Genomic DNA, 72,089 nt, shown 5'->3' with positions numbered 1-72,089 from the left:
GAACAAGTTTGTATAGGTATTTCAAAGATGCCCAGAACTGAGCTAAACTTGGTATGTGTCCAACTCCTAGAAATAACTTCATGCCCCATCTCCCTTACTTCCAGCTAGTAAGGATGACATAATTCCTAACAAAGTTTTGACACAGATTCCCAATTCGGGCATTCAGAACATATAGCACGTTGCTGTCAGCAAGCAGATTCTCATTCAAAGATGCAAGTTACTATGTAGGAACAAGTTTGTATAGGTATTTCAAAGATGCCCAGAACTGAGCTAAACTTGGTATGTGTCCAACTCCTAGAAATAACTTCATGCCCCATCTGCCTTACTTCCAGCTAGTAAGGATCACATAATTCCTAACAAAGTTTTGACACAGATTCCCAATTCGGGCATTCAGAACATATAGCACGTTGCTGTAAGCAAGCAGATTCTCATTCAAAGTTGCAAGTTACTATGTAGGAACAAGTTTGTATAGGTATTTCAATGATGCCCAGAACTGAGCTAAACTTGGTATGTGTCCAACTCCTAGAAATAACTTCATGCCCCATCTCCCTTACTTCCAGCTAGTAAGGATCACATAATTCCTAACAAAGTTTTGACACAGATTCCCAATTCGGGCATTCAGAACATATAGCACGTTGCTGTAAGCAAGCAGATTCTCATTCAAAGATGCAAGTTACTAGGTAGGAACAAGTTTGTATAGGTATTTCAAAGATGCCCAGAACTGAGCTAAACTTGGTATGTGTCCAACTCCTAGAAATAACTTCATGCCCCATCTCCCTTACTTCCAGCTAGTAAGGATGACATAATTCCTAACAAAGTTTTGACACAGATTCCCAATTCGGGCATTCAGAACATATAGCACGTTGCTGTCAGCAAGCAGATTCTCAATCAAAGATGCAAGTTACTATGTAGGAACAAGTTTGTATAGGTATTTCAAAGATGCCCAGAACTGAGCTAAACTTGGTATGTGTCCAACTCCTAGAAATAACTTCATGCCCCATCTCCCTTACTTCCAGCTAGTAAGGATCACATAATTCCTAACAAAGTTTTGACACAGATTCCCAATTCGGGCATTCAGAACATATAGCACGTTGCTGTAAGCAAGCACATTTTCATTCAAAGTTGCAAGTTACTATGTAGGAACAAGTTTGTATAGGTATTTCAAAGACGCCCAGAACTGAGCTAAAGTTGGTATGTGTCCAACTCCTAGAAATAACTTCATGCCCCATCTCCCTTACTTCCAGCTAGTAAGGATCACATAATTCCTAACAAAGTTTTGACACAGATACCCAATTCGGGAATTCAGAACATATAGCACGTTGCTGTAAGCAAGCACATTCTCATTCATAGTTGCAAGTTACTATGTAGGAACAAGTTTGTATAGGTATTTCAAAGATGCCCAGAACTGAGCTAAACTTGGTATGTGTCCAACTCCTAGAAATAACTTCATGCCCCATCTCCCTTACTTCCAGCTAGTAAGGATCACATAATTCCTAACAAAGTTTTGACACAGATTCCCTATTCGGGCATTCAGAACATATAGCACGTTGCTGCAAGCAAGCACATTCTCATTCAAAGATGCAAGTTACTATGTAGGAACAAGTTTGTATAGGTATTTCAAAGATGCCCAGAACTGAGCTAAACTTGGTATGTGTCCAACTCCTAGAAATAACTTCATGCCCCATCTCCCTTACTTCCAGCTAGTAAGGATCACATAATTCCTAACAAAGTTTTGACACAGATTCCCTATTCGGGCATTCAGAACATATAGCACGTTGCTGCAAGCAAGCACATTCTCATTCAAAGTTGCAAGTTACTATGTAGGAACAAGTTTGTATAGGTATTTCAAAGATGTCCAGAACTGAGCTAAACTTGGTATGTCTCCAACTCCAAGAAATAACTTCATGCCCCATCTCCCTTACTTCCAGCTAGTAAGGATCACATAATTCCTAACAAAGTTTTGACACAGATTCCCAATTCGGGCATTCAGAACATATAGCACTTTGCTGTAAGCAAGCACATTCTCATTCAAAGTTGCAAGTTACTATGTAGGAACAAGTTTGTATAGGTATTTCAAAGATGCCCAGAACTGAGCTAAACTTGGTATGTGTCCAACTCCTAGAAATAACTTCATGCCCCATCTCCCTTACTTCCAGCTAGTAAGGATCACATAATTCCTAACAAAGTTTTGACACAGATTCCCAATTCGGGCATTCAGGACATATAGCACGTTGCTGTAAGCAAGCACATTCTCATTCAAAGATGCAAGTTACTATGTAGGAACAAGTTTGTATAGGTATTTCAAAGATGCCCAAAACTGAGCTAAACTTGGTATGTGTCCAAGTCCTAGAAATAACTTCATGCCCCATCTCCCTTACTTCCAGCTAGTAAGGATCACATAATTCCTAACAAAGTTTTGACACAGATTCCCAATTCGGGCATTCAGAACATATAGCACGTTGCTGTAAGCAAGCAGATTCTCATTCAAAGATGCAAGTTACTAGGTTGGAACAAGTTTGTATAGGTATTTCAAAGATGCCCAGAACTGAGCTAAACTTGGTATGTGTCCAACTCCTAGAAATAACTTCATGCCCCATCTGCCTTACTTCCAGCTAGTAAGGATCACATAATTCCTAACAAAGTTTTGACACAGATTCCCAATTCGGGCATTCAGAACATATAGCACGTTGCTGTAAGCAAGCAGATTCTCATTCAAAGTTGCAAGTTACTATGTAGGAACAAGTTTGTATAGGTATTTCAATGATGCCCAGAACTGAGCTAAACTTGGTATGTGTCCAACTCCTAGAAATAACTTCATGCCCCATCTCCCTTACTTCCAGCTAGTAAGGATCACATAATTCCTAACAAAGTTTTGACACAGATTCCCAATTCGGGCATTCAGAACATATAGCACGTTGCTGTAAGCAAGCAGATTCTCATTCAAAGATGCAAGTTACTAGGTAGGAACAAGTTTGTATAGGTATTTCAAAGATGCCCAGAACTGAGCTAAACTTGGTATGTGTCCAACTCCTAGAAATAACTTCATGCCCCATCTCCCTTACTTCCAGCTAGTAAGGATGACATAATTCCTAACAAAGTTTTGACACAGATTCCCAATTCGGGCATTCAGAACATATAGCACGTTGCTGTCAGCAAGCAGATTCTCAATCAAAGATGCAAGTTACTATGTAGGAACAAGTTTGTATAGGTATTTCAAAGATGCCCAGAACTGAGCTAAACTTGGTATGTGTCCAACTCCTAGAAATAACTTCATGCCCCATCTCCCTTACTTCCAGCTAGTAAGGATCACATAATTCCTAACAAAGTTTTGACACAGATTCCCAATTCGGGCATTCAGAACATATAGCACGTTGCTGTAAGCAAGCACATTTTCATTCAAAGTTGCAAGTTACTATGTAGGAACAAGTTTGTATAGGTATTTCAAAGACGCCCAGAACTGAGCTAAAGTTGGTATGTGTCCAACTCCTAGAAATAACTTCATGCCCCATCTCCCTTACTTCCAGCTAGTAAGGATCACATAATTCCTAACAAAGTTTTGACACAGATACCCAATTCGGGAATTCAGAACATATAGCACGTTGCTGTAAGCAAGCACATTCTCATTCATAGTTGCAAGTTACTATGTAGGAACAAGTTTGTATAGGTATTTCAAAGATGCCCAGAACTGAGCTAAACTTGGTATGTGTCCAACTCCTAGAAATAACTTCATGCCCCATCTCCCTTACTTCCAGCTAGTAAGGATCACATAATTCCTAACAAAGTTTTGACACAGATTCCCTATTCGGGCATTCAGAACATATAGCACGTTGCTGCAAGCAAGCACATTCTCATTCAAAGATGCAAGTTACTATGTAGGAACAAGTTTGTATAGGTATTTCAAAGATGCCCAGAACTGAGCTAAACTTGGTATGTGTCCAACTCCTAGAAATAACTTCATGCCCCATCTCCCTTACTTCCAGCTAGTAAGGATCACATAATTCCTAACAAAGTTTTGACACAGATTCCCTATTCGGGCATTCAGAACATATAGCACGTTGCTGCAAGCAAGCACATTCTCATTCAAAGTTGCAAGTTACTATGTAGGAACAAGTTTGTATAGGTATTTCAAAGATGTCCAGAACTGAGCTAAACTTGGTATGTCTCCAACTCCAAGAAATAACTTCATGCCCCATCTCCCTTACTTCCAGCTAGTAAGGATCACATAATTCCTAACAAAGTTTTGACACAGATTCCCAATTCGGGCATTCAGAACATATAGCACTTTGCTGTAAGCAAGCACATTCTCATTCAAAGTTGCAAGTTACTATGTAGGAACAAGTTTGTATAGGTATTTCAAAGATGCCCAGAACTGAGCTAAACTTGGTATGTGTCCAACTCCTAGAAATAACTTCATGCCCCATCTCCCTTACTTCCAGCTAGTAAGGATCACATAATTCCTAACAAAGTTTTGACACAGATTCCCAATTCGGGCATTCAGGACATATAGCACGTTGCTGTAAGCAAGCACATTCTCATTCAAAGATGCAAGTTACTATGTAGGAACAAGTTTGTATAGGTATTTCAAAGATGCCCAAAACTGAGCTAAACTTGGTATGTGTCCAAGTCCTAGAAATAACTTCATGCCCCATCTCCCTTACTTCCAGCTAGTAAGGATCACATAATTCCTAACAAAGTTTTGACACAGATTCCCAATTCGGGCATTCAGAACATATAGCACGTTGCTGTAAGCAAGCAGATTCTCATTCAAAGATGCAAGTTACTAGGTTGGAACAAGTTTGTATAGGTATTTCAAAGATGCCCAGAACTGAGCTAAACTTGGTATGTGTCCAACTCCTAGAAATAACTTCATGCCCCATCTCCCTTACTTCCAGCTAGTAAGGATCACATAATTCCTAACAAAGTTTTGGCACAGATTCCCAATTCGGGCATTCAGAACATATAGCACGTTGGTGTAAGCAAGCACATTCTCATTCAAAGATGCAAGTTACTATGTAGGAACAAGTTTGTATAGGTATTTCAAAGATGCCCAGAACTGAGCTAAACTTGGTATGTGTCCAACTCCTAGAAATAACTTCATGCCCCATCTCCCTTACTTCCAGCTAGTAAGGATCACATAATTCCTAACAAAGTTATGACACAGATTCCCAATTCGGGCATTCAGAACATATAGCACGTTGCTGTAAGCAAGCACATTCTCATTCAAAGTTGCAAGTTACTATGTAGGAACAAGTTTGTATAGGTATTTCAAAGATGCCCAGAACTGAGCTAAACTTGGTATGTGTCCAACTCCTAGAAATAACTTCATGCCCCATCTCCCTTACTTCCAGCTAGTAAGGATCACATAATTCCTAACAAAGTTTTGACACAGATTCCCAATTCGGGCATTCAGAACATATAGCACGTTGCTGTATTCAAGCACATTCTCATTCAAAGTTGCAAGTTACTATGTAGGAACAAGTTTGTATAGGTATTTCAAAGATGCCCAGAACTGAGCTAAACTTGGTATGTGTCCAACTCCTAGAAATAACTTCATGCCCCATCTCCCTTACTTCCAGCTAGTAAGGATCACATAATTCCTAACAAAGTTTTGACACAGATTCCCAATTCGGGCATTCAGAACATATAGCACGTTGCTGTAAGCAAGCACATTCTCATTCAAAGTTGCAAGTTACTATGTAGGAACAAGTTTGTATAGGTATTTCAAAGATGCCCAGAACTGAGCTAAACTTGGTATGTGTCCAACTCCTAGAAATAACTTCATGCCCCATCTCCCTTACTTCCAGCTAGTAAGGATCACATAATTCCTAACAAAGTTTTGACACAGATTCCCTATTCGGGCATTCAGAACATATAGCAAGTTGCTGTAAGCAAGCACATTCTCATTCAAAGTTGCAAGTTACTTTGTAGGAACAAGTTTGTATAGGTATTTCAAAGATGCCCAGAACTGAGCTAAACTTGGTATGTGTCCAACTCCTAGAAATAACTTCATGCCCCATCTCCCTTACTTCCAGCTAGTAAGGATCACATAATTCCTAACAAAGTTTTGACACAGATTCCCAATTCGGGCATTCAGAACATATAGCACGTTGCTGTAAGCAAGCACATTCTCACTCAAAGTTGCAAGTTACTATGTAGGAACAAGTTTGTATAGGTATTTCAAAGATGCCCAGAACTGAGCTAAACTTGGTATGTGTCCAACTCCTAGAAATAACTTCATGCCCCATCTCCCTTACTTCCAGCTAGTAAGGATCACATAATTCCTAACAAAGTTTTGACACAGATTCCCTATTCGGGCTTCAGAACATATAGCAAGTTGCTGTAAGCAAGCACATTCTCATTCAAAGTTGCAAGTTACTATGTAGGAACAAGTTTGTATAGGTATTTCAAAGATGCCCAGAACTGAGCTAAACTTGGTGTGTGTCCAACTCCTAGAAATAACTTCATGCCCCATCTCCCTTACTTCCAGCTAGTAAGGATCACATAATTCCTAACAAAGTTTTGACACAGATTCCCAATTCGGGCATTCAGAACATATAGCACGTTGCTGTAAGCAAGCACATTCTCATTAAAGATGCAAGTTACTATGAAGGAACAAGTTTGTATAGGTATTTCAAAGATGCCCAGAACTGAGCTAAACTTGGTATGTGTCCAACTCCTAGAAATAACTTCATGCCCCATCTCCCTTACTTCCAGCTAGTAAGGATCTCATAATTCCTAACAAAGTTTTGACACAGATTCCCAATTCGGGCATTCAGAACATATAGCACGTTGCTGTAAGCAAGCACATTCTCATTCAAAGTTGCAAGTTACTATGTAGGAACAAGTTTGTATAGGTATTTCAAAGATGCCCAGAACTGAGCTAAACTTGGTATGTGTCCAACTCCTAGAAATAACTTCATGCCCCATCTCCCTTACTTCCAGCTAGTAAGGATCACATAATTCCTAACAAAGTTTTGACACAGATTCCCAATTTGGGCATTCAGAACATATAGCACGTTGCTGTAAGCAAGCACATTCTCATTCAAAGATGCAAGTTACTATGTAGGAACAAGTTTGTATAGGTATTTCAAAGATGCCCAGAACTGAGCTAAACTTGGTATGTGTCCAACTCCTAGAAATAACATCATGTCCCATCTCCCTTACTTCCAGCTAGTAAGGATCACATAATTCCTAACAAAGTTTTGACACAGATTCCCAATTCGGGCATTCAGAACATATAGCACGTTGCTGTAAGCAAGCACATTCTCATTCAAAGATGCAAGTTACTAGGTAGGAACAAGTTTGTATAGGTATTTCAAAGATGCCCAGAACTGAGCTAAACTTGGTATGTGTCCAACTCCTAGAAATAACATCATGCCCCATCTCCCTTACTTCCAGCTAGTAAGGATCACATAATTCCTAACAAAGTTTTGACACAGATTCCCAATTCGGGCATTCAGAACATATAGCACGTTGCTGTAAGCAAGCACATTCTCATTCAAAGATGCAAGTTACTAGGTAGGAACAAGTTTGTATAGGTAATTCAAAGAGGCCCAGAACTGAGCTAAACTTGGTATGTGTCCAACTCCTAGAAATAACTTGATGCCCCATCTCCCTTACTTCCAGCTAGTAAGGATCACATAATTCCTAACAAAGTTTTGACACAGATTCCCAATTCGGGCATTCAGAACATATAGCACGTTGCTGTAAGCAAGCACATTCTCATTCAAAGATGCAAGTTACTATGTAGGAACAAGTTTGTATAGGTATTTCAAAGAGGCCCAGAACTGAGCTAAACTTGGTATGTGTCCAACTCCTAGAAATAACTTCATGCCCCATCTCCCTTACTTCCAGCTAGTAAGGATCACATAATTCCTAACAAAGTTTTGACACAGATTCCCAATTCGGGCATTCAGAACATATAGCACGTTGCTGTAAGCAAGCACATTCTCATTCAAAGTTGCAAGTTACTATGTAGGAACAAGTTTGTATAGGTATTTCAAAGATGCCCAGAACTGAGCTAAACTTGGTATGTGTCCAACTCCTAGAAATAACTTCATGCCCCATCTCCCTTACTTCCAGCTAGTAAGGATCACATAATTCCTAACAAAGTTTTGACACAGATTCCCTTTTCGGGCATTCAGAACATATAGCACGTTGCTGTAAGCAAGCACATTCTCATTCAAAGATGCAAGTTACTAGGTAGGAACAAGTTTGTATAAGTATTTCAAAGATGCCCAGAACTGAGCTAAACTTGGTATGTGTCCAACTCCTAGAAATAACTTCATGCCCCATCTCCCTTACTTCCAGCTAGTAAGGATCACATAATTCCTAACAAAGTTTTGACACAGATTCCCTATTCGGGCATTCAGAACATATAGCACGTTGCTGTAAGCAAGCACATTCTCATTCAAAGATGCAAGTTACTAGGTAGGAACAAGTTTGTATAGGTATTTCAAAGATGCCCAGAACTGAGCTAAACTTGGTATGTGTCCAACTCCTAGAAATAACTTCATGCCCCATCTCCCTTACTTCCAGCTAGTAAGGATCACATAATTCCTAAAAAAGTTTTGACACAGATTCCCTATTCGGGCATTCAGAACATATAGCACGTTGCTGCAAGCAAGCACATTCTCATTCAAAGTTGCAAGTTACTATGTAGGAACAAGTTTGTATAGGTATTTCAAAGATGCCCAGAACTGAGCTAAACTTGGTATGTGTCCAACTCCTAGAAATAACTTCATGCCCCATCTCCCTTACTTCCAGCTAGTAAGGATCACATAATTCCTAACAAAGTTTTGACACAGATTGCCAATTCGGGCATTCAGAACATATAGCACGTTGCTGTAAGCAAGCACATTCTCATTCAAAGATGCAAGTTACTATGTAGGAACAAGTTTGTATAGGTATTTCAAAGATGCCCAGAACTGAGCTAAACTTGGTATGTGTCCAACTCCTAGAAATAACTTCATGCCCCATCTCCCTTACTTCCAGCTAGTAAGGATCACATAATTCCTAACAAAGTTTTGACACAGATTGCCAATTCGGGCATTCAGAACATATAGCACGTTGCTGTAAGCAAGCACATTCTCATTCAAAGATGCAAGTTACTAGGTAGGAACAAGTTTGTATAGGTATTTCAAAGATGCCCAGAACTGAGCTAAACTTGGTATGTGTCCAACTCCTAGAAAAAACTTCATGCCCCATCTCCCTTACTTCCAGCTAGTAAGGATCACATAATTCCTAACAAAGTTTTGACACAGATTCCCAATTCGGGCATTCAGAACATATAGCACGTTGCTGTAAGCAAGCACATTCTCATTCAAAGATGCAAGTTACTAGGTAGGAACAAGTTTGTATAGGTATTTCAAAGAGGCCCAGAACTGAGCTAAACTTGGTATGTGTCCAACTCCTAGAAATAACTTGATGCCCCATCTCCCTTACTTCAGCTAGTAAGGATCACATAATTCCTAACAAAGTTTTGACACAGATTCCCAATTCGGGCATTCAGAACATATAGTACGTTGCTGTAAGCAAGCACATTCTCATTCAAAGATGCAAGTTACTATGTAGGAACAAGTTTGTATAGGTATTTCAAAGAGGCCCAGAACTGAGCTAAACTTGGTATGTGTCCAACTCCTAGAAATAACTTCATGCCCCATCTCCCTTACTTCCAGCTAGTAAGGATCACATAATTCCTAACAAAGTTTTGACACAGATTCCCAATTCGGGCATTCAGAACATATAGCACGTTGCTGTAAGCAAGCAGATTCTCATTCAAAGATGCAAGTTACTATGTAGGAATAAGTTTGTATAGGTATTTCAAAGAGGCCCAGAACTGAGCTAAACTTGGTATGTGTCCAACTCCTAGAAATAACTTCATGCCCCATCTCCCTTACTTCCAGCTAGTAAGGATCACATAATTCCTAACAAAGTTTTGACACAGATTCCCAATTCGGGCATTCAGAACATATAGCACGTTGCTGTAAGCAAGCACATTCTCATTCAAAGTTGCAAGTTACTATGTAGGAACAAGTTTGTATAGGTATTTCAAAGATGCCCAGAACTGAGCTAAACTTGGTATGTGTCCAACTCCTAGAAATAACTTCATGCCCCATCTCCCTTACTTCCAGCTAGTAAGGATCACATAATTCCTAACAAAGTTTTGACACAGATTCCCTATTCGGGCATTCAGAACACATAGCACGTTGCTGTAAGCAAGCACATTCTCATTCAAAGATGCAAGTTACTAGGTAGGAACAAGTTTGTATAGGTATTTCAAAGATGCCCAGAAGTGAGCTAAACTTGGTATGTGTCCAACTCCTAGAAATAACTTCATGCCCCATCTCCCTTACTTCCAGCTAGTAAGGATCACATAATTCCTAACAAAGTTTTGACACAGATTCCCTATTCGGGCATTCAGAACATATAGCACGTTGCTGTAAGCAAGCACATTCTCATTCAAAGATGCAAGTTACTAGGTAGGAACAAGTTTGTATAGGTATTTCAAAGATGCCCAGAACTAAGCTAAACTTGGTATGTGTCCAACTCCTAGAAATAACTTCATGCCCCATCTCCCTTACTTCCAGCTAGTAAGGATCACATAATTCCTAACAAAGTTTTGACACAGATTCCCTATTCGGGCATTCAGAACATATAGCACGTTGCTGCAAGCAAGCACATTCTCATTCAAAGTTGCAAGTTACTATGTAGGAACAAGATTGTATAGGTATTTCAAAGATGCCCAGAACTGAGCTAAACTTGGTATGTGTCCAACTCCAAGAAATAACTTCATGCCCCATCTCCCTTACTTCCAGCTAGTAAGGATCACATAATTCCTAACAAAGTTTTGACACAGATTGCCAATTCGGGCATTCAGAACATATAGCACGTTGCTGTAAGCAAGCACATTCTCATTCAAAGATGCAAGTTACTATGTAGGAACAAGTTTGTATAGGTATTTCAAAGATGCCCAGAACTGAGCTAAACTTGGTATGTGTCCAACTCCTAGAAATAACTTCATTCCCCATCTCCCTTACTTCCAGCTAGTAAGGATCACATAATTCCTAACAAAGTTTTGACACAGATTCCCAATTCGGGCATTCAGAACATATAGCACGTTGCTGTAAGCAAGCACATTTTCATTCAAAGTTGTAAGTTACTATGTAGGAACAAGTTGGTATAGGTATTTCAAAGATGCCCAGAACTGAGCTAAACTTGGTATGTGTCCAACTCCTAGAAATAACTTCATGCCCCATCTCCCTTACTTCCAGCTAGTAAGGATCACATAATTCCTAACAAAGTTTTAACACAGAGTCCCAATTCGGGCATTCAGAACATATAGCACGTTGCTGTAAGCAATCACATTTTCATTCAAAGTTGCAAGTTACTAGGTAGGAACAAGTTTGTATAGGTATTTCAAAGATGCCCAGAACTGAGCTAAACTTGGTATGTGTCCAACTCCTAGAAATAACATCATGCCCCATCTCCCTTACTTCCAGCTAGTAAGGATCACATAATTCCTAACAAAGTTTTGACACAGATTGCCAATTCGGGCATTCAGAACATATAGCACGTTGCTGTAAGCAAGCACATTCTCATTCAAAGATGCAAGTTACTATGTAGGAACAAGTTTGTATAGGTATTTCAAAGATGCCCAGAACTGAGCTAAACTTGGTATGTGTCCAACTCCTAGAAATAACTTCATTCCCCATCTCCCTTACTTCCAGCTAGTAAGGATCACATAATTCCTAACAAAGTTTTGACACAGATTCCCAATTCGGGCATTCAGAACATATAGCACGTTGCTGTAAGCAAGCACATTTTCATTCAAAGTTGTAAGTTACTATGTAGGAACAAGTTGGTATAGGTATTTCAAAGATGCCCAGAACTGAGCTAAACTTGGTATGTGTCCAACTCCTAGAAATAACTTCATGCCCCATCTCCCTTACTTCCAGCTAGTAAGGATCACATAATTCCTAACAAAGTTTTAACACAGAGTCCCAATTCGGGCATTCAGAACATATAGCACGTTGCTGTAAGCAATCACATTTTCATTCAAAGTTGCAAGTTACTAGGTAGGAACAAGTTTGTATAGGTATTTCAAAGATGCCCAGAACTGAGCTAAACTTGGTATGTGTCCAACTCCTAGAAATAACATCATGCCCCATCTCCCTTACTTCCAGCTAGTAAGGATCACATAATTCCTAACAAAGTTTTGACACAGATTCCCAATTCGGGCATTCAGAACATATAGCACGTTGCTGTATTCAAGCACATTCTCATTCAAAGTTGCAAGTTACTATGTAGGAACAAGTTTGTATAGGTATTTCAAAGATGCCCAGAACTGAGCTAAACTTGGTATGTGTCCAACTCCTAGAAATAACTTCATGCCCCATCTCCCTTACTTCCAGCTAGTAAGGATCACATAATTCCTAACAAAGTTTTGACACAGATTCCCAATTCGGGCATTCAGAACATATAGCACGTTGCTGTAAGCAAGCACATTCTCATTCAAAGTTGCAAGTTACTATGTAGGAACAAGTTTGTATAGGTATTTCAAAGATGCCCAGAACTGAGCTAAACTTGGTATGTGTCCAACTCCTAGAAATAACTTCATGCCCCATCTCCCTTACTTCCAGCTAGTAAGGATCACATAATTCCTAACAAAGTTTTGACACAGATTCCCTATTCGGGCATTCAGAACATATAGCAAGTTGCTGTAAGCAAGCACATTCTCATTCAAAGTTGCAAGTTACTATGTAGGAACAAGTTTGTATAGGTATTTCAAAGATGCCCAGAACTGAGCTAAACTTGGTATGTGTCCAACTCCTAGAAATAACTTCATGCCCCATCTCCCTTACTTCCAGCTAGTAAGGATCACATAATTCCTAACAAAGTTTTGACACAGATTCCCAATTCGGGCATTCAGAACATATAGCACGTTGCTGTAAGCAAGCACATTCTCATTAAAGATGCAAGTTACTATGTAGGAACAAGTTTGTATAGGTATTTCAAAGATGCCCAGAACTGAGCTAAACTTGGTATGTGTCCAACTCCTAGAAATAACTTCATGCCCCATCTCCCTTACTTCCAGCTAGTAAGGATCACATAATTCCTAACAAAGTTTTGACACAGATTCCCAATTCGGGCATTCAGAACATATAGCACGTTGCTGTAAGCAAGCACATTCTCATTCAAAGTTGCAAGTTACTATGTAGGAACAAGTTTGTATAGGTATTTCAAAGATGCCCAGAACTGAGCTAAACTTGGTATGTGTCCAACTCCTAGAAATAACTTCATGCCCCATCTCCCTTACTTCCAGCTAGTAAGGATCACATGATTCCTAACAAAGTTTTGACACAGATTCCCAATTCGGGCATTCAGAACATATAGCACGTTGCTGCAAGCAAGCACATTCTCATTCAAAGTTGCAAGTTACTATGTAGGAACAAGTTTGTATAGGTATTTCAAAGATGTCCAGAACTGAGCTAAACTTGGTATGTGTCCAACTCCTAGAAATAACTTCATGCCCCATCTCCCTTACTTCCAGCTAGTAAGGATCACATAATTCCTAACAAAGTTTTGACACAGATTCCCAATTCGGGCATTCAGAACATATAGCACGTTGCTGCAAGCAAGCACATTCTCATTCAAAGTTGCAAGTTACTATGTAGGAACAAGTTTGTATAGGTATTTCAAAGATGCCCAGAATTGAGCTAAACTTGGTATGTGTCCAACTCCTAGAAATAACTTCATGCCCCATCTCCCTTACTTCCAGCTAGTAAGGATCACATAATTCCTAACAAAGTTTTGACACAGATTCCCTATTCGGGCATTCAGAACATATAGCACGTTGCTGTAAGCAAGCAGATTCTCATTCAAAGATGCAAGTTACTAGGTAGGAACAAGTTTGTATAGGTATTTCAAAGATGCCCAGAACTGAGCTAAACTTGGTATGTGTCCAACTCCTAGAAATAACTTCATGCCCCATCTCCCTTACTTCCAGCTAGTAAGGATCACATAATTCCTAACAAAGTTTTGACACAGATTCCCAATTCGGGCATTCAGAACATATAGCACGTTGCTGCAAGCAAGCACATACTCATTCAAAGATGCAACTTACTAGGTAGGAACAAGTTTGTATAGGTATTTCAAAGATGCCCAGAACTGAGCTAAACTTGGTATGTGTCCAACTCCTAGAAATAACTTCATGCCCCATCTCCCTTACTTCCAGCTAGTAAGGATCACATAATTCCTAACATAGTTTTGACACAGATTCCCTATTCGGGCATTCAGAACATATAGCACGTTGCTGCAAGCAAGCACATTCTCATTCAAAGATGAAAGTTACTAGGTAGGAACAAATTTGTATAGGTATTTCAAAGATGCCCAGAACTGAGCTAAACTTGGTATGTGTCCAACTCCAAGAAATAACTTCATGCTCCATCTCCCTTACTTCCAGCTAGTAAGGATCACATAATTCCTAACAAAGATTTGACACAGATTCCCTATTCGGGCATTCAGAACATATAGCACGTTGCTGTAAGCAAGCACATTCTCATTCAAAGTTGCAAGTTACTATGTAGGAACAAGTTTGTATAGGTATTTCAAAGATGCCCAGAACTGAGCTAAACTTGGTATGTGTCCAACTCCTAGAAATAACTTCATGCCCCATCTCCCTTACTTCCAGCTAGTAAGGATCACATAATTCCTAACAAAGTTTTGACACAGATTCCCTATTCGGGCATTCAGAACATATAGCACGTTGCTGTAAGCAAGCACATTCTCATTCAAAGTTGCAAGTTACTAGGTAGGAACAAGTTTGTATAGGTATTTCAAAGATGCCCAGAACTGAGCTAAACTTGGTATGTGTCCAACTCCTAGAAATAACTTCATGCCCCATCTCCCTTACTTCCAGCTAGTAAGGATCACATAATTCCTAACAAAGTTTTGACACAGATTCCCTATTCGGGCATTCAGAACATATAGCACGTTGCTGCAAGCAAGCACATTCTCATTCAAAGATGCAAGTTACTAGGTAGGAACAAGTTTGTATAGGTATTTCAAAGATGCCCAGAACTGAGCTAAACTTGGTATGTGTCCAACTCCTAGAAATAACTTCATGCCCCATCTCCCTTACTTCCAGCTAGTAAGGATCACATAATTCCTAACAAAGTTTTGACACAGATTCCCAATTCGGGCATTCAGAACATATAGCACGTTGCTGCAAGCAAGCACATTCTCATTCAAAGATGCAAGTTACTATGTAGGAACAAGTTTGTATAGGTATTTCAAAGATGCCCAGAACTGAGCTAAACTTGGTATGTGTCCAACTCCTAGAAATAACTTCATGCCCCATCTCCCTTACTTCCAGCTAGTAAGGATCACATAATTCCTAACATAGTTTTGACACAGATTCCCTATTCGGGCATTCAGAACATATAGCACGTTGCTGCAAGCAAGCACATTCTAATTCAAAGTTGCAAGTTACTATGTAGGAACAAGTTTGTATAGGTATTTCAAAGATGCCCAGAACTGAGCTAAACTTGGTATGTGTCCAACTCCTAGAAATAACTTCATGCCCCATCTCCCTTACTTCCAGCTAGTAAGGATCACATAATTCCTAACAAAGTTTTGACACAGATTCCCAATTCGGGCATTCAGAACATATAGCACGTTGCTGTAAGCAAGCACATTCTCATTCAAAGTTGCAAGTTACTATGTAGGAACAAGTTTGTATAGGTATTTCAAAGATGCCCAGAACTGAGCTAAACTTGGTATGTGTCCAACTCCTAGAAATAACTTCATGCCCCATCTCCCTTACTTCCAACTAGTAAGGATCACATAATTCCTAACAAAGTTTTGACACAGATTCCCAATTCGGGCATTCAGAACATATAGCACGTTGCTGTAAGCAAGCACATTCTCATTCAAAGTTGCAAGTTACTATGTAGGAACAAGTTTGTATAGGTATTTCAAAGATGCCCAGAACTGAGCTAAACTTGGTATGTGTCCAACTCCTAGAAATAACTTCATGCCCCATCTCCCTTACTTCCAGCTAGTAAGGATCACATAATTCCTAACAAAGTTTTGACACAGATTCCCAATTCGGGCATTCAAAACATATAGCACGTTGCTGCAAGCAAGCACATTCTCATTCAAAGTTGCAAGTTACTATGTAGGAACAAGTTTGTATAGGTATTTCAAAGATGCCCAGAACTGAGCTAAACTTGGTATGTGTCCAACTCCTAGAAATAACTTCATGCCCCATCTCCCTTACTTCCAGCCAGTAAGGATCACATAATTCCTAACAAAGATTTGACACAGATTCCCTATTCGGGCATTCAGAACATACAGCACGTTGCCGTAAGCAAGCACATTCTCATTCAAAGTTGCAAGTTACTAGGTAGGAACAAGTTTGTATAGGTATTTCAAAGATGCCCAGAACTGAGCTAAACTTGGTATGTGTCCAACTCCTAGAAATAACTTCATGCCCCATCTCCCTTACTTCCAGCTAGTAAGGATCACATAATTCCTAACAAAGTTTTGACACAGATTCCCTATTCGGGCATTCAGAACATATAGCACGTTGCAGTAAGCAAGCAGATTCTCATTCAAAGATGCTAGTTACTAGGTAGGAACAAGTTTGTATAGGTATTTCAAAGATGCCCAGAACTGAGCTAAACTTGGTATGTGTCCAACTCCTAGAAATAACTTCATGCCCCATCTCCCTTACTTCCAGCTAGTAAGGATCACATAATTCCTAACAAAGTTTTGACACAGATTCCCTATTCGAGCATTCAGAACATATAGCACGTTGCTGCAAGCAAGCACATTCTCATTCAAAGATGCAAGTTACTAGGTAGGAACAAGTTTGTATAGGTATTTCAAAGATGCCCAGAACTGAGCTAAACATGGTATGTGTCCAACTCCTAGAAATAACTTCATGCCCCATCTCCCTTACTTCCAGCTAGTAAGGATCACATAATTCCTAACAAAGTTTTGACACAGATTCCCAATTTGGGCATTCAGAACATATAGCACGTTGCTGTAAGCAAGCACATTCTCATTCAAAGTTGCAAGTTACTATGTAGGAACAAGTTTGTATAGGTATTTCAAAGATGCCCAGAACTGAGCTAAACTTGGTATGTGTCCAACTCCTAGAAATAACTTCATGCCCCATCTCCCTTACTTCCAGCTAGTAAGGATCACATAATTCCTAACAAAGTTTTGACACAGATTCCCTATTCGGGCATTCAGAACATATAGCACGTTGCTGCAAGCAAGCACATTCTCATTCAAAGTTGCAAGTTACTATGTAGGAACAAGTTTGTATAGGTATTTCAAAGATGCCCAGAACTGAGCTAAACTTGGTATGTGTCCAACTCCTAGAAATAACTTCATGCCCCATCTCCCTTACTTCCAGCTAGTAAGGATCACATAATTCCTAACAAAGTTTTGACACAGATTCCCTATTCGGGCATTCAGAACATATAGCACGTTGCTGCAAGCAAGCACATTCTCATTCAAAGTTGCAAGTTACTATGTAGGAACAAGTTTGTATAGGTATTTCAAAGATGCCCAGAACTGAGCTAAACTTGGTATGTGTCCAACTCCTAGAAATAACTTCATGCCCCATCTCCCTTACTTCCAGCTAGTAAGGATCACATAATTCCTAACAAAGTTTTGACACAGATTCCCAATTCGGGCATTCAGAACATATAGCACGTTGCTGTAAGCAAGCACATTCTCATTCAAAGTTGCAAGTTACTATGTAGGAACAAGTTTGTATAGGTATTTCAAAGATGCCCAGAACTGAGCTAAACTTGGTATGTGTCCAACTCCTAGAAATAACTTCATGCCCCATCTCCCTTACTTCCAGCTAGTAAGGATCACATAATTCCTAACAAAGTTTTGACACAGATTCCCTATTCGGGCATTCAGAACATATAGCACGTTGCTGCAAGCAAGCACATTCTCATTCAAAGTTGCAAGTTACTATGTAGGAACAAGTTTGTATAGGTATTTCAAAGATGCCCAGAACTGAGCTAAACTTGGTATGTGTCCAACTCCTAGAAATAACTTCATGCCCCATCTCCCTTACTTCCAGCTAGTAAGGATCACATAATTCCTAACAAAGTTTTGACACAGATTCCCAATTCGGGCATTCAGAACATATAGCACGTTGCTGTAAGCAAGCACATTCTCATTCAAAGATGCAAGTTACTATGTAGGAACAAGTTTGTATAGGTATTTCAAAGATGCCCAGAACCGAGCTAAACTTGGTATGTGTCCAACTCCTAGAAATAACTTCATGCCCCATCTCCCTTACTTCCAGCTAGTAAGGATCACATAATTCCTAACAAAGTTTTGACACAGATTCTTAATTCGGGCATTCAGAACATATAGCACGTTGCGGTAAGCAACACATTTTCATTCAAAGTTGCAAGTTACTATGTAGGAACAAGTTTGTATAGGTATTTCAAAGATGCCCAGAACTGAGCTAAACTTGGTATGTGTCCACCTCCTAGAAATAACTTCATGCCCCATCTCCCTTACTTCAAGCTAGTAAGGATCACATAATTCCTAACAAAGTTTTGACACAGATTCCCAATTCGGGCATTCAGAACATATAGCAAGTTGCTGTAAGCAAGCACATTCTCATTCAAAGTTGCAAGTTACTATGTAGGAACAAGTTTGTATAGGTATTTCAAAGATGCCCAGAACTGAGCTAAACTTGGTATGTTTCCAACTCCTAGAAATAACTTCATGCCCCATCTCCCTTACTTCCAGCTAGTAAGGATCACATAATTCCTAACAAAGTTATGACCCAGATTCCCAATTCGGGCATTCAGAACATATAGCACGTTCTTGTAAGCAAGCACATTCTCATTCAAAGATGCAAGATAATATGGAGGAACAAGTTTGTATTGGTATTTCAAAGATGCCCAGAACTGAGCTAAACTTGGTATGTGTCCAACTCCTAGAAATAACTTCATGCCCCATCTCCCTTACTTCCAGCTAGTAAGGATCACATAATTCCTAACAAAGTTTTGACACAGATTCCCAATTCGGGCATTCAGAACATATAGCACGTTGCTGTAAGCAAGCACATTCTCATTCAAAGATGCAAGTTACTATGTAGGAACAAGTTTGTATAGGTATTTCAAAGATGCCCAGAACTGAGCTAAACTTGGTATGTGTCCAACTCCTAGAAATAACTTCATGCCCCATCTCCCTTACTTCCAGCTAGTAAGGATCACATAATTCCTAACAAAGTTTTGACACAGATTCCCAATTCGGGCATTCAGAACATATAGCACGTTGCTGTAAGCAAGCACATTCTCATTCAAAGTTGCAAGTTACTATGTAGGAACAAGTTTGTATAGGTATTTCAAAGATGCCCAGAACTGAGCTAAACTTGGTATGTGTCCAACTCCTAGAAATAACTTCATGCCCCATCTCCCTTACTTCCAGCTAGTAAGGATCACATAATTCCTAACAAAGTTTTGACACAGATTCCCTATTCGGGCATTCAGAACATATAGCACGTTGCTGCAAGCAAGCACATTCTCATTCAAAGTTGCAAGTTACTATGTAGGAACAAGTTTGTATAGGTATTTCAAAGATGCCCAGAACTGAGCTAAACTTGGTATGTGTCCAACTCCTAGAAATAACTTCATGCCCCATCTCCCTTACTTCCAGCTAGTAAGGATCACATAATTCCTAACAAAGTTTTGACACAGATTGCCAATTCGGGCATTCAGAACATATAGCACGTTGCTGTAAGCAAGCACATTCTCATTCAAAGATGCAAGTTACTATGTAGGAACAAGTTTGTATAGGTATTTCAAAGATGCCCAGAACTGAGCTAAACTTGGTATGTGTCAAACTCCTAGAAATAACTTCATGCCCCATCTCCCTTACTTCCAGCTAGTAAGGATCACATAATTCCTAACAAAGTTTTGACACAGATTCCCAATTCGGGCATTCAGAACATATAGCACGTTGCTGCAAGCAAGCACATTCTCATTCAAAGATGCAAGTTACTAGGTAGGAACAAGTTTGTATAGGTATTTCAAAGATGCCCAGAACTGAGCTAAACTTGGTATGTGTCCAACTCCTAGAAATAACTTCATGCCCCATCTCCCTTACTTCCAGCTAGTAAGGATCACATAATTCCTAACATAGTTTTGACACAGATTCCCTATTCGGGCATTCAGAACATATAGCACGTTGCTGCAAGCAAGCACATTCTCATTCAAAGTTGCAAGTTACTATGTAGGAACAAGTTTGTATAGGTATTTCAAAGATGCCCAGAACTGAGCTAAACTTGGTATGTGTCCAACTCCTAGAAATAACTTCATGCCCCATCTCCCTTACTTCCAGCTAGTAAGGATCACATAATTCCTAACAAAGTTTTGACACAGATTCCCAATTCGGGCATTCAGAACATATAGCACGTTGCTGTAAGCAAGCACATTCTCATTCAAAGTTGCAAGTTACTATGTAGGAACAAGTTTGTATAGGTATTTCAAAGATGCCCAGAACTGAGCTAAACTTGGTATGTGTCCAACTCCTAGAAATAACTTCATGCCCCATCTCCCTTACTTCCAGCTAGTAAGGATCACATAATTCCTAACAAAGTTTTGACACAGATTCCCAATTCGGGCATTCAGAACATATAGCACGTTGCTGCAAGCAAGCACATTCTCATTCAAAGTTGCAAGTTACTAGGTAGGAAGAAGTTTGTATAGGTATTTCAAAGATGCCCAGAACTGAGCTAAACTTGGTATGTGTCCAACTCCTAGAAATAACTTCATGCCCCATCTCCCTTACTTCCAGCTAGTAAGGATCACATAATTCCTAACAAAGTTTTGACACAGATTCCCTATTCGGGCATTCAGAACATATAGCACGTTGCTGCAAGCAAGCACATTCTCATTCAAAGTTGCAAGTTATAGGTAGGAACAAGTTTGTATAGGTATTTCAAAGATGCCCAGAACTGAGCTAAACTTGGTATGTGTCCAACTCCTAGAAATAACTTCATGCCCCATCTCCCTTACTTCCAGCTAGTAAGGATCACATAATTCCTAACAAAGATTTGACACAGATTCCCTATTCGGGCATTCAGAACATACAGCACGTTGCTGTAAGCAAGCACATTCTCATTCAAAGTTGCAAGTTACTAGGTAGGAACAAGTTTGTATAGGTATTTCAAAGATGCCCAGAACTGAGCTAAACTTAGTATGTGTCCAACTCCTAGAAATAACTTCATGCCCCATCTCCCTTACTTCCAGCTAGTAAGGATCACATAATTCCTAACAAAGTTTTGACACAGTTTCCCTATTCGGGCATTCAGAACATATAGCACGTTGCTGTAAGCAAGCAGATTCTCATTCAAAGATGCAAGTTACTAGGTAGGAACAAGTTTGTATAGGTATTTCAAAGATGCCCAGAACTGAGCTAAACTTGGTATGTGTCCAACTCCTAGAAATAACTTCATGCCCCATCTCCCTTACTTCCAGCTAGTAAGGATCACATAATTCCTAACAAAGTTTTGACACAGATTCCCTATTCGGGCATTCAGAACATATAGCACGTTGCTGCAAGCAAGCACATTCTCATTCAAAGATGCAAGTTACTAGGTAGGAACAAGTTTGTATAGGTATTTCAAAGATGCCCAGAACTGAGCTAAACTTGGTATGTGTCCAACTCCTAGATATAACTTCATGCCCCATCTCCCTTACTTCCAGCTAGTAAGGATCACATAATTCCTAACAAAGTTTTGACACAGATTCCCAATTTGGGCATTCAGAACATATAGCACGTTGCTGTAAGCAAGCACATTCTCATTCAAAGTTGCAAGTTACTATGTAGGAACAAGTTTGTATAGGTATTTCAAAGATGCCCAGAACTGAGCTAAACTTGGTATGTGTCCAACTCCTAGAAATAACTTCATGCCCCATCTCCCTTACTTCCAGCTAGTAAGTATCACATAATTCCTAACAAAGTTTTGACACAGATTCCCTATTCGGGCATTCAGAACATATAGCACGTTGCTGCAAGCAAGCACATTCTCATTCAAAGTTGCAAGTTACTATGTAGGAACAAGTTTGTATAGGTATTTCAACGATGCCCAGAACTGAGCTAAACTTGGTATGTGTCCAACTCCTAGAAATAACTTCATGCCCCATCTCCCTTACTTCCAGCTAGTAAGGATCACATAATTCCTAACAAAGTTTTGACACAGATTCCCAATTCGGGCATTCAGAACATATAGCACGTTGCTGTAAGCAAGCACATTCTCATTCAAAGTTGCAAGTTACTATGTAGGAACAAGTTTGTATAGGTATTTCAAAGATGCCCAGAACTGAGCTAAACTTGGTATGTGTCCAACTCCTAGAAATAACTTCATGCCCCATCTCCCTTACTTCCAGCTAGTAAGGATCACATAATTCCTAACAAAGTTTTGACACAGATTCCCAATTCGGGCATTCAGAACATATAGCACGTTGCTGCAAGCAAGCACATTCTCATTCAAAGTTGCAAGTTACTATGTAGGAACAAGTTTGTATAGGTATTTCAAAGATGCCCAGAACTGAGCTAAACTTGGTATGTGTCCAACTCCTAGAAATAACTTCATGCCCCATCTCCCTTACTTCCAGCTAGTAAGGATCACATAATTCCTAACAAAGTTTTGACACAGATTCCCAATTCGGGCATTCAGAACATATAGCACGTTGCTGCAAGCAAGCACATTCTCATTCAAAGTTGCAAGTTACTATGTAGGAACAAGTTTGTATAGGTATTTCAAAGATGCCCAGAACTGAGTTAAACTTGGTATGTGTCCAACTCCTAGAAATAACTTCATGCCCCATCTCCCTTACTTCCAGCTAGTAAGGATCACATAATTCCTAACAAAGTTTTGACACAGATTCCCAATTCGGGCATTCAGAACATACAGCACGTTGCTGCAAGCAAGCACATTCTCATTCAAAGTTGCAAGTTACTATGTAGGAACAAGTTTGTATAGGTATTTCAAAGATGCCCAGAATTGAGCTAAACTTGGTATGTGTCCAACTCCTAGAAATAACTTCATGCCCCATCTCCCTTACTTCCAGCTAGTAAGGATCACATAATTCCTAACAAAGATTTGACACAGATTCCCTATTCGGGCATTCAGAACATACAGCACGTTGCTGTAAGCAAGCACATTCTCATTCAAAGTTGCAAGTTACTAGGTAGGAAGAAGTTTGTATAGGTATTTCAAAGATGCCCAGAACTGAGCTAAACTTGGTATGTGTCCAACTCCTAGAAATAACTTCATGCCCCATCTCCCTTACTTCCAGCTAGTAAGGATCACATAATTCCTAACAAAGTTTTGACACAGATTCCCTATTCGGGCATTCAGAACATATAGCACGTTGCTGTAAGCAAGCAGATTCTCATTCAAAGATGCAAGTTACTAGGTAGGAACAAGTTTGTATAGGTATTTCAAAGATGCCCAGAACTGAGTTAACTTGGTATGTGTCCAACTCCTAGAAATAACTTCATGCCCCATCTCCCTTACTTCCAGCTAGTAAGGATCACATAATTCCTAACAAAGTTTTGACACAGATTCCCAATTCGGGCATTCAGAACATATAGCACGTTGCTGTAAGCAAGCAGATTCTCATTCAAAGATGCAAGTTACTAGGTAGGAACAAGTTTGTATAGGTATTTCAAAGATGCCCAGAACTGAGCTAAACTTGGTATGTGTCCAACTCCTAGAAATAACTTCATGCCCCATCTCCCTTACTTCCAGCTAGTAAGGATCACATAATTCCTAACAAAGTTTTGACACAGATTCTCAATTCGGGCATTCAGAACATATAGCACGTTGCTGTAAGCAAGCACATTCTCATTCAAAGATGCAAGTTACTAGGTAGGAACAAGTTTGTATAGGTATTTCAAAGATGCCCAGAACTGAGCTAAACTTGCTATGTGTCCAACTCCTAGAAATAACTTCATGCCCCATCTCCCTTACTTCCAGCTAGTAAGGATCACATAATTCCTAACAAAGTTTTGACACAGATTCCCAATTCGGGCATTCAGAACATATAGCACGTTGCTGTAAGCAAGCACATTCTCATTCAAAGATGCAAGTTACTATGTAGGAACAAGTTTGTATAGGTATTTCAAAGATGCCCAGAACTGAGCTAAACTTGGTATGTGTCCAACTCCTAGAAATAACTTCATGCCCCATCTCCCTTACTTCCAGCTAGTAAGGATCACATAATTCCTAACAAAGTTTTGACACAGATTCCCAATTCGGGCATTCAGAACATATAGCACGTTGCTGTAAGCAAGCACTTTCTCATTCAAAGTTGCAAGGTACCAGGTAGGAACAAGTTTGTATAGGTATTTCAAAGATGCCCAGAACTGAGCTAAACTTGGTATGTGTCCAACTCCTAGAAATAACTTCATGCCCCATCTCCCTTACTTCCAGCTAGTAAGGATCACATAATTCCTAACAAAGTTTTGACACAGATTCCCAATTCGGGCATTCAGAACATACAGCACGTTGCTGTAAGCAAGCACATTCTCATTCAAAGTTGCAAGTTACTATGTAGGAACAAGTTTGTATAGGTATTTCAAAGATGCCCAGAACTGAGCTAAACTTGGTATGTGTCCAACTCCTAGAAATAACTTCATGCCCCATCTCCCTTACTTCCAGCTAGTAAGGATCACATAATTCCTAACAAAGTTTTGACACAGATTCCCAATTCGGGCATTCAGAACATATAGCACGTTGCTGCAAGCAAGCACATTCTCATTCAAAGTTGCAAGTTACTATGTAGGAACAAGTTTCTATAGGTATTTCAAAGATGCCCAGAACTGAGCTAAACTTGGTATGTGTCCAACTCCTAGAAATAACTTCATGCCCCATGTCCCTTACTTCCAGCTAGTAAGGATCACATAATTCCTAACAAAGTTTTGACACAGATTCCCAATTCGGGCATTCAGAACATATAGCACGTTGCTGCAAGCAAGCACATTCTCATTCAAAGTTGCAAGTTACTATGTAGGAACAAGTTTGTATAGGTATTTCAAAGATGCCCAGAATTGAGCTAAACTTGGTATGTGTCCAACTCCTAGAAATAACTTCATGCCCCATCTCCCTTACTTCCAGCTAGTAAGGATCACATAATTCCTAACAAAGATTTGACACAGATTCCCTATTCGGGCATTCAGAACATACAGCACGTTGCTGTAAGCAAGCACATTCTCATTCAAAGTTGCAAGTTACTAGGTAGGAAGAAGTTTGCATAGGTATTTCAAAGATGCCCAGAACTGAGCTAAACTTGGTATGTGTCCAACTCCTAGAAATAACTTCATGCCCCATCTCCCTTACTTCCAGCTAGTAAGGATCACATAATTCCTAACAAAGTTTTGACACAGATTCCCTATTCGGGCATTCAGAACATATAGCACGTTGCTGTAAGCAAGCAGATTCTCATTCAAAGATGCAAGTTACTAGGTAGGAACAAGTTTGTATAGGTATTTCAAAGATGCCCAGAACTGAGCTAAACTTGGTATGTGTCCAACTCCTAGAAATAACTTCATGCCCCATCTCCCTTACTTCCAGCTAGTAAGGATCACATAATTCCTAACAAAGTTTTGACACAGATTCCCAATTCGGGCATTCAGAACATATAGCACGTTGCTGCAAGCAAGCACATTCTCATTCAAAGATGCAAGTTACTAGGTAGGAACAAGTTTGTATAGGTATTTCAAAGATGACCAGAACTGAGCTAAACTTGGTATGTGTACAACTCCTAGAAATAACTTCATGCCCCATCTCCCTTACTTCCAGTTAGTAAGGATCACATAATTCCTAACAAAGTTTTGACACAGATTCCCAATTCGGGCATTCAGAACATATAGCACGTTGCTGTAAGCAAGCACATTCTCATTAAAGATGCAAGTTACTATGTAGGAACAAGTTTGTATAGGTATTTCAAAGATGCCCAGAACTGAGCTAAACTTGGTATGTGTCCAACTCCTAGAAATAACTTCATGCCCCATCTCCCTTACTTCCAGCTAGTAAGGATCACATAATTCCTAACAAAGTTTTGACACAGATTGCCAATTCGGGCATTCAGAACATATAGCACGTTGCTGTAAGCAAGCACATTCTCATTCAAAGATGCAAGTTACTATGTAGGAACAAGTTTGTATAGGTATTTCAAAGATGCCCAGAACTGAGCTAAACTTGGTATGTGTCCAACTCCTAGAAATAACTTCATGCCCCATCTCCCTTACTTCCAGCTAGTAAGGATCACATAATTCCTAACAAAGTTTTGACACAGATTCCCAATTCGGGCATTCAGAACATATAGCACGTTGCTGTAAGCAAGCACATTCTCATTCAAAGATGCAAGTTACTATGTAGGAACAAGTTTGTATAGGTATTTCAAAGATGCCCAGAACTGAGCTAAACTTGGTATGTGTCCAACTCCTAGAAATAACTTCATGCCCCATCTCCCTTACTTCCAGCTAGTAAGGATCACATAATTCCTAACAAAGTTTTGACACAGATTCCCAATTCGGGCATTCAGAACATATAGCACGTTGCTGTAAGCAAGCAGATTCTCATTCAAAGTTGCAAGTTACTATGTAGGAACAAGTTTGTATAGGTATTTCAAAGATGCCCAGAACTGAGCTAAACTTGGTATGTGTCCAACTCCTAGAAATAACTTCATGCCCCATCTCCCTTACTTCCAGCTAGTAAGGATCACATAATTCCTAACAAAGTTTTGACACAGATTCCCAATTCGGGCATTCAGAACATATAGCACGTTGCTGTAAGCAAGCACATTCTCATTCAAAGATGCAAGTTACTAGGTAGGAACAAGTTTGTATAGGTATTTCAAAGATGCCCAGAACTGAGCTAAACTTGCTATGTGTCCAACTCCTAGAAATAACTTCATGCCCCATCTCCCTTACTTCCAGCTAGTAAGGATCACATAATTCCTAACAAAGTTTTGACACAGATTCCCAATTCGGGCATTCAGAACATATAGCACGTTGCTGTAAGCAAGCACATTCTCATTCAAAGATGCAAGTTACTAGGTAGGAACAAGTTTGTATAGGTATTTCAAAGATGCCCAGAACTGAGCTAAACTTGGTATGTGTCCAACTCCTAGAAATAACTTCATGCCCCATCTCCCTTACTTCCAGCTAGTAAGGATCACATAATTCCTAACAAAGTTTTGACACAGATTCCCAATTCGGGCATTCAGAACATATAGCACGTTGCTGTAAGCAAGCACATTCTCATTCAAAGTTGCAAGTTACTATGTAGGAACAAGTTTGTATAGGTATTTCAAAGATGCCCAGAACTGAGCTAAACTTGGTATGTGTCCAACTCCTAGAAATAACTTCATGCCCCATCTCCCTTACTTCCAGCTAGTAAGGATCACATAATTCCTAACAAAGTTTTGACACAGATTCCCAATTCGGGCATTCAGAACATATAGCACGTTGCTGTAAGCAAGCACATTCTCATTCAAAGTTGCAAGTTACTATGTAGGAACAAGTTTGTATAGGTATTTCAAAGATGCCCAGAACTGAGCTAAACTTGGTATGTGTCCAACTCCTAGAAATAACTTCATGCCCCATCTCACTTACTTCCAGCTAGTAAGGATCACATAATTCCTAACAAAGTTTTGACACAGATTCCCAATTCGGGCATTCAGAACATATAGCACGTTGCTGCAAGCAAGCACATTCTCATTCAAAGTTGCAAGTTACTATGTAGGAACAAGTTTGTATAGGTATTTCAAAGATGCCCAGAACTGAGCTAAACTTGGTATGTGTCCAACTCCTAGAAATAACTTCATGCCCCATCTCCCTTACTTCCAGCTAGTAAGGATCACATAATTCCTAACAAAGTTTTGACACAGATTGCCAATTCGGGCATTCAGAACATATAGCACGTTGCTGTAAGCAAGCACATTCTCATTCAATGATGCAAATTACTATGTAGGAACAAGTTTGTATAGGTATTTCAAAGATGCCCAGAACTGAGCTAAACTTGGTATGTGTCCAACTCCTAGAAATAACTTCATGCCCCATCTCCCTTACTTCCAGCTAGTAAGGATCACATAATTCCTAACAAAGTTTTGACACAGATTGCCAATTCGGGCATTCAGAACATATAGCACGTTGCTGTAAGCAAGCACATTCTCATTCAAAGATGCAAGTTACTATGTAGGAACAAGTTTGTATAGGTATTTCAAAGATGCCCAGAACTGAGCTAAACTTGGTATGTGTCCAACTCCTAGAAATAACTTCATGCCCCATCTCCCTTACTTCCAGCTAGTAAGGATCACATAATTCCTAACAAAGTTTTGACACAGATTCCCAATTCGGGCATTCAGAACATATAGCACGTTGCTGTAAGCAAGCAGATTCTCATTCAAAGATGCAAGTTACTATGTAGGAACAAGTTTGTATAGGTATTTCAAAGATGCCCAGAACTGAGCTAAACTTGGTATGTGTCCAACTCCTAGAAATAACTTCATGCCCCATCTCCCTTACTTCCAGCTAGTAAGGATCACATAATTCCTAACAAAGTTTTGACACAGATTCCCAATTCGGGCATTCAGAACATATAGCACGTTGCTGTAAGCAAGCAGATTCTCATTCAAAGATGCAAGTTACTATGTAGGAACAAGTTTGTATAGGTATTTCAAAGATGCCCAGAACTGAGCTAAACTTGGTATGTGTCCAACTCCTAGAAATAACTTCATGCCCCATCTCCCTTACTTCCAGCTAGTAAGGATCACATAATTCCTAACAAAGTTTTGACACAGATTCCCAATTCGGGCATTCAGAACATATAGCACGTTGCTGTAAGCAAGCACATTCTCATTCAAAGTTGCAAGTTACTATGTAGGAACAAGTTTGTATAGGTATTTCAAAGATGCCCAGAACTGAGCTAAACTTGGTATGTGTCCAACTCCTAGAAATAACTTCATGCCCCATCTCCCTTACTTCCAGGTAGTAAGGATCACATAATTCCTAACAAAGTTTTGACACAGATTCCCAATTCGGGCATTCAGAACATATAGCACGTTGCTGTAAGCAAGCACATTCTCATTCAAAGTTGCAAGTTACTATGTAGGAACAAGTTTGTATAGGTATTTCAAAGATGCCCAGAACTGAGCTAAACTTGGTATGTGTCCAACTCCTAGAAATAACTTCATGCCCCATCTCCCTTACTTCCAGCTAGTAAGGATCACATAATTCCTAACAAAGTTTTGACACAGATTGCCAATTCGGGCATTCAGAACATATAGCACGTTGCTGTAAGCAAGCACATTCTCATTCAAAGATGCAAGTTACTATGTAGGAACAAGTTTGTATAGGTATTTCAAAGATGCCCAGAACTGAGCTAAACTTGGTATGTGTCCAACTCCTAGAAATAACTTCATGCCCCATCTCCCTTACTTCCAGCTAGTAAGGATCACATAATTCCTAACAAAGTTTTGACACAGATTCCCTATTCGGGCATTCAGAACATATAGCACGTTGCTGCAAGCAAGCACATTCTCATTCAAAGATGCAAGTTACTATGTAGGAACAAGTTTGTATAGGTATTTCAAAGATGCCCAGAACTGAGCTAAACTTGGTATGTGTCCAACTCCTAGAAATAACTTCATGCCCCATCTCCCTTACTTCCAGCTAGTAAGGATGACATAATTCCTAACAAAGTTTTGACACAGATTCCCAATTCGGGCATTCAGAACATATAGCACGTTGCTGCAAGCAAGCACATTCTCATTCAAAGATGCAAGTTACTATGTAGGAACAAGTTTGTATAGGTATTTCAAAGATGCCCAGAACTGAGCTAAACTTGGTATGTGTCCAACTCCTAGAAATAACTTCATGCCCCATCTCCCTTACTTCCAGCTGGTAAGGATCACATAATTCCTAACAAAGTTTTGACACAGATTCCCAATTCGGGCATTCAGAACATATAGCACGTTGCTGTAAGCAAGCACATTTTCATTCAAAGTTGCAAGTTACTATGTAGGAACAAGTTTGTATAGGTATTTCAAAGATGCCCAGAACTGAGCTAAACTTGGTATGTGTCCAACTCCTAGAAATAACTTCATTCCCCATCTCCCTTACTTCCAGCTGGTAAGGATCACATAATTCCTAACAAAGTTTTGACACAGATTCCCTATTCGGGCATTCAGAACATATAGCACGTTGCTGTAAGCAAGCACATTCTCATTCAAAGTTGCAAGTTACTATGTAGGAACAAGTTTGTATAGGTATTTCAAAGATGCCCAGAACTGAGCTAAACTTGGTATGTGTCGAACTCCTAGAAATAACTTCATGCCCCATCTCCCTTACTTCCAGCTAGTAAGGATCACATAATTCCTAACAAAGTTTTGACACAGATTCCCAATTCGGGCATTCAGAACATGTAGCACGTTGCTGTAAGCAAGCACATTCTCATTCAAAGTTGCAAGATACTATGTAGGAACAAATTTGTATAGGTATTTCAAAGATGCCCAGAACTGAGCTAAACTTGGTATGTGTCCAACTCCTAGAAATAACTTCATGCCCCATCTCCCTTACTTCCAGCTAGTAAGGATCACATAATTCCTAACAAAGTTTTGACACAGATTCCCAATTCGGGCATTCAGAACATATAGCACGTTGCTGTAAGCAAGCAGATTCTCATTCAAAGATGCAAGTTACTATGTAGGAACAAGTTTGTATAGGTATTTCAAAGATGCCCAGAACTGAGCTAAACTTGGTATGTGTCCAACTCCTAGAAATAACTTCATGCCCCATCTCCCTTACTTCCAGCTAGTAAGGATCACATAATTCCTAACAAAGTTTTGACACAGATTCCCAATTCGGGCATTCAGAACATATAGCACGTTGCCGTAAGCAAGCACATTCTCATTCAAAGATGCAAGTTACTAGGTAGGAACAAGTTTGTATAGCTATTTCAAAGATGCCCAGAACTGAGCTAATCTTGGTATGTGTCCAACTCCTAGAAATAACTTCATGCCCCATCTCCCTTACTTCCAGCTAGTAAGGATCACATAATTCCTAACAATGTTTTCACACAGATTCCCAATTCGGGCATTCAGAACATATAGCACGTTGGTGTAAGCAAGCACATTTTCATTCAAAGTTGCAAGTTACTAGGTAGGAACAAGTTTGTATAGGTATTTCAAAGATCCCCAGAACTGAGCTAAACTTGGTATGTGTCCAACTCCTAGAAATAACTTCATGCCCCATATCCCTTACTTCCAGCTAGTAAGGATCACATAATTCCTAACAAAGTTTTGACACAGATTCCCAATTCGGGCATTCAGAACATATAGCACGTTGCCGTAAGCAAGCACATTCTCATTCAAAGATGCAAGTTACTAGGTAGGAACAAGTTTGTATAGGTATTTCAAAGATGCCCAGAACTGAGCTAAACTTGATATGTGTCCAACTCCTAGAAATAACTTCATGCCCCATCTCCCTTACTTCCAGCTAGTAAGGATCACATAATTCCTAACAATGTTTTCACACAGATTCCCAATTCGGGCATTCAGAACATATAGCACGTTGGTGTAAGCAAGCACATTTTCATTCAAAGTTGCAAGTTACTATGTAGGAACAAGTTTGTATAGGTATTTCAAAGATGCCCAGAACTGAGCTAAACTTGGTATGTGTCCAACTCCTAGAAATAACTTCATGCCCCATCTCCCTTACTTCCAGCTAGTAAGGATCACATAATTCCTAACAAAGTTTTGACACAGATTGCCAATTCGGTCATTCAGAACATATAGCACGTTGCTGTAAGCAAGCACATTCTCATTCAAAGATGCAAGTTACTATGTAGGAACAAGTTTGTATAGGTATTTCAAAGATGCCCAGAACTGAGCTAAACTTGGTATGTGTCCAACTCCTAGAAATAACTTCATGCCCCATCTCCCTTACTTCCAGCTAGTAAGGATCACATAATTCCTAACAAAGTTTTGACACAGATTCCCTATTCGGGCATTCAGAACATATAGCACGTTGCTGCAAGCAAGCACATTCTCATTCAAAGATGCAAGTTACTATGTAGGAACAAGTTTGTATAGGTATTTCAAAGATGCCCAGAACTGAGCTAAACTTGGTATGTGTCCAACTCCTAGAAATAACTTCATGCCCCATCTCCCTTACTTCCAGCTAGTAAGGATCACATAATTCCTAACAAAGTTTTGACACAGATTCCCAATTCGGGCATTCAGAACATATAGCACGTTGCTGCAAGCAAGCACATTCTCATTCAAAGATGCAAGTTACTATGTAGGAACAAGTTTGTATAGGTATTTCAAAGATGCCCAGAACTGAGCTAAACTTGGTATGTGTCCAACTCCTAGAAATAACTTCATGCCCCATCTCCCTTACTTCCAGCTAGTAAGGATCACATAATTCCTAACAAAGTTTTGACACAGATTCCCTATTCGAGCATTCAGAACATATAGCACGTTGCTGTAAGCAAGCAGATTCTCATTCAAAGATGCAAGTTACTAGGTAGGAACAAGTTTGTATAGGTATTTCAAAGATGCCCAGAACTGAGCTAAACTTGGTATGTGTCCAACTCCTAGAAATAACTTCATGCCCCATCTCCCTTACTTCCAGCTAGTAAGGATCACATAATTCCTAACAAAGTTTTGACACAGATTCCCTATTCGGGCATTCAGAACATATAGCACGTTGCTGCAAGCAAGCACATTCTCATTCAAAGATGCAAGTTACTAGGTAGGAACAAGTTTGTATAGGTATTTCAAAGATGCCCAGAACTGAGCTAAACTTGGTATGTGTCCAACTCCTAGAAATAACTTCATGCCCCATCTCCCTTACTTCCAGCTAGTAAGGATCACATAATTCCTAACAAAGTTTTGACACAGATTCCCTATTCGGGCATTCAGAACATATAGCACGTTGCTGCAAGCAAGCACATTCTCATTCAAAGTTGCAAGTTACTATGTAGGAACAAGTTTGTATAGGTATTTCAAAGATGCCCAGAACTGAGCTAAACTTGGTATGTGTCCAACTCCTAGAAATAACTTCATGCCCCATCTCCCTTACTTCCAGCTAGTAAGGATCACATAATTCCTAACAAAGATTTGACACAGATTCCCTATTCGGGCATTCAGAACATACAGCACGTTGCTGTAAGCAAGCACATTCTCATTCAAAGTTGCAAGTTACTAGGTAGGAAGAAGTTTGTATAGGTATTTCAAAGATGCCCAGAACTGAGCTAAACTTGGTATGTGTCCAACTCCTAGAAATAACTTCATGCCCCATCTCCCTTACTTCCAGCTAGTAAGGATCACATAATTCCTAACAAAGTTTTGACACAGATTCCCTATTCGGGCATTCAGAACATATAGCACGTTGCTGTAAGCAAGCACATTCTCATTAAAGATGCAAGTTACTATGTAGGAACAAGTTTGTATATGTATTTCAAAGATGCCCAGAACTGAGCTAAACTTGGTATGTGTCCAACTCCTAGAAATAACTTCATGCCCCATCTCCCTTACTTCCAGCTAGTAAGGATCACATAATTCCTAACAAAGTTTTGACACAGATTGCCAATTCGGGCATTCAGAACATATAGCACGTTGCTGTAAGCAAGCACATTCTCATTCAAAGATGCAAGTTACTATGTAGGAACAAGTTTGTATAGGTATTTCAAAGATGCCCAGAACTGAGCTAAACTTGGTATGTGTCCAACTCCTAGAAATAACTTCATGCCCCATCTCCCTTACTTCCAGCTAGTAAGGATCACATAATTCCTAACAAAGTTTTGACACAGATTCCCAATTCGGGCATTCAGAACATATAGCACGTTGCTGTAAGCAAGCACATTCTCATTCAAAGATGCAAGTTACTATGTAGGAACGTTTGTATAGGTATTTCAAAGATGCCCAGAACTGAGCTAAACTTGGTATGTGTCCAACTCCTAGAAATAACTTCATGCCCCATCTCCCTTACTTCCAGCTAGTAAGGATCACATAATTCCTAACAAAGTTTTGACACAGATTCCCAATTCGGGCATTCAGAACATATAGCACGTTGCTGTAAGCAAGCAGATTCTCATTCAAAGTTGCAAGTTACTATGTAGGAACAAGTTTGTATAGGTATTTCAAAGATGCCCAGAACTGAGCTAAACTTGGTATGTGTCCAACTCCTAGAAATAACTTCATGCCCCATCTCCCTTACTTCCAGCTAGTAAGGATCACATAATTCCTAACAAAGTTTTGACACAGATTCCCAATTCGGGCATTCAGAACATATAGCACGTTGCTGTAAGCAAGCACATTCTCATTCAAAGATGCAAGTTACTAGGTAGGAACAAGTTTGTATAGGTATTTCAAAGATGCCCAGAACTGAGCTAAACTTGCTATGTGTCCAACTCCTAGAAATAACTTCATGCCCCATCTCCCTTACTTCCAGCTAGTAAGGATCACATAATTCCTAACAAAGTTTTGACACAGATTCCCAATTCGGGCATTCAGAACATATAGCACGTTGCTGTAAGCAAGCACATTCTCATTCAAAGATGCAAGTTACTAGGTAGGAACAAGTTTGTATAGGTATTTCAAAGATGCCCAGAACTGAGCTAAACTTGGTATGTGTCCAACTCCTAGAAATAACTTCATGCCCCATCTCCCTTACTTCCAGCTAGTAAGGATCACATAATTCCTAACAAAGTTTTGACACAGATTCCCAATTCGGGCATTCAGAACATATAGCACGTTGCTGTAAGCAAGCACATTCTCATTCAAAGTTGCAAGTTACTATGTAGGAACAAGTTTGTATAGGTATTTCAAAGATGCCCAGAACTGAGCTAAACTTGGTATGTGTCCAACTCCTAGAAATAACTTCATGCCCCATCTCCCTTACTTCCAGCTAGTAAGGATCACATAATTCCTAACAAAGTTTTGACACAGATTCCCAATTCGGGCATTCAGAACATATAGCACGTTGCTGTAAGCAAGCACATTCTCATTCAAAGTTGCAAGTTACTATGTAGGAACAAGTTTGTATAGGTATTTCAAAGATGCCCAGAACTGAGCTAAACTTGGTATGTGTCCAACTCCTAGAAATAACTTCATGCCCCATCTCACTTACTTCCAGCTAGTAAGGATCACATAATTCCTAACAAAGTTTTGACACAGATTCCCAATTCGGGCATTCAGAACATATAGCACGTTGCTGCAAGCAAGCACATTCTCATTCAAAGTTGCAAGTTACTATGTAGGAACAAGTTTGTATAGGTATTTCAAAGATGCCCAGAACTGAGCTAAACTTGGTATGTGTCCAACTCCTAGAAATAACTTCATGCCCCATCTCCCTTACTTCCAGCTAGTAAGGATCACATAATTCCTAACAAAGTTTTGACACAGATTGCCAATTCGGGCATTCAGAACATATAGCACGTTGCTGTAAGCAAGCACATTCTCATTCAATGATGCAAATTACTATGTAGGAACAAGTTTGTATAGGTATTTCAAAGATGCCCAGAACTGAGCTAAACTTGGTATGTGTCCAACTCCTAGAAATAACTTCATGCCCCATCTCCCTTACTTCCAGCTAGTAAGGATCACATAATTCCTAACAAAGTTTTGACACAGATTGCCAATTCGGGCATTCAGAACATATAGCACGTTGCTGTAAGCAAGCACATTCTCATTCAAAGATGCAAGTTACTATGTAGGAACAAGTTTGTATAGGTATTTCAAAGATGCCCAGAACTGAGCTAAACTTGGTATGTGTCCAACTCCTAGAAATAACTTCATGCCCCATCTCCCTTACTTCCAGCTAGTAAGGATCACATAAATCCTAACAAAGTTTTGACACAGATTCCCAATTCGGGCATTCAGAACATATAGCACGTTGCTGTAAGCAAGCAGATTCTCATTCAAAGATGCAAGTTACTATGTAGGAACAAGTTTGTATAGGTATTTCAAAGATGCCCAGAACTGAGCTAAACTTGGTATGTGTCCAACTCCTAGAAATAACTTCATGCCCCATCTCCCTTACTTCCAGCTAGTAAGGATCACATAATTCCTAACAAAGTTTTGACACAGATTCCCAATTCGGGCATTCAGAACATATAGCACGTTGCTGTAAGCAAGCAGATTCTCATTCAAAGATGCAAGTTACTATGTAGGAACAAGTTTGTATAGGTATTTCAAAGATGCCCAGAACTGAGCTAAACTTGGTATGTGTCCAACTCCTAGAAATAACTTCATGCCCCATCTCCCTTACTTCCAGCTAGTAAGGATCACATAATTCCTAACAAAGTTTTGACACAGATTCCCAATTCGGGCATTCAGAACATATAGCACGTTGCTGTAAGCAAGCACATTCTCATTCAAAGTTGCAAGTTACTATGTAGGAACAAGTTTGTATAGGTATTTCAAAGATGCCCAGAACTGAGCTAAACTTGGTATGTGTCCAACTCCTAGAAATAACTTCATGCCCCATCTCCCTTACTTCCAGGTAGTAAGGATCACATAAATCCTAACAAAGTTTTGACACAGATTCCCAATTCGGGCATTCAGAACATATAGCACGTTGCTGTAAGCAAGCACATTCTCATTCAAAGTTGCAAGTTACTATGTAGGAACAAGTTTGTATAGGTATTTCAAAGATGCCCAGAACTGAGCTAAACTTGGTATGTGTCCAACTCCTAGAAATAACTTCATGCCCCATCTCCCTTACTTCCAGCTAGTAAGGATCACATAATTCCTAACAAAGTTTTGACACAGATTGCCAATTCGGGCATTCAGAACATATAGCACGTTGCTGTAAGCAAGCACATTCTCATTCAAAGATGCAAGTTACTATGTAGGAACAAGTTTGTATAGGTATTTCAAAGATGCCCAGAACTGAGCTAAACTTGGTATGTGTCCAACTCCTAGAAATAACTTCATGCCCCATCTCCCTTACTTCCAGCTAGTAAGGATCACATAATTCCTAACAAAGTTTTGACACAGATTCCCTATTCGGGCATTCAGAACATATAGCACGTTGCTGCAAGCAAGCACATTCTCATTCAAAGATGCAAGTTACTATGTAGGAACAAGTTTGTATAGGTATTTCAAAGATGCCCAGAACTGAGCTAAACTTGGTATGTGTCCAACTCCTAGAAATAACTTCATGCCCCATCTCCCTTACTTCCAGCTAGTAAGGATGACATAATTCCTAACAAAGTTTTGACACAGATTCCCAATTCGGGCATTCAGAACATATAGCACGTTGCTGCAAGCAAGCACATTCTCATTCAAAGATGCAAGTTACTATGTAGGAACAAGTTTGTATAGGTATTTCAAAGATGCCCAGAACTGAGCTAAACTTGGTATGTGTCCAACTCCTAGAAATAACTTCATGCCCCATCTCCCTTACTTCCAGCTGGTAAGGATCACATAATTCCTAACAAAGTTTTGACACAGATTCCCAATTCGGGCATTCAGAACATATAGCACGTTGCTGTAAGCAAGCACATTTTCATTCAAAGTTGCAAGTTACTATGTAGGAACAAGTTTGTATAGGTATTTCAAAGATGCCCAGAACTGAGCTAAACTTGGTATGTGTCCAACTCCTAGAAATAACTTCATTCCCCATCTCCCTTACTTCCAGCTAGTAAGGATCACATAATTCCTAACAAAGTTTTGACACAGATTCCCTATTCGGGCATTCAGAACATATAGCACGTTGCTGTAAGCAAGCACATTCTCATTCAAAGTTGCAAGTTACTATGTAGGAACAAGTTTGTATAGGTATTTCAAAGATGCCCAGAACTGAGCTAAACTTGGTATGTGTCGAACTCCTACAAATAACTTCATGCCCCATCTCCCTTACTTCCAGCTAGTAAGGATCACATAATTCCTAACAAAGTTTTGACACAGATTCCCAATTCGGGCATTCAGAACATGTAGCACGTTGCTGTAAGCAAGCACATTCTCATTAAAAGTTGCAAGATACTATGTAGGAACAAATTTGTATAGGTATTTCAAAGATGCCCAGAACTGAGCTAAACTTGGTATGTGTCCAACTCCTAGAAATAACTTCATGCCCCATCTCCCTTACTTCCAGCTAGTAAGGATCACATAATTCCTAACAAAGTTTTGACACAGATTCCCAATTCGGGCATTCAGAACATATAGCACGTTGCTGTAAGCAAGCAGATTCTCATTCAAAGATGCAAGTTACTATGTAGGAACAAGTTTGTATAGGTATTTCAAAGATGCCCAGAACTGAGCTAAACTTGGTATGTGTCCAACTCCTAGAAATAACTTCATGCCCCATCTCCCTTACTTCCAGCTAGTAAGGATCACATAATTCCTAACAAAGTTTTGACACAGATTGCCAATTCGGGCATTCAGAACATATAGCACGTTGCTGTAAGCAAGCACATTCTCATTCAAAGATGCAAGTTACTATGTAGGAACAAGTTTGTATAGGTATTTCAAAGATGCCCAGAACTGAGCTAAACTTGGTATGTGTCCAACTCCTAGAAATAACTTCATGCCCCATCTCCCTTACTTCCAGCTAGTAAGGATCACATAATTCCTAACAAAGTTTTGACACAGATTCCCTATTCGGGCATTCAGAACATATAGCACGTTGCTGCAAGCAAGCACATTCTCATTCAAAGATGCAAGTTACTATGTAGGAACAAGTTTGTATAGGTATTTCAAAGATGCCCAGAACTGAGCTAAACTTGGTATGTGTCCAACTCCTAGAAATAACTTCATGCCCCATCTCCCTTACTTCCAGCTAGTAAGGATCACATAATTCCTAACAAAGTTTTGACACAGATTCCCTATTCGGGCATTCAGAACATATAGCACGTTCCTGCAAGCAAGCACATTCTCATTCAAAGTTGCAAGTTACTATGTAGGAACAAGTTTGTATAGGTATTTCAAAGATGCCCAGAACTGAGCTAAACTTGGTATGTGTCCAACTCCTAGAAATAACTTCATGCCCCATCTCCCTTACTTCCAGCTAGTAAGGATCACATAATTCCTAACAAAGTTTTGACACAGATTCCCTATTCGGGCATTCAGAACATATAGCACGTTGCTGCAAGCAAGCACATTCTCATTCAAAGTTGCAAGTTACTATGTAGGAACAAGTTTGTATAGGTATTTCAAAGATGTCCAGAACTGAGCTAAACTTGCTATGTCTCCAACTCCAAGAAATAACTTCATGCCCCATCTCCCTTACTTCCAGCTAGTAAGGATCACATAATTCCTAACAAAGTTTTGTCACAGATTTCCAATTCGGGCATTCAGAACATGTAGCACGTTGCTGTAAGCAAGCAGATTCTCATTCAAAGATGCAAGTTACTATGTAGGAACAAGTTTGTATAGGTATTTCAAAGATGCCCAGAACTGAGCTAAGCTTGGTATGTGTCCAACTCCTAGAAATAACTTCATGCCCCATCTCCCTTACTTCCAGCTAGTAAGGATCACATAATTCCTAACAAAGTTTTGACACAGATTCCCAATTCGGGCATTCAGAACATATAGCACGTTGCCGTAAGCAAGCACATTCTCATTCAAAGTTGCAAGTTACTAGGTAGGAACAAGTTTGTATAGCTATTTCAAAGATGCCCAGAACTGAGCTAATCTTGGTATGTGTCCAACTCCTAGAAATAACTTCATGCCCCATCTCCCTTACTTCCAGCTAGTAAGGATCACATAATTCCTAACAATGTTTTCACACAGATTCCCAATTCGGGCATTCAGAACATATAGCACGTTGGTGTAAGCAAGCACATTTTCATTCAAAGTTGCAAGTTACTATGTAGGAACAAGTTTGTATAGGTATTTCAAAGATGCCCAGAACTGAGCTAAACTTGGTATGTGTCCAACTCCTAGAAATAACTTCATGCCCCATATCCCTTACTTCCAGCTAGTAAGGATCACATAATTCCTAACAAAGTTTTGACACAGATTCCCAATTCGGGCATTCAGAACATATAGCACGTTGCCGTAAGCAAGCACATTCTCATTCAAAGATGCAAGTTACTAGGTAGGAACAAGTTTGTATAGGTATTTCAAAGATGCCCAGAACTGAGCTAAACTTGGTATGTGTCCAACTCCTAGAAATAACTTCATGCCCCATCTCCCTTACTTCCAGCTAGTAAGGATCACATAATTCCTAACAAAGTTTTGACACAGATTGCCAATTCGGGCATTCAGAACATATAGCACGTTGCTGTAAGCAAGCACATTCTCATTCAAAGATGCAAGTTACTATGTAGGAACAAGTTTGTATAGGTATTTCAAAGATGCCCAGAACTGAGCTAAACTTGGTATGTGTCCAACTCCTAGAAATAACTTCATGCCCCATCTCCCTTACTTCCAGCTAGTAAGGATCACATAATTCCTAACAAAGATTTGACACAGATTCCCTATTCGGGCATTCAGAACATATAGCACGTTGCTGCAAGCAAGCACATTCTCATTCAAAGATGCAAGTTACTATGTAGGAACAAGTTTGTATAGGTATTTCAAAGATGCCCAGAACTGAGCTAAACTTGGTATGTGTCCAACTCCTAGAAATAACTTCATGCCCCATCTCCCTTACTTCCAGCTAGTAAGGATCACATAATTCCTAACAAAGTTTTGACACAGATTCCCAATTCGGGCATTCAGAACATATAGCACGTTGCTGCAAGCAAGCACATTCTCATTCAAAGATGCAAGTTACTATGTAGGAAGAAGTTTGTATAGGTATTTCAAAGATGCCCAGAACTGAGCTAAACTTGGTATGTGTCCAACTCCTAGAAATAACTTCATGCCCCATCTCCCTTACTTCCAGCTAGTAAGGATCACATAATTCCTAACAAAGTTTTGACACAGATTCCCAATTCGGGCATTCAGAACATATAGCACGTTGCTGTAAGCAAGCACATTTTCATTCAAAGTTGCAAGTTACTATGTAGGAACAAGTTTGTATAGGTATTTCAAAGATGCCCAGAACTGAGCTAAACTTGGTATGTGTCCAACTCCTAGAAATAACTTCATGCCCCATCTCCCTTACTTCCAGCTAGTAAGGATCACATAATTCCTAACAAAGTTTTGACACAGATTCCCTATTCGGGCATTCAGAACATATAGCACGTTGCTGTAAGCAAGCACATTCTCATTCAAAGTTGCAAGTTACTATGTAGGAACAAGTTTGTATAGGTATTTCAAAGATGCCCAGAACTGAGCTAAACTTGGTATGTGTCCAACTCCTAGAAATAACTTCATGCCCCATCTCCCTTACTTCCAGCTAGTAAGGATCACATAATTCCTAACAAAGTTTTGACACAGATTCCCTATTCGGGCATTCAGAACATATAGCACGTTGCTGCAAGCAAGCACATTCTCATTCAAAGATGCAAGTTACTATGTAGGAACAAGTTTGTATAGGTATTTCAAAGATGCCCAGAACTGAGCTAAACTTGGTATGTGTCCAACTCCTAGAAATAACTTCATGCCCCATCTCCCTTACTTCCAGCTAGTAAGGATGACATAATTCCTAACAAAGTTTTGACACAGATTCCCAATTCGGGCATTCAGAACATATAGCACGTTGCTGCAAGCAAGCACATTCTCATTCAAAGATGCAAGTTACTATGTAGGAACAAGTTTGTATAGGTATTTCAAAGATGCCCAGAACTGAGCTAAACTTGGTATGTGTCCAACTCCTAGAAATAACTTCATGCCCCATCTCCCTTACTTCCAGCTAGTAAGGATCACATAATTCCTAACAAAGTTTTGACACAGATTCCCTATTCGGGCATTCAGAACATATAGCACGTTGCTGTAAGCAAGCACATTCTCATTCAAAGTTGCAAGTTACTATGTAGGAACAAGTTTGTATAGGTATTTCAAAGATGCCCAGAACTGAGCTAAACTTGGTATGTGTCCAACTCCTAGAAATAACTTCATGCCCCATCTCCCTTACTTCCAGCTAGTAAGGATCACATAATTCCTAACAAAGTTTTGACACAGATTCCCAATTCGGGCATTCAGAACATATAGCACGTTCCTGCAAGCAAGCACATTCTCATTCAAAGTTGCAAGTTACTATGTAGGAACAAGTTTGTATAGGTATTTCAAAGATGCCCAGAACTGAGCTAAACTTGGTATGTGTCCAACTCCTAGAAATAACTTCATGCCCCATCTCCCTTACTTCCAGCTAGTAAGGATCACATAATTCCTAACAAAGTTTTGACACAGATTCCCAATTCGGGCATTCAGAACATGTAGCACGTTGCTGTAAGCAAGCACATTCTCATTCAAAGTTGCAAGATACTATGTAGGAACATGTTTGTATAGGTATTTCAAAGATGCCCAGAACTGAGCTAAACTTGGTATGTGTCCAACTCCTAGAAATAACTTCATGCCCCATCTCCCTTACTTCCAGCTAGTAAGGATCACATAATTCCTAACAAAGTTTTGACACAGATTCCCAATTCGGGCATTCAGAACATATAGCACGTTGCTGTAAGCAAGCAGATTCTCATTCAAAGATGCAAGTTACTATGTAGGAACAAGTTTGTATAGGTATTTCAAAGATGCCCAGAACTGAGCTAAACTTGGTATGTGTCCAACTCCTAGAAATAACTTCATGCCCCATCTCCCTTACTTCCAGCTAGTAAGGATCACATAATTCCTAACAAAGTTTTGACACAGATTCCCAATTCGGGCATTCAGAACATATAGCACGTTGCCGTAAGCAAGCACATTCTCATTCAAAGATGCAAGTTACTAGGTAGGAACAAGTTTGTATAGCTATTTCAAAGATGCCCAGAACTGAGCTAATCTTGGTATGTGTCCAACTCCTAGAAATAACTTCATGCCCCATCTCCCTTACTTCCAGCTAGTAAGGATCACATAATTCCTAACAATGTTTTCACACAGATTCCCAATTCGGGCATTCAGAACATATAGCACGTTGGTGTAAGCAAGCACATTTTCATTCAAAGTTGCAAGTTACTATGTAGGAACAAGTTTGTATAGGTATTTCAAAGATGCCCAGAACTGAGCTAAACTTGGTATGTGTCCAACTCCTAGAAATAACTTCATGCCCCATCTCCCTTACTTCCAGCTAGTAAGGATCACATAATTCCTAACAAAGTTTTGACACAGATTCCCAATTCGGGCATTCAGAACATATAGCACGTTGCCGTAAGCAAGCACATTCTCATTCAAAGATGCAAGTTACTAGGTAGGAACAAGTTTGTATAGGTATTTCAAAGATGCCCAGAACTGAGCTAAACTTGGTATGTGTCCAACTCCTAGAAATAACTTCATGCCCCATCTCCCTTACTTCCAGCTAGTGAGGATCACATAATTCCTAACAATGTTTTCACACAGATTCCCAATTCGGGCATTCAGAACATATAGCACGTTGCTGTAAGCAAGCACATTTTCATTCAAAGTTGCAAGTTACTATGTAGGAACAAGTTTGTATAGGTATTTCAAAGATGCCCAGAACTGAGCTAAACTTGGTATGTGTCCAACTCCTAGAAATAACTTCATGCCCCATCTCCCTTACTTCCAGCTAGTAAGGATCACATAATTCCTAACAAAGTTTTGACACAGATTGCCAATTCGGGCATTCAGAACATATAGCACGTTGCTGTAAGCAAGCACATTCTCATTCAAAGATGCAAGTTACTATGTAGGAACAAGTTTGTATAGGTATTTCAAAGATGCCCAGAACTGAGCTAAACTTGGTATGTGTCCAACTCCTAGAAATAACTTCATGCCCCATCTCCCTTACTTCCAGCTAGTAAGGATCACATAATTCCTAACAAAGTTTTGACACAGATTCCCTATTCGGGCATTCAGAACATATAGCACGTTGCTGCAAGCAAGCACATTCTCATTCAAAGATGCAAGTTACTATGTAGGAACAAGTTTGTATAGGTATTTCAAAGATGCCCAGAACTGAGCTAAACTTGGTATGTGTCCAACTCCTAGAAATAACTTCATGCCCCATCTCCCTTACTTCCAGCTAGTAAGGATGACATAATTCCTAACAAAGTTTTGACACAGATTCCCAATTCGGGCATTCAGAACATATAGCACGTTGCTGCAAGCAAGCACATTCTCATTCAAAGATGCAAGTTACTATGTAGGAACAAGTTTGTATAGGTATTTCAAAGATGCCCAGAACTGAGCTAAACTTGGTATGTGTCCAACTCCTAGAAATAACTTCATGCCCCATCTCCCTTACTTCCAGCTAGTAAGGATCACATAATTCCTAACAAAGTTTTGACACAGATTCCCAATTCGGGCATTCAGAACATATAGCACGTTGCTGTAAGCAAGCACATTTTCATTTAAAGTTGCAAGTTACTATGTAGGAACAAGTTTGTATAGGTATTTCAAAGATGCCCAGAACTGAGCTAAACTTGGTATGTGTCCAACTCCTAGAAATAACTTCATGCCCCATCTCCCTTACTTCCAGCTAGTAAGGATCACATAATTCCTAACAAAGTTTTGACACAGATTCCCAATTCGGGCATTCAGAACATATAGCACGTTGCTGTAAGGAAGCACATTCTCATTCAAAGTTGCAAGTTACTATGTAGGAACAAGTTTGTATAGGTATTTCAAAGATGCCCAGAACTGAGCTAAACTTGGTATGTGTCCAACTCCTAGAAATAACTTCATGCCCCATCTCCCTTACTTCCAGCTAGTAAGGATCACATAATTCCTAACAAAGTTTTGACACAGATTCCCAATTCGGGCATTCAGAACATGTAGCACGTTGCTGTAAGCAAGCACATTCTCATTCAAAGTTGCAAGATACTATGTAGGAACAAGTTTGTATAGGTATTTCAAAGATGCCCAGAACTGAGCTAAACTTGGTATGTGTCCAACTCCTAGAAATAACTTCATGCCCCATCTCCCTTACTTCCAGCTAGTAAGGATCACATAATTCCTAACAAAGTTTTGACACAGATTCCCAATTCGGGCATTCAGAACATATAGCACGTTGCTGTAAGCAAGCACATTCTCATTCAAAGATGCAAGTTACTATGTAGGAACAAGTTTGTATAGGTATTTCAAAGATGCCCAGAACTGAGCTAAACTTGGTATGTGTCCAACTCCTAGAAATAACTTCATGCCCCATCTCCCTTACTTCCAGCTAGTAAGGATCACATAATTCCTAACAAAGTTTTGACACAGATTCCCAATTCGGGCATTCAGAACATATAGCACGTTGCCGTAAGCAAGCACATTCTCATTTAAAGATGCAAGTTACTAGGAAGGAACAAGTTTGTATAGCTATTTCAAAGATGCCCAGAACTGAGCTAATCTTGGTATGTGTCCAACTCCTAGAAATAACTTCATGCCCCATCTCCCTTACTTCCAGCTAGTAAGGATCACATAATTCCTAACAATGTTTTCACACAGATTCCCAATTCGGGCATTCAGAACATATAGCACGTTGGTGTAAGCAAGCACATTTTCATTCAAAGTTGCAAGTTACTATGTAGGAACAAGTTTGTATAGGTATTTCAAAGATGCCCAGAACTGAGCTAAACTTGGTATGTGTCCAACTCCTAGAAATAACTTCATGCCCCATATCCCTTACTTCCAGCTAGTAAGGATCACATAATTCCTAACAAAGTTTTGACACAGATTCCCAATTCGGGCATTCAGAACATATAGCACGTTGCCGTAAGCAAGCACATTCTCATTCAAAGATGCAAGTTACTAGGTAGGAACAAGTTTGTATAGGTATTTCAAAGATGCCCAGAACTGAGCTAAACTTGGTATGTGTCCAACTCCTAGAAATAACTTCATGCCCCATCTCCCTTAGTTCCAGCTAGTAAGGATCACATAATTCCTAACAATGTTTTCACACAGATTCCCAATTCGGGCATTCAGAACATATAGCACGTTGGTGTAAGCAAGCACATTTTCATTCAAAGATGCAAGTTACTATGTAGGAACAAGTTTGTATAGGTATTTCAAAGATGCCCAGAACTGAGCTAAACTTGGTATGTGTCCAACTCCTAGAAATAACTTCATGCCCCATCTCCCTTACTTCCAGCTAGTAAGGATCACATAATTCCTAACAAAGTTTTGACACAGATTGCCAATTCGGTCATTCAGAACATATAGCACGTTGCTGTAAGCAAGCACATTCTCATTCAAAGATGCAAGTTACTATGTAGGAACAAGTTTGTATAGGTATTTCAAAGATGCCCAGAACTGAGCTAAACTTGGTATGTGTCCAACTCCTAGAAATAACTTCATGCCCCATCTCCCTTACTTCCAGCTAGTAAGGATCACATAATTCCTAACAAAGTTTTGACACAGATTCCCTATTCGGGCATTCAGAACATATAGCACGTTGCTGCAAGCAAGCACATTCTCATTCAAAGATGCAAGTTACTATGTAGGAACAAGTTTGTATAGGTATTTCAAAGATGCCCAGAACTGAGCTAAACTTGGTATGTGTCCAACTCCTAGAAATAACTTCATGCCCCATCTCCCTTACTTCCAGCTAGTAAGGATCACATAATTCCTAACAAAGTTTTGACACAGATTCCCAATTCGGGCATTCAGAACATATAGCACGTTGCTGTAAGCAAGCACATTCTCATTCAAAGTTGCAAGTTACTATGTAGGAACAAGTTTGTATAGGTATTTCAAAGATGCCCAGAACTCAGCTAAACTTGGTATGTGTCCAACTCCTAGAAATAACTTCATGCCCCATCTCCCTTACTTCCAGCTAGTAAGGATCACATAATTCCTAACAAAGTTTTGACACAGATTCCCTATTCGGGCATTCAGAACATATAGCACGTTGCTGTAAGCAAGCACATTCTCATTCAAAGTTGCAAGTTACTATGTAGGAACAAGTTTGTATAGGTATTTCAAAGATGCCCAGAACTGAGCTAAACTTGGTATGTGTCCAACTCCTAGAAATAACTTCATGCCCCATCTCCCTTACTTCCAGCTAGTAAGGATCACATAATTCCTAACAAAGTTTTGACACAGATTCCCTATTCGGGCATTCAGAACATATAGCACGTTCCTGCAAGCAAGCACATTCTCATTCAAAGATGCAAGTTACTATGTAGGAACAAGTTTGTATAGGTATTTCAAAGATGCCCAGAACTGAGCTAAACTTGGTATGTGTCCAACTCCTAGAAATAACTTCATGCCCCATCTCCCTTACTTCCAGCTAGTAAGGATCACATAATTCCTAACAAAGTTTTGACACAGATTCCCTATTCGGGCATTCAGAACATATAGCACGTTGCTGCAAGCAAGCACATTCTCATTCAAAGTTGCAAGTTACTATGTAGGAACAAGTTTGTATAGGTATTTCAAAGATGTCCAGAACTGAGCTAAACTTGGTATGTCTCCAACTCCAAGAAATAACTTCATGCCCCATCTCCCTTTCTTCCAGCTTGTAAGGATCACATAATTCCTAACAATGTTTTGACACAGATTCCCAATTCGGGCATTCAGAACATATAGCACGTTGCTGTAAGCAAGCACATTCTCATTCAAAGTTGCAAGTTAGTATGTAGGAACAAGTTTGTATAGGTATTTCAAAGATGCCCAGAACTGAGCTAAACTTGGTATGTGTCCAACTCCTAGAAATAACTTCATGCCCCATCTCCCTTACTTCCAGCTAGTAAGGATCACATAATTCCTAACAAAGTTTTGACACAGATTCCCAATTCGGGCATTCAGAACATGTAGCACGTTGCTGTAAGCAATCACATTCTCATTCAAAGTTGCAAGATACTATGTAGGAACAAGTTTGTATAGGTATTTCAAAGATGCCCAGAACTGAGCTAAACTTGGTATGTGTCCAACTCCTAGAAATAACTTCATGCCCCATCTCCCTTACTTCCAGCTAGTAAGGATCACATAATTCCTAACAAAGTTTTGACACAGATTCCCAATTCGGGCATTCAGAACATATAGCACGTTGCTGTAAGCAAGCAGATTCTCATTCAAAGATGTAAGTTACTATGTAGGAACAAGTTTGTATAGGTATTTCAAAGATGCCCAGAACTGAGCTAAACTTGGTATGTGTCCAACTCCTAGAAATAACTTCATGCCCCATCTCCCTTACTTCCAGCTAGTAAGGATCACATAATTCCTAACAAAGTTTGGACACAGATTCCCAATTCGGGCATTCAGAACATATAGCACGTTGCCGTAAGCAAGCACATTCTCATTCAAAGATGCAAGTTACTAGGTAGGAACAAGTTTGTATAGCTATTTCAAAGATGCCCAGAACTGAGCTAAACTTGCTATGTGTCCAACTCCTAGAAATAACTTCATGCCCCATCTCCCTTACTTCCAGCTAGTAAGGATCACATAATTCCTAACAATGTTTTCACACAGATTCCCAATTCGGGCATTCAGAACATATAGCACGTTGGTGTAAGCAAGCACATTTTCATTCAAAGTTGCAAGTTACTATGTAGGAACAAGTTTGTATAGGTATTTCAAAGATGCCCAGAACTGAGCTAAACTTGGTATGTGTCCAACTCCAAGAAATAACTTCATGCTCCATCTCCCTTACTTCCAGCTAGTAAGGATCACATAATTCCTAACAAAGTTTTGACACAGATTCCCTATTCGGGCATTCAGAACATATAGCACGTTGCTGCAAGCAAGCACATTCTCATTCAAAGTTGCAAGTTACTATGTAGGAACAACTTTGTATAGGTATTTCAAAGATGCCCAAAACTGAGCTAAACTTGGTATGTGTCCAACTCCTAGAAATAACTTCATGCCCCATCTCCCTTACTTTCAGCTAGTAAGGATCACATAATTCCTAACAAAGTTTTGACACAGATTCCCAATTCAGGCATTCAGAACATATAGCACGTTGCTGTAAGCAAGCACATTCTCATTCAAAGTTGCAAGTTACTATGTAGGAACAAGTTTGTATAGGTATTTCAAAGATGCCCAGAACTGAGCTAAACTTGGTATGTGACCAACTCCTAGAAATAACTTCATGACCCATCTCCCTTACTTCCAGCTAGTAAGGATCACATAATTCCTAACAAACTTTTGACACAGATTCCCAATTCGGGCATTCAGAAAATATAGCACGTTGCTGTAAGCAAGCAAATTCCCATTCAAAGATGCAAGTTACTATGTAGGAACAAGTTTGTATAGGTATTTCAAAGATGCCCAGAACTGAGCTAAACTTGGTATGTGTCCAACTCCTAGAAATAACTTCATGCCCCATCTCCCTTACTTCCAGCTAGTAAGGATCACATAATTCCTAACAAAGTTTTGACACAGATTCCCAATTCGGGCATTCAGAACATATAGCACGTTGCTGTAAGCAAGCACATTCTCATTCAAAGATGCAAGTTACTATGTAGGAACAAGTTTGTATAGGTATTTCAAAGATGCCCAGAACTGAGCTAAACTTGGTATGTGTCCAACTCCTAGAAATAACTTCATGCCCCATCTGCCTTACTTCCAGCTAGTAAGGATCACATAATTCCTAACAAAGTTTTGACACAGATTCCCAATTCGGGCATTCAGAACATATAGCACGTTGCTGTAAGCAAGCACATTCTCATTCAAAGTTGCAAGTTACTATGTAGGAACAAGTTTGTATAGGTATTTCAAAGATGCCCAGAACTGAGCTAAACTTGGTATGTGTCCAACTCCTAGAAATAACTTCATGCCCCATCTCCCTTACTTCCAGCTAGTAAGGATCACATAATTCCTAACAAAGTTTTGACACAGATTCCCAATTCGGGCATTCAGAACATATAGCACGTTGCTGTAAGCAAGCAGATTCTCATTCAAAGATGCAAGTTACTATGTAGGAACAAGTTTGTATAGGTATTTCAAAGATGCCCAGAACTGAGCTAAACTTGGTATGTGTCCAACTCCTAGAAATAACTTCATGCCCCATCTCCCTTACTTCCAGCTAGTAAGGATCACATAATTCCTAACAAAGTTTTGACACAGATTCTTAATTCGGGCATTCAGAACATATAGCACGTTGCCGTAAGCAACACATTTTCATTCAAAGTTGCAAGTTACTATGTAGGAACAAGTTTGTATAGGTATTTCAAAGATGCCCAGAACTGAGCTAAACTTGGTATGTGTCCACCTCCTAGAAATAACTTCATGCCCCATCTCCCTTACTTCAAGCTAGTAAGGATCACATGATTCCTAACAAAGTTTTGACACAGATTCCCAATTCGGGCATTCAGAACATATAGCACGTTGCTGTAAGCAAGCACATTCTCATTCAAAGATGCAAGTTACTAGGTAGGAACAAGTTTGTATAGGTATTTCAAAGATGCCCAGAACTGAGCTAAACTTGGTATGTGTCCAACTCCTAGAAATAACTTCGTGCCCCATCTCCCTTACTTCCAGCTAGTAAGGATCACATAATTCCTAACAAAGTTTTGACACAGATTCCCAATTCGGGCATTCAGAACATATAGCAAGTTGCTGTAAGCAAGCACATTCTCATTCAAAGTTGCAAGTTACTATGTAGGAACAAGTTTGTATAGGTATTTCAAAGATGCCCAGAACTGAGCTAAACTTGGTATGTTTCCAACTCCTAGAAATAACTTCATGCCCCATCTCCCTTACTTCCAGCTAGTAAGGATCACATAATTCCTAACAAAGTTTTGACCCAGATTCCCAATTCGGGCATTCAGAACATATAGCACGTTGCTGTAAGCAAGCACATTCTCATTAAAGATGCAAGTTACTAGGTAGGAACAAGTTTGTATAGGTATTTCAAAGATGCCCAGAACTGAGCTAAACTTGGTATGTGTCCAACTCCTAGAAATAACTTCATGCCCCATCTCCCTTACTTCCAGCTAGTAAGGATCACATAATTCCTAACAAAGTTTTGACACAGATTCCCAATTCGGGCATTCAGAACATATAGCACGTTGCTGTAAGCAAGCACATTCTCATTAAAGATGCAAGTTACTATGTAGGAACAAGTTTGTATAGGTATTTCAAAGATGCCCAGAACTGAGCTAAACTTGGTATGTGTTCAACTCCTAGAAATAACTTCATGCCCCATCTCCCTTACTTCCAGCTAGTAAGGATCACATAATTCCTAACAAAGTTTTGACACAGATTCCCAATTCGGGCATTCAGAACATATAGCACGTTGCTGTAAGCAAGCAGATTCTCATTCAAAGATGCAAGTTACTAGGTTGGAACAGGTTTGTATAGGTATTTCAAAGATGCCCAGAACTGAGCTAAACTTGGTATGTGTCCAACTCCTAGAAATAACTTCATGCCCCATCTCCCTTACTTCCAGCTAGTAAGGATCACATAATTCCTAACAAAGTTTTGACACAGATTCCCTATTCGGGCATTCAGAACATATAGCAAGTTGCTGTAAGCAAGCACATTCTCATTCAAAGTTGCAAGTTACTATGTAGGAACAAGTTTGTATAGGTATTTCAAAGATGCCCAGAACTGAGCTAAACTTGGTATGTGTCCAACTCCTAGAAATAACTTCATGCCCCATCTCCCTTACTTCCAGCTAGTAAGGATCACATAATTCCTAACAAAGTTTTGACACAGATTCCCAATTCGGGCATTCAGAACATATAGCACGTTGCTGTAAGCAAGCACATTCTCATTAAAGATGCAAGTTACTATGTAGGAACAAGTTTGTATAGGTATTTCAAAGATGCCCAGAACTGAGCTAAACTTGGTATGTGTCCAACTCCTAGAAATAACTTCATGCCCCATCTCCCTTACTTCCAGCTAGTAAGGATCACATATTTCCTAACAAAGTTTTGACACAGATTCCCAATTCGGGCATTCAGAACATATAGCACGTTGCTGTAAGCAAGCACATTCTCATTCAAAGTTGCAAGTTACTATGTAGGAACAAGTTTGTATAGGTATTTCAAAGATGTCCAGAACTGAGCTAAACTTGGTATGTGTCCAACTCCTAGAAATAACTTCATGCGCCATCTCCCTTACTTCCAGCTAGTAAGGATCACATAATTCCTAACAAAGTTTTGACACAGATTCCCAATTCGGGCATTCAGAACATATAGCACGTTGCTGTAAGCAAGCACATTCTCATTCAAAGTTGCAAGTTACTATGTAGGAACAAGTTTGTATAGGTATTTCAAAGATGCCCAGAACTGAGCTAAACTTGGTATGTGTCCAACTCCTAGAAATAACTTCATGCCCCATATCCCTTACTTCCAGCTAGTAAGGATCACATAATTCCTAACAAAGTTTTGACACAGATTCCCAATTCGGGCATTCAGAACATATAGCACGTTGCCGTAAGCAAGCACATTCTCATTCAAAGATGCAAGTTACTAGGTAGGAACAAGTTTGTATAGGTATTTCAAAGATGCCCAGAACTGAGCTACACTTGGTATGTGTCCAACTCCTAGAAATAACTTCATGCCCCATCTCCCTTACTTCCAGCTAGTAAGGATCACATAATTCCTAACAATGTTTTCACACAGATTCCCAATTCGGGCATTCAGAACATATAGCACGTTGCTGTAAGCAAGCAGATTCCCATTCAAAGATGCAAGTTACTATGTAGGAACAAGTTTGTATAGGTATTTCAAAGATGCCCAGAACTGAGCTAAACTTGGTATGTGTCCAACTCCTAGAAATAACTTCATGCCCCATCTCCCTTACTTCCAGCTAGTAAGGATCACATAATTCCTAACAAAGTTTTGACACAGATTCCCAATTCGGGCATTCAGAACATATAGCACGTTGCTGTAAGCAAGCACATTCTCATTCAAAGATGCAAGTTACTATGTAGGAACAAGTTTGTATAGGTATTTCAAAGATGCCCAGAACTGAGCTAAACTTGGTATGTGTCCAACTCCTAGAAATAACTTCATGCCCCATCTCCCTTACTTCCAGCTAGTAAGGATCACATAATTCCTAACAAAGTTTTGACACAGATTCCCAAATCTGGCATTCAGAACATATAGCACGTTGCTGTAAGCAAGCACATTCTCATTCAAAGTTGCAAGTTACTATGTAGGAACAAGTTTGTATAGGTATTTCAAAGATGCCCAGAACTGAGCTAAACTTGGTATGTGTCCAACTCCTAGAAATAACTTCATGCCCCATCTCCCTTACTTCCAGCTAGTAAGGATCACATAATTCCTAACAAAGTTTTGACACAGATTCCCAATTCGGGCATTCAGAACATATAGCACGTTGCTGTAAGCAAGCAGATTCTCATTCAAAGATGCAAGTTACTATGTAGGAACAAGTTTGTATAGGTATTTCAAAGATGCCCAGAACTGAGCTAAACTTGGTATGTGTCCAACTCCTAGAAATAACTTCATGCCCCATCTCCCTTACTTCCAGCTAGTAAGGATCACATAATTCCTAACAAAGTTTTGACACAGATTCCCTATTCGGGCATTCAGAACATATAGCACGTTGCCGTAAGCAACACATTTTCATTCAAAGTTGCAAGTTACTATGTAGGAACAAGTTTGTATAGGTATTTCAAAGATGCCCAGAACTGAGCTAAACTTGGTATGTGTCCACCTCCTAGAAATAACTTCATGCCCCATCTCCCTTACTTCAAGCTAGTAAGGATCACATAATTCCTAACAAAGTTTTGACACAGATTCCCAATTCGGGCATTCAGAACATATAGCACGTTGCTGTAAGCAAGCACATTCTCATTCAAAGATGCAAGTTACTATGTAGGAACAAGTTTGTATAGGTATTTCAAAGATGCCCAGAACTGAGCTAAACTTGGTATGTGTCCAACTCCTAGAAATAACTTCGTGCCCCATCTCCCTTACTTCCAGCTAGTAAGGATCACATAATTCCTAACAAAGTTTTGACACAGATTCCCAATTCGGGCATTCAGAACATATAGCAAGTTGCTGTAAGCAAGCACATTCTCATTCAAAGTTGCAAGTTACTATGTAGGAACAAGTTTGTATAGGTATTTCAAAGATGCCCAGAACTGAGCTAAACTTGGTATGTTTCCAACTCCTAGAAATAACTTCGTGCCCCATCTCCCTTACTTCCAGCTAGTAAGGATCACATAATTCCTAACAAAGTTTTGACCCAGATTCCCAATTCGGGCATTCAGAACATATAGCACGTTGCTGTAAGCAAGCACATTCTCATTAAAGATGAAAGTTACTAGGTAGGAACAAGTTTGTATAGGTATTTCAAAGATGCCCAGAACTGAGCTAAACTTGGTATGTGTACAACTCCTAGAAATAACTTCATGCCCCATCTCCCTTACTTCCAGCTAGTAAGGATCACATAATTCCTAACAAAGTTTTGACACAGATTCCCAATTCGGGCATTCAGAACACATAGCACGTTGCTGTAAGCAAGCACATTCTCATTAAAGATGCAAGTTACTATGTAGGAACAAGTTTGTATAGGTATTTCAAAGATGCCCAGAACTGAGCTAAACTTGGTATGTGTCCAACTCCTAGAAATAACTTCATGCCCCATCTCCCTTACTTCCAGCTAGTAAGGATCACATAATTCCTAACAAAGTTTTGACACAGATTCCCAATTCGGGCATTCAGAACATATAGCACCTTGCTGTAAGCAAGCACATTTTCATTCAAAGTTGCAAGTTACTAGGTAGGAACAGGTTTGTATAGGTATTTCAAAGATGCCCAAAACTGAGCTAAACTTGGTATGTGTCCAACTCCAAGAAATAACTTCATGCCCCATCTCCCTTACTTCCAGCTAGTAAGGATCACATAATTCCTAACAAAGTTTTGACACAGATTCCCAAATCGGGCATTCAGAACATATAGCACGTTGCTGTAAGCAAGCACATTCTCATTCAAAGTTGCAAGTTACTATGTAGGAACAAGTTTGTATAGGTATTTCAAAGATGCCCAGAACTGAGCTAAACTTGGTATGTGTCCAACTCCTAGAAATAACTTCATGCCCCATCTCCCTTACTTCCAGCTAGTAAGGATCACATAATTCCTAACAAAGTTTTGACACAGATTCCCAATTCGGGCATTCAGAACATATAGCACGTTGCTGTAAGCAAGCACATTCTCATTCAAAGATGCAAGTTACTATGTAGGAACAAGTTTGTATAGGTATTTCAAAGATGCCCAGAACTGAGCTAAACTTGGTATGTGTCCAACTCCTAGAAATAACTTCATGCCCCATCTCCCTTACTTCCAGCTAGTAAGGATCACATAATTCCTAACAAAGTTTTGACACAGATTCCCTATTCGGGCATTCAGAACATATAGCACGTTGCCGTAAGCAACACATTTTCATTCAAAGTTGCAAGTTACTATGTAGGAACATGTTTGTATAGGTATTTCAAAGATGCCCAGAACTGAGCTAAACTTGGTATGTGTCCACCTCCTAGAAATAACTTCATGCCCCATCTCCCTTACTTCAAGCTAGTAAGGATCACATAATTCCTAACAAAGTTTTGACACAGATTCCCAATTCGGGCATTCAGAACATATAGCACGTTGCTGTAAGCAAGCACATTCTCATTCAAAGATGCAAGTTACTATGTAGGAACAAGTTTGTATAGGTATTTCAAAGATGCCCAGAACTGAGCTAAACTTGGTATGTGTCCAACTCCTAGAAATAACTTCGTGCCCCATCTCCCTTACTTCCAGCTAGTAAGGATCACATAATTCCTAACAAAGTTTTGACACAGATTCCCAATTCGGGCATTCAGAACATATAGCAAGTTGCTGTAAGCAAGCACATTCTCATTCAAAGTTGCAAGTTACTATGTAGGAACAAGTTTGTATAGGTATTTCAAAGATGCCCAGAACTGAGCTAAACTTGGTATGTTTCCAACTCCTAGAAATAACTTCGTGCCCCATCTCCCTTACTTCCAGCTAGTAAGGATCACATAATTCCTAACAAAGTTTTGACCCAGATTCCCAATTCGGGCATTCAGAACATATAGCACGTTGCTGTAAGCAAGCACATTCTCATTAAAGATGCAAGTTACTAGGTAGGAACAAGTTTGTATAGGTATTTCAAAGATGCCCAGAACTGAGCTAAACTTGGTATGTGTCAAACTCCTAGAAATAACTTCATGCCCCGTCTCCCTTACTTCCAGCTAGTAAGGTTCACATAATTCCTAACAAAGTTTTGACACAGATTCCCAATTCGGGCATTCAGAACATATAGCACGTTGCTGCAAGCAAGCACATTCTCATTCAAAGATGCAAGTTACTATGTAGGAACAAGTTTGTATAGGTATTTCAAAGATGCCCAGAACTGAGCTAAACTTGGTATGTGTCCAACTCCTAGAAATAACTTCATGCCCCATCTCCCTTACTTCCAGCTAGTAAGGATCACATAATTCCTAACAAAGTTTTGACACAGATTCCCAATTCGGGCATTCAGAACATGTAGCACGTTGCTGTAAGCAAGCACATTCTCATTCAAAGTTGCAAGATACTATGTAGGAACAAGTTTGTATAGGTATTTCAAAGATGCCCAGAACTGAGCTAAACTTGGTATGTGTCCAACTCCTAGAAATAACTTCATGCCCCATCTCCCTTACTTCCAGCTAGTAAGGATCACATAATTCCTAACAAAGTTTTGACACAGATTCCCAATTCGGGCATTCAGAACATATAGCACGTTGCCGTAAGCAAGCAGATTCTCATTCAAAGATGCAAGTTACTATGTAGGAACAAGTTTGTATAGGTATTTCAAAGATGCCCAGAACTGAGCTAAACTTGGTATGTGTCCAACTCCTAGAAATAACTTCATGCCCCATCTCCCTTACTTCCAGCTAGTAAGGATCACATAATTCCTAACAAAGTTTTGACACAGATTCCCAATTCGGGCATTCAGAACATATAGCACGTTGCCGTAAGCAAGCACATTCTCATTCAAAGATGCAAGTTACTAGGTAGGAACAAGTTTGTATAGCTATTTCAAAGATGCCCAGAACTGAGCTAATCTTGGTATGTGTCCAACTCCTAGAAATAACTTCATGCCCCATCTCCCTTACTTCCAGCTAGTAAGGATCACATAATTCCTAACAATGTTTTCACACAGATTCCCAATTCGGGCATTCAGAACATATAGCACGTTGGTGTAAGCAAGCACATTTTCATTCAAAGTTGCAAGTTACTATGTAGGAACAAGTTTGTATAGGTATTTCAAAGATGCCCAGAACTGAGCTAAACTTGGTATGTGTCCAACTCCTAGAAATAACTTCATGCCCCATATCCCTTACTTCCAGCTAGTAAGGATCACATAATTCCTAACAAAGTTTTGACACAGATTCCCAATTCGGGCATTCAGAACATGTAGCACGTTGCTGTAAGCAAGCACATTCTCATTCAAAGTTGCAAGATACTATGTAGGAACAAGTTTGTATAGGTATTTCAAAGATGCCCAGAACTGAGCTAAACTTGGTATGTGTCCAACTCCTAGAAATAACTTCATGCCCCATCTCCCTTACTTCCAGCTAGTAAGGATCACATAATTCCTAACAAAGTTTTGACACAGATTCCCAATTCGGGCATTCAGAACATATAGCACGTTGCCGTAAGCAAGCACATTCTCATTCAAAGATGCAAGTTACTAGGTAGGAACAAGTTTGTATAGCTATTTCAAAGATGCCCAGAACTGAGCTAATCTTGGTATGTGTCCAACTCCTAGAAATAACTTCATGCCCCATCTCCCTTACTTCCAGCTAGTAAGGATCACATAATTCCTAACAATGTTTTCACACAGATTCCCAATTCGGGCATTCAGAACATATAGCACGTTGGTGTAAGCAAGCACATTTTCATTCAAAGTTGCAAGTTACTATGTAGGAACAAGTTTGTATAGGTATTTCAAAGATGCCCAGAACTGAGCTAAACTTGGTGTGTGTCCAACTCCTAGAAATAACTTCATGCCCCATATCCCTTACTTCCAGCTAGTAAGGATCACATAATTCCTAACAAAGTTCTGACACAGATTCCCAATTCGGGCATTCAGAACATATAGCACGTTGCCGTAAGCAAGCACATTCTCATTCAAAGATGCAAGTTACTAGGTAGGAACAAGTTTGTATAGGTATTTCAAAGATGCCCAGAACTGAGCTAAACTTGGTATGTGTCCAACTCCTAGAAATAACTTCATGCCCCATCTCCCTTAGTTCCAGCTAGTAAGGATCACATAATTCCTAACAATGTTTTCACACAGATTCCCAATTCGGGCATTCAGAACATATAGCACGTTGGTGTAAGCAAGCACATTTTCATTCAAAGTTGCAAGTTACTATGTAGGAACAAGTTTGTATAGGTATTTCAAAGATGCCCAGAACTGAGCTAAACTTGGTATGTGTCCAACTCCTAGAAATAACTTCATGCCCCATCTCCCTTACTTCCAGCTAGTAAGGATCACATAATTCCTAACAAAGTTTTGACACAGATTGCCAATTCGGTCATTCAGAACATATAGCACGTTGCTGTAAGCAAGCACATTCTCATTCAAAGATGCAAGTTACTATGTAGGAACAAGTTTGTATAGGTATTTCAAAGATGCCCAGAACTGAGCTAAACTTGGTATGTGTCCAACTCCTAGAAATAACTTCATGCCCCATCTCCCTTACTTCCAGCTAGTAAGGATCACATAATTCCTAACAAAGTTTTGACACAGATTCCCTATTCGGGCATTCAGAACATATAGCACGTTGCTGCAAGCAAGCACATTCTCATTCAAAGATGCAAGTTACTATGTAGGAACAAGTTTGTATAGGTATTTCAAAGATGCCCAGAACTGAGCTAAACTTGGTATGTGTCCAACTCCTAGAAATAACTTCATGCCCCATCTCCCTTACTTCCAGCTAGTAAGGATGACATAATTCCTAACAAAGTTTTGACACAGATTCCCAATTCGGGCATTCAGAACATATAGCACGTTGCTGCAAGCAAGCACATTCTCATTCAAAGATGCAAGTTACTATGTAGGAACAAGTTTGTATAGGTATTTCAAAGATGCCCAGAACTGAGCTAAACTTGGTATGTGTCCAACTCCTAGAAATAACTTCATGCCCCATCTCCCTTACTTCCAGCTAGTAAGGATCACATAATTCCTAACAAAGTTTTGACACAGATTCCCAATTCGGGCATTCAGAACATATAGCACGTTGCTGTAAGCAAGCACATTTTCATTCAAAGTTGCAAGTTACTATGTAGGAACAAGTTTGTATAGGTATTTCAAAGATGCCCAGAACTGAGCTAAACTTGGTATGTGTCCAACTCCTAGAAATAACTTCATGCCCCATCTCCCTTACTTCCAGCTAGTAAGGATCACATAATTCCTAACAAAGTTTTGACACAGATTCCCTATTCGGGCATTCAGAACATATAGCACGTTGCTGTAAGCAAGCACATTCTCATTCAAAGTTGCAAGTTACTATGTAGGAACAAGTTTGTATAGGTATTTCAAAGATGCCCAGAACTGAGCTAAACTTGGTATGTGTCCAACTCCTAGAAATAACTTCATGCCCCATCTCCCTTACTTCCAGCTAGTAAGGATCACATAATTCCTAACAAAGTTTTGACACAGATTCCCTATTCGGGCATTCAGAACATATAGCACGTTCCTGCAAGCAAGCACATTCTCATTCAAAGATGCAAGTTACTATGTAGGAACAAGTTTGTATAGGTATTTCAAAGATGCCCAGAACTGAGCTAAACTTGGTATGTGTCCAACTCCTAGAAATAACTTCATGCCCCATCTCCCTTACTTCCAGCTAGTAAGGATCACATAATTCCTAACAAAGTTTTGACACAGATTCCCTATTCGGGCATTCAGAACATATAGCACGTTGCTGCAAGCAAGCACATTCTCATTCAAAGTTGCAAGTTACTATGTAGGAACAAGTTTGTATAGGTATTTCAAAGATGTCCAGAACTGAGCTAAACTTGGTATGTCTCCAACTCCAAGAAATAACTTCATGCCCCATCTCCCTTTCTTCCAGCTTGTAAGGATCACATAATTCCTAACAATGTTTTGACACAGATTCCCAATTCGGGCATTCAGAACATATAGCACGTTGCTGTAAGCAAGCACATTCTCATTCAAAGTTGCAAGTTAGTATGTAGGAACAAGTTTGTATAGGTATTTCAAAGATGCCCAGAACTGAGCTAAACTTGGTATGTGTCCAACTCCTAGAAATAACTTCATGCCCCATCTCCCTTACTTCCAGCTAGTAAGGATCACATAATTCCTAACAAAGTTTTGACACAGATTCCCAATTCGGGCATTCAGAACATGTAGCACGTTGCTGTAAGCAATCACATTCTCATTCAAAGTTGCAAGATACTATGTAGGAACAAGTTTGTATAGGTATTTCAAAGATGCCCAGAACTGAGCTAAACTTGGTATGTGTCCAACTCCTAGAAATAACTTCATGCCCCATCTCCCTTACTTCCAGCTAGTAAGGATCACATAATTCCTAACAAAGTTTTGACACAGATTCCCAATTCGGGCATTCAGAACATATAGCACGTTGCTGTAAGCAAGCAGATTCTCATTCAAAGATGTAAGTTACTATGTAGGAACAAGTTTGTATAGGTATTTCAAAGATGCCCAGAACTGAGCTAAACTTGGTATGTGTCCAACTCCTAGAAATAACTTCATGCCCCATCTCCCTTACTTCCAGCTAGTAAGGATCACATAATTCCTAACAAAGTTTGGACACAGATTCCCAATTCGGGCATTCAGAACATATAGCACGTTGCCGTAAGCAAGCACATTCTCATTCAAAGATGCAAGTTACTAGGTAGGAACAAGTTTGTATAGCTATTTCAAAGATGCCCAGAACTGAGCTAAACTTGCTATGTGTCCAACTCCTAGAAATAACTTCATGCCCCATCTCCCTTACTTCCAGCTAGTAAGGATCACATAATTCCTAACAATGTTTTCACACAGATTCCCAATTCGGGCATTCAGAACATATAGCACGTTGGTGTAAGCAAGCACATTTTCATTCAAAGTTGCAAGTTACTATGTAGGAACAAGTTTGTATAGGTATTTCAAAGATGCCCAGAACTGAGCTAAACTTGGTATGTGTCCAACTCCAAGAAATAACTTCATGCTCCATCTCCCTTACTTCCAGCTAGTAAGGATCACATAATTCCTAACAAAGTTTTGACACAGATTCCCTATTCGGGCATTCAGAACATATAGCACGTTGCTGCAAGCAAGCACATTCTCATTCAATGTTGCAAGTTACTATGTAGGAACAACTTTGTATAGGTATTTCAAAGATGCCCAAAACTGAGCTAAACTTGGTATGTGTCCAACTCCTAGAAATAACTTCATGCCCCATCTCCCTTACTTCCAGCTAGTAAGGATCACATAATTCCTAACAAAGTTTTGACACAGATTCCCAATTCGGGCATTCAGAACATATAGCACGTTGCTGTAAGCAAGCACATTCTCATTCAAAGTTGCAAGTTACTATGTAGGAACAAGTTTGTATAGGTATTTCAAAGATGCCCAGAACTGAGCTAAACTTGGTATGTGACCAACTCCTAGAAATAACTTCATGACCCATCTCCCTTACTTCCAGCTAGTAAGGATCACATAATTCCTAACAAACTTTTGACACAGATTCCCAATTCGGGCATTCAGAAAATATAGCACGTTGCTGTAAGCAAGCAAATTCCCATTCAAAGATGCAAGTTACTATGTAGGAACAAGTTTGTATAGGTATTTCAAAGATGCCCAGAACTGAGCTAAACTTGGTATGTGTCCAACTCCTAGAAATAACTTCATGCCCCATCTCCCTTACTTCCAGCTAGTAAGGATCACATAATTCCTAACAAAGTTTTGACACAGATTCCCAATTCGGGCATTCAGAACATATAGCACGTTGCTGTAAGCAAGCACATTCTCATTCAAAGATGCAAGTTACTATGTAGGAACAAGTTTGTATAGGTATTTCAAAGATGCCCAGAACTGAGCTTAACTTGGTATGTGTCCAACTCCTAGAAATAACTTCATGCCCCATCTGCCTTACTTCCAGCTAGTAAGGATCACATAATTCCTAACAAAGTTTTGACACAGATTCCCAATTCGGGCATTCAGAACATATAGCACGTTGCTGTAAGCAAGCACATTCTCATTCAAAGTTGCAAGTTACTATGTAGGAACAAGTTTGTATAGGTATTTCAAAGATGCCCAGAACTGAGCTAAACTTGGTATGTGTCCAACTCCTAGAAATAACTTCATGCCCCATCTCCCTTACTTCCAGCTAGTAAGGATCACATAATTCCTAACAAAGTTTTGACACAGATTCCCAATTCGGGCATTCAGAACATATAGCACGTTGCTGTAAGCAAGCAGATTCTCATTCAAAGATGCAAGTTACTATGTAGGAACAAGTTTGTATAGGTATTTCAAAGATGCCCAGAACTGAGCAAAACTTGGTATGTGTCCAACTCCTAGAAATAACTTCATGCCCCATCTCCCTTACTTCCAGCTAGTAAGGATCACATAATTCCTAACAAAGTTTTGACACAGATTCTTAATTCGGGCATTCAGAACATATAGCACGTTGCCGTAAGCAACACATTTTCATTCAAAGTTGCAAGTTACTATGTAGGAACAAGTTTGTATAGGTATTTCAAAGATGCCCAGAACTGAGCTAAACTTGGTATGTGTCCACCTCCTAGAAATAACTTCATGCCCCATCTCCCTTACTTCAAGCTAGTAAGGATCACATGATTCCTAACAAAGTTTTGACACAGATTCCCAATTCGGGCATTCAGAACATATAGCACGTTGCTGTAAGCAAGCACATTCTCATTCAAAGATGCAAGTTACTAGGTAGGAACAAGTTTGTATAGGTATTTCAAAGATGCCCAGAACTGAGCTAAACTTGGTATGTGTCCAACTCCTAGAAATAACTTCGTGCCCCATCTCCCTTACTTCCAGCTAGTAAGGATCACATAATTCCTAACAAAGTTTTGACACAGATTCCCAATTCGGGCATTCAGAACATATAGCAAGTTGCTGTAAGCAAGCACATTCTCATTCAAAGTTGCAAGTTACTATGTAGGAACAAGTTTGTATAGGTATTTCAAAGATGCCCAGAACTGAGCTAAACTTGGTATGTTTCCAACTCCTAGAAATAACTTCATGCCCCATCTCCCTTACTTCCAGCTAGTAAGGATCACATAATTCCTAACAAAGTTTTGACCCAGATTCCCAATTCGGGCATTCAGAACATATAGCACGTTGCTGTAAGCAAGCACATTCTCATTAAAGATGCAAGTTACTAGGTAGGAACAAGTTTGTATAGGTATTTCAAAGATGCCCAGAACTGAGCTAAACTTGGTATGTGTACAACTCCTAGAAATAACTTCATGCCCCATCTCCCTTACTTCCAGCTAGTAAGGATCACATAATTCCTAACAAAGTTTTGACACAGATTCCCAATTCGGGCATTCAGAACATATAGCACGTTGCTGTAAGCAAGCACATTCTCATTAAAGATGCAAGTTACTATGTAGGAACAAGTTTGTATAGGTATTTCAAAGATGCCCAGAACTGAGCTAAACTTGGTATGTGTTCAACTCCTAGAAATAACTTCATGCCCCATCTCCCTTACTTCCAGCTAGTAAGGATCACATAATTCCTAACAAAGTTTTGACACAGATTCCCAATTCGGGCATTCAGAACATATAGCACGTTGCTGTAAGCAAGCAGATTCTCATTCAAAGATGCAAGTTACTAGGTTGGAACAGGTTTGTATAGGTATTTCAAAGATGCCCAGAACTGAGCTAAACTTGGTATGTGTCCAACTCCTAGAAATAACTTCATGCCCCATCTCCCTTACTTCCAGCTAGTAAGGATCACATAATTCCTAACAAAGTTTTGACACAGATTCCCTATTCGGGCATTCAGAACATATAGCAAGTTGCTGTAAGCAAGCACATTCTCATTCAAAGTTGCAAGTTACTATGTAGGAACAAGTTTGTATAGGTATTTCAAAGATGCCCAGAACTGAGCTAAACTTGGTATGTGTCCAACTCCTAGAAATAACTTCATGCCCCATCTCCCTTACTTCCAGCTAGTAAGGATCACATAATTCCTAACAAAGTTTTGACACAGATTCCCAATTCGGGCATTCAGAACATATAGCACGTTGCTGTAAGCAAGCACATTCTCATTAAAGATGCAAGTTACTATGTAGGAACAAGTTTGTATAGGTATTTCAAAGATGCCCAGAACTGAGCTAAACTTGGTATGTGTCCAACTCCTAGAAATAACTTCATGCCCCATCTCCCTTACTTCCAGCTAGTAAGGATCACATAATTCCTAACAAAGTTTTGACACAGATTCCCAATTCGGGCATTCAGAACATATAGCACGTTGCTGTAAGCAAGCACATTCTCATTCAAAGTTGCAAGTTACTATGTAGGAACAAGTTTGTATAGGTATTTCAAAGATGTCCAGAACTGAGCTAAACTTGGTATGTCTCCAACTCCAAGAAATAACTTCATGCGCCATCTCCCTTACTTCCAGCTAGTAAGGATCACATAATTCCTAACAAAGTTTTGACACAGATTCCCAATTCGGGCATTCAGAACATATAGCACGTTGCTGTAAGCAAGCACATTCTCATTCAAAGTTGCAAGTTACTATGTAGGAACAAGTTTGTATAGGTATTTCAAAGATGCCCAGAACTGAGCTAAACTTGGTATGTGTCCAACTCCTAGAAATAACTTCATGCCCCATCTCCCTTACTTCCAGCTAGTAAGGATCACATAATTCCTAACAAAGTTTTGACACAGATTCCCAATTCGGGCATTCAGAACATATAGCACGTTGCTGTAAGCAAGCAGATTCTCATTCAAAGATGCAAGTTACTATGTAGGAACAAGTTTGTATAGGTATTTCAAAGATGCCCAGAACTGAGCTAAACTTGGTATGTGTCCAACTCCTAGAAATAACTTCATGCCCCATCTCCCTTACTTCCAGCTAGTAAGGATCACATAATTCCTAACAAAGTTTTGACACAGATTCCCAATTCGGGCATTCAGAACATATAGCACGTTGCCGTAAGCAAGCACATTTTCATTCAAAGATGCAAGTTACTAGGTAGGAACAAGTTTGTATAGCTATTTCAAAGATGCCCAGAACTGAGCTAATCTTGGTATGTGTCCAACTCCTAGAAATAACTTCATGCCCCATCTCCCTTACTTCCAGCTAGTAAGGATCACATAATTCCTAACAATGTTTTCACACAGATTCCCAATTCGGGCATTCAGAACATATAGCACGTTGGTGTAAGCAAGCACATTTTCATTCAAAGTTGCAAGTTACTATGTAGGAACAAGTTTGTATAGGTATTTCAAAGATGCCCAGAACTGAGCTAAACTTGGTATGTGTCCAACTCCTAGAAATAACTTCATGCCCCATATCCCTTACTTCCAGCTAGTAAGGATCACATAATTCCTAACAATGTTTTCACACAGATTCCCAATTCGGGCATTCAGAACATATAGCACGTTGCCGTAAGCAAGCACATTCTCATTCAAAGATGCAAGTTACTAGGTAGGAACAAGTTTGTATAGGTATTTCAAAGATGCCCAGAACTGAGCTACACTTGGTATGTGTCCAACTCCTAGAAATAACTTCATGCCCCATCTCCCTTACTTCCAGCTAGTAAGGATCACATAATTCCTAACAATGTTTTCACACAGATTCCCAATTCGGGCATTCAGAACATATAGCACGTTGGTGTAAGCAAGCACATTCTCATTCAAAGTTGCAAGTTACTATGTAGGAACAAGTTTGTATAGGTATTTCAAAGATGCCCCGAACTGACCTAAACTTGGTATGTGTCCAACTCCTAGAAATAACTTCATGCCCCATCTCCCTTACTTCCAGCTAGTAAGGATCACATAATTCCTAACAAAGTTTTGACACAGATTCCCAATTCGGGCATTCAGAACATATAGCACGTTGCTGTAAGCAAGCACATTTTCATTCAAAGTTGCAAGTTACTAGGTAGGAACAGGTTTGTATAGGTATTTCAAAGATGCCCAAAACTGAGCTAAACTTGGTATGTGTCCAACTCCAAGAAATAACTTCATGCTCCATCTCCCTTACTTCCAGCTAGTAAGGATCACATAATTCCTAACAAAGTTTTGACACAGATTCCCTATTCGGTCATTCAGAACATATAGCACGTTGCTGCAAGCAAGCACATTCTCATTCAAAGTTGCAAGTTACTATGTAGGAACAAGTTTGTATAGGTATTTCAAAGATGCCCAAAACTGAGCTAAACTTGGTATGTGTCCAACTCCTAGAAATAACTTCATGCCCCATCTCCCTTACTTCCAGCTAGTAAGGATCACATAATTCCTAACAAAGTTTTGACACAGATTCCCAATTCAGGCATTCAGAACATATAGCACGTTGCTGTAAGCAAGCACATTCTCATTCAAAGTTGCAAGTTACTATGTAGGAACAAGTTTGTATAGGTATTTCAAAGATGCCCAGAACTGAGCTAAACTTGGTATGTGACCAACTCCTAGAAATAACTTCATGACCCATCTCCCTTACTTCCAGCTAGTAAGGATCACATAATTCCTAACAAACTTTTGACACAGATTCCCAATTCGGGCATTCAGAAAATATAGCACGTTGCTGTTAGCAAGCAAATTCCCATTCAAAGACGCAAGTTACTATGTAGGAACAAGTTTGTATAGGTATTTCAAAGATGCCCAGAACTGAGCTAAACTTGGTATGTGTCCAACTCCTAGAAATAACTTCATGCCCCATCTCCCTTACTTCCAGCTAGTAAGGATCACATAATTCCTAACAAAGTTTTGACACAGATTCCCAATTCGGGCATTCAGAACATATAGCACGTTGCTGTAAGCAAGCACATTCTCATTCAAAGTTGCAAGTTACTATGTAGGAACAAGTTTGTATAGGTATTTCAAAGATGTCCAGAACTGAGCTAAACTTGGTATGTCTCCAACTCCAAGAAATAACTTCATGCCCCATCTCCCTTACTTCCAGCTAGTAAGGATCACATAATTCCTAACAAAGTTTTGACACAGATTCCCAATTCTGGCATTCAGAACATATAGCACGTTGCTGTAAGCAAGCACATTCTCATTCAAAGTTGCAAGTTACTATGTAGGAACAAGTTTGTATAGGTATTTCAAAGATGCCCAGAACTGAGCTAAACTTGGTATGTGTCCAACTCCTAGAAATAACTTCATGCCCCATCTCCCTTACTTCCAGCTAGTAAGGATCACATAATTCCTAACAAAGTTTTGACACAGATTCCCAATTCGGGCATTCAGAACATGTAGCACGTTGCTGTAAGCAAGCACATTCTCATTCAAAGTTGCAAGATACTATGTAGGAACAATTTTGTATAGGTATTTCAAAGATGCCCAGAACTGAGCTAAACTTGGTATGTGTCCAACTCATAGAAATAACTTCATGCCCCATCTCCCTTACTTCCAGCTAGTAAGGATCACATAATTCCTAACAAAGTTTTGACACAGATTCCCAATTCGGGCATTCAGAACATATAGCACGTTGCTGTAAGCAAGCAGATTCTCATTCAAAGATGCAAGTTACTATGTAGGAACAAGTTTGTATAGGTATTTCAAAGATGCCCAGAACTGAGCTAAACTTGGTATGTGTCCAACTCCTAGAAATAACTTCATGCCCCATCTCCCTTACTTCCAGCTAGTAAGGATCACATAATTCCTAACAAAGTTTTGACACAGATTCCCAATTCGGGCATTCAGAACATATAGCACGTTGCCGTAAGCAAGCAGATTCTCATTCAAAGATGCAAGTTACTAGGTAGGAACAAGTTTGTATAGCTATTTCAAAGATGCCCAGAACTGAGCTAAACTTGGTATGTGTCCAACTCCTAGAAATAACTTCATGCCCCATCTCCCTTACTTCCAGCTAGTAAGGATCACATAATTCCTAACAAAGTTTTGACACAGATTCCCAATTCGGGCATTCAGAACATATAGCACGTTGCCGTAAGCAAGCACATTCTCATTCAAAGATGCAAGTTACTAGGTAGGAACAAGTTTGTAAAGCTGTTTCAAAGATGCCCAGAACTGAGCTAATCTTGGTATGTGTCCAACTCCTAGAAATAACTTCATGCCCCATCTCCCTTACTTCCAGCTAGTAAGGATCACATAATTCCTAACAATGTTTTCACACAGATTCCCAATTCGGGCATTCAGAACATATAGCACGTTGGTGTAAGCAAGCACATTTTCATTCAAAGTTGCAAGTTACTATGTAGGAACAAGTTTGTATAGGTATTTCAAAGATGCCCAGAACTGACCTAAACTTGGTATGTGTCCAACTCCTAGAAATAACTTCATGCCCCATCTCCCTTACTTCCAGCTAGTAAGGATCACATAATTCCTAACAAAGTTTTGACACAGATTCCCAATTCGGGCATTCAGAACATATAGCACGTTGCTGTAAGCAAGCACATTTTCATTCAAAGTTGCAAGTTACTAGGTAGGAACAGGTTTGTATAGGTATTTCAAAGATGCCCAAAACTGAGCTAAACTTGGTATGTGTCCAACTCCAAGAAATAACTTCATGCTCCATCTCCCTTACTTCCAGCTAGTAAGGATCACATAATTCCTAACAAAGTTTTGACACAGATTCCCTATTCGGGCATTCAGAACATATAGCACGTTGCTGCAAGCAAGCACATTCTCATTCAAAGTTGCAAGTTACTATGTAGGAACAAGTTTGTATAGGTATTTCAAAGATGCCCAAAACTGAGCTAAACTTGGTATGTGTCCAACTCCTAGAAATAACTTCATGCCCCATCTCCCTTACTTCCAGCTAGTAAGGATCACATAATTCCTAACAAAGTTTTGACACAGATTCCCAATTCGGGCATTCAGAACATATAGCACGTTGCTGTAAGCAAGCACATTCTCATTCAAAGTTGCAAGTTACTATGTAGGAACAAGTTTGTATAGGTATTTCAAAGATGCCCAGAACTGAGCTAAACTTGGTATGTGACCAACTCCTAGAAATAACTTCATGACCCATCTCCCTTACTTCCAGCTAGTAAGGATCACATAATTCCTAACAAACTTTTGACACAGATTCCCAATTCGGGCATTCAGAAAATATAGCACGTTGCTGTAAGCAAGCAGATTCCCATTCAAAGATGCAAGTTACTATGTAGGAACAAGTTTGTATAGGTATTTCAAAGATGCCCAGAACTGAGCTAAACTTGGTATGTGTCCAACTCCTAGAAATAACTTCATGCCCCATCTCCCTTACTTCCAGCTAGTAAGGATCACATAATTCCTAACAAAGTTTTGACACAGATTCCCAATTCGGGCATTCAGAACATATAGCACGTTGCTGTAAGCAAGCACATTCTCATTAAAGATGCAAGTTACTATGTAGGAACAAGTTTGTATAGGTATTTCAAAGATGCCCGGAACTGAGCTAAACTTGGTATGTGTCCAACTCCTAGAAATAACTTCATGCCCCATATCCCTTACTTCCAGCTAGTAAGGATCACATAATTCCTAACAAAGTTTTGACACAGATTCCCTATTCGGGCATTCAGAACATATAGCACGTTGCCGTAAGCAAGCACATTCTCATTCAAAGATGCAAGTTACCAGGTAGGAACAAGTTTGTATAGGTATTTCAAAGATGCCCAGAACTGAGCTAAACTTGGTATGTGTCCAACTCCTAGAAATAACTTCATGCCCCATCTCCCTTACTTCCAGCTAGTAAGGATCACATAATTCCTAACAATGTTTTCACACAGATTCCCAATTCGGGCATTCAGAACATATAGCACGTTGGTGTAAGCAAGCACATTTTCATTCAAAGTTGCAAGTTACTATGTAGGAACAAGTTTGTATAGGTATTTCAAAGATGCCCAGAACTGACCTAAACTTGGTATGTGTCCAACTCCTAGAAATAACTTCATGCCCCATCTCCCTTACTTCCAGCTAGTAAGGATCACATAATTCCTAACAAAGTTTTGACACAGATTCCCAATTCGGGCATTCAGAACATATAGCACGTTGCTGTAAGCAAGCACATTTTCATTCAAAGTTGCAAGTTACTAGGTAGGAACAGGTTTGTATAGGTATTTCAAAGATGCCCAAAACTGAGCTAAACTTGGTATGTGTCCAACTCCAAGAAATAACTTCATGCTCCATCTCCCTTACTTCCAGCTAGTAAGGATCACATAATTCCTAACAAAGTTTTGACACAGATTCCCTATTCGGGCATTCAGAACATATAGCACGTTGCTGCAAGCAAGCACATTCTCATTCAAAGTTGCAAGTTACTATGTAGGAACAAGTTTGTATAGGTATTTCAAAGATGCCCAAAACTGAGCTAAACTTGGTATGTGTCCAACTCCTAGAAATAACTTCATGCCCCATCTCCCTTACTTCCAGCTAGTAAGGATCACATAATTCCTAACAAAGTTTTGACACAGATTCCCAATTCGGGCATTCAGAACATATAGCACGTTGCTGTAAGCAAGCACATTCTCATTCAAAGTTGCAAGTTACTATGTAGGAACAAGTTTGTATAGGTATTTCAAAGATGCCCAGAACTGAGCTAAACTTGGTATGTGACCAACTCCTAGAAATAACTTCATGACCCATCTCCCTTACTTCCAGCTAGTAAGGATCACATAATTCCTAACAAACTTTTGACACAGATTCCCAATTCGGGCATTCAGAAAATATAGCACGTTGCTGTAAGCAAGCAGATTCCCATTCAAAGATGCAAGTTACTATGTAGGAACAAGTTTGTATAGGTATTTCAAAGATGCCCAGAACTGAGCTAAACTTGGTATGTGTCCAACTGCTAGAAATAACTTCATGCCCCATCTCCCTTACTTCCAGCTAGTAAGGATCACATAATTCCTAACAAAGTTTTGACACAGATTCCCAATTCGGGCATTCAGAACATATAGCACGTTGCTGGAAGCAAGCACATTCTCATTAAAGATGCAAGTTACTATGTAGGAACAAGTTTGTATAGGTATTTCAAAGATGCCCAGAACTGAGCTAAACTTGGTATGTGTCCAACTCCTAGAAATAACTTCATGCCCCATCTCCCTTACTTCCAGCTAGTAAGGATCACATAATTCCTAACAAAGTTTTGACACAGATTCCCTATTCGGGCATTCAGAACATATAGCACGTTGCTGCAAGCAAGCACATTCTCATTCAAAGTTGCAAGTTACTATGTAGGAACAAGTTTGTATAGGTATTTCAAAGATGCCCAGAACTGAGCTAAACTTGGTATGTGTCCAACTCCTAGAAATAACTTCATGCCCCATCTCCCTTACTTCCAGCTAGTAAGGATCACATAATTCCTAACAAAGTTTTGACACAGATTCCCTATTCGGGCATTCAGAACATATAGCACGTTGCTGCAAGCAAGCACATTCTCATTCAAAGATGCAAGTTACTATGTAGGAACAAGTTTGTATAGGTATTTCAAAGATGCCCAGAACTGAGCTAAACTTGGTATGTGTCCAACTCCTAGAAATAACTTCATGCCCCATCTCCCTTACTTCCAGCTAGTAAGGATCACATAATTCCTAACAAAGTTTTGACACAGATTCCCTATTCGGGCATTCAGAACATATAGCACGTTGCTGTAAGCAAGCACATTCTCATTAAAGATGCAAGTTACTATGTAGGAACAAGTTTGTATAGGTATTTCAAAGATGCCCAGAACTGAGCTAAACTTGGTATGTGTCCAACTCCTAGAAATAACTTCATGCCCCATCTCCCTTACTTCCAGCTAGTAAGGATCACATAATTCCTAACAAAGATTTGACACAGATTCCCAATTCGGGCATTCAGAACATATAGCACGTTGCTGTAAGCAAGCACATTCTCATTCAAAGTTGCAAGTTACTATGTAGGAACAAGTTTGTATAGGTATTTCAAAGATGCCCAGAACTGAGCTAAACTTGGTATGTGTCCAACTCCT

This window comes from Diceros bicornis, chromosome 16, assembly GCF_020826845.1.
Source record: "Diceros bicornis minor isolate mBicDic1 chromosome 16, mDicBic1.mat.cur, whole genome shotgun sequence".
NCBI classification, from domain to species: domain Eukaryota; kingdom Metazoa; phylum Chordata; class Mammalia; order Perissodactyla; family Rhinocerotidae; genus Diceros; species Diceros bicornis.
This window is presented reverse-complemented; position numbering follows the sequence as displayed.